The sequence below is a fragment of the Pavona decussata genome, unplaced genomic scaffold, assembly GCF_977016875.1.
Source record: "Pavona decussata unplaced genomic scaffold, jaPavDecu1.1 SCAFFOLD_13, whole genome shotgun sequence".
In the NCBI taxonomy this organism is placed as follows: Eukaryota; Metazoa; Cnidaria; class Anthozoa; order Scleractinia; family Agariciidae; genus Pavona; species Pavona decussata.
Genome location: NW_028145436.1, coordinates 854,605 through 924,971, shown reverse-complemented (window position 1 = coordinate 924,971; position 70,367 = coordinate 854,605). Strand labels below are relative to the sequence as shown.

Below are 70,367 nucleotides of genomic sequence, written 5' to 3'. Positions count from 1 at the left end.
GAGTATTTGACTTTGCCTTCGTCAGAGGCAAGTAAAAACATTAAAAATGGAAACAGCATGCAATAAAACCTACTCTGGGCTAATTTTTTGTGCCTCCCGTGGGACCAGAGTCATTGAGCTGACCCTGAGGGGGGTAGGGTAGGCCCGCCAAGAAAGTGCGCTTTTGGTTAGGTCGCCAATTTCTAACAAAAATGTGTCCTAACGATGTTTTTTTGAACGCGCTTTCGAATGGCAACATTCCTGATTGAAAATAGCGACCTACCAAAATCGTCACTTTGCTTCCCCGTCCATATAGGGGTGAGTATTTGTTTTTGCCTTCGTCATAGGCAAGTAAAAACATTGAAAATGGAATTAGCCTGCAAGAAAACCTACTTTGGGCTAATATTATGTGCCTCCCGTGGGACCAGAGTCATAGTAGTGCGCCTGAGGGGGGTAGGGTAGGCCCGCCAGGAAAGTGCGCTTTTGGTTAGGTTTTCAATTTCTAACAAAAATGTGTCCTAACCATGTTTTTTTGGACGCTCTTTCGAATGGCAACATTCCTGATTGAAAATAGCGACCTACCAAGATCGTCACTTTGCTTCCCCGTCCATATAGGGGTGAGTATTTGACTTTGCCTTCGTCAGAGGCAAGTAAAAACATTAAAAATGGAATCAGCATGCAAGAAAACCTACTTTGGCCAAATTTTTTGTGCCTCTCGTGGGACCAGAGTCATAGAATTGTCCGTGAGGGGGGTAGGGTGGGCCCGCCAAGAAAGTGCGCTTTTGGTTAGGTCGCCAATTTCTAACAAAAATGTGTCCTAACCATGTTTTTTTGGACGCTCTTTCGAATGGCAACATTCCTGATTGAAAATGGCGACCTACAAAAATCGTCACTTTGCTTCCCCGTCCATATAGGGGTGAGTATTTGACTTTGCCTTCGTCAGAGGCAAGTAAAAACATTGAAAATGGAATCAGCATGCAAGAAAACCTACTTTAAGCTAATTTTTTGTGCCTCCCGAGGGACCAGAGTCATAGAAGTGCCCCTGAGGGGGGTAGGGTAGGCCCGCCAGGAAAGTGCGCTTTTGGTTAGGTCTTCAATTTCTAACAAAAATGTGTCCTAACCATGTTTTTTTGGACGCTCTTTCGAATGGCAACATTCCTGATTGAAAATAGCGACCTACCAAAATCGTCACTTTGCTTCCCCGTCCATATAGGGGTGAGTATTTGACTTTGCCTTCCTCAGAGGCAAGTAAAAACATTGAAAATGGAATCAGCATGCAAGAAAACCTACTTTGGGCTAATATTTTGTGCCTACCGTGGGACCAGAGTCATAGATGTGCCCCTGAGGGGGATAGGGTAGGCCCGCCAGGAAAGTGCGCTTTTGGTTAGGTCTTCAATTTCTAACAAAAATGTGTCCTAACCATGTTTTTTTGGACGCTCTTTCGAATGCCAACATTCCTGATTGAAAATAGCGACCTACCAAAATCGTCACTTTGCTTCCCCGTCCATATAGGGGTGAGTATTTGACTTTGCCTTCGTCAGAGGCAAGTAAAAACATTAAAAATGGAATCAGCATGCAAGAAAACCTACTTTGGCCAAATTTTTTGTGCCTCCCGTGGGACCAGAGTCATAGAATTGTCCCTGAGGGGGGTAGGGTGGGCCCGCCAAGAAAGTGCGCTTTTGGTTAGGTCGCCAATTTCTAACAAAAATGTGTCCTAACCATGTTTTTTTGGACGCTCTTTCGAATGGCAACATTCCTGATTGAAAATGGCGACCTACCAAAATCGTCACTTTGCTTCCCCGTCCATATAGGGGTGAGTATTTGACTTTGCCTTCGTCAGAGGCAAGTAAAAACATTGAAAATGGAATCAGCATGCAAGAAAACCTACTTTGGGCTAATATTTTGTGCCTCCCGTGGAACCAAAGTCATAGAAGTGCCCCTGAGAGGGGTAGGGTAGGCCCGCCAAGAAAGTGCGCTTTTGGTTAGGTCTTCAATTTCTAACAAAAATGTGTCCTAACCATGTTTTTTTGGACGCTCTTTCGAATGGCAACATTCCTGATTGAAAATAGCGACCTACCAAAATCGTCACTTTGCTTCCCCGTCCATATATGGGTGAGTATTTGACTTTGCCTTCGTCAGAGGCAAGTAAAAACATTAAAAATGGAATCAGCATGCAAGAAGACCTACTTTGGCCAAATTTTTTGTGCCTCCCGTGGGACCAGAGTCATAGAATTGTCCCTGAGAGGGGTAGGGTGGGCCCGCCAAGAAAGTGCGCTTTTGGTTAGGTCGCCAATTTCTAACAAAAATGTGTCCTAACCATGTTTTTTTGGACGCTCTTTCGAATGGCAACATTCCTGATTGAAAATGGCGACCTACCAAAATCGTCACTTTGCTTCCCCGTCCATATAGCGGTGAGTATTTGACTTTGCCTTCGTCAGAGGCAAGTAAAAACATTAAAAATGGAAACAGCATGCAATAAAACCTACTCTGGGCTAATTTTTTGTGCCTCCCGTGGGACCAGAGTCATTGAGCTGACCCTGAGGGGGGTAGGGTAGGCCCGCCAAGAAAGTGCGCTTTTGGTTAGGTCGCCAATTTCTAACAAAAATGTGTCCTAACGATGTTTTTTTGAACGCGCTTTCGAATGGCAACATTCCTGATTGAAAATAGCGACCTACCAAAATCGTCACTTTGCTTCCCCGTCCATATAGGGGTGAGTATTTGACTTTGCCTTCGTCATAGGCAAGTAAAAACATTGAAAATGGAATTAGCCTGCAAGAAAACCTACTTTGGGCTAATATTATGTGCCTCCCGTGGGACCAGAGTCATAGTAGTGCGCCTGAGGGGGGTAGGGTAGGCCCGCCAGGAAAGTGCGCTTTTGGTTAGGTTTTCAATTTCTAACAAAAATGTGTCCTAACCATGTTTTTTTGGACGCTCTTTCGAATGGCAACATTCCTGATTGAAAATAGCGACCTACCAAGATCGTCACTTTGCTTCCCCGTCCATATAGGGGTGAGTATTTGACTTTGCCTTCGTCAGAGGCAAGTAAAAACATTAAAAATGGAATCAGCATGCAAGAAAACCTACTTTGGCCAAATTTTTTGTGCCTCCCGTGGGACCAGAGTCATAGAATTGTCCGTGAGGGGGGTAGGGTGGGCCCGCCAAGAAAGTGCGCTTTTGGTTAGGTCGCCAATTTCTAACAAAAATGTGTCCTAACCATGTTTTTTTGGACGCTCTTTCGAATGGCAACATTCCTGATTGAAAATGGCGACCTACAAAAATCGTCACTTTGCTTCCCCGTCCATATAGGGGTGAGTATTTGACTTTGCCTTCGTCAGAGGCAAGTAAAAACATTGAAAATGGAATCAGCATGCAAGAAAACCTACTTTAAGCTAATTTTTTGTGCCTCCCGAGGGACCAGAGTCATAGAAGTGCCCCTGAGGGGGGTAGGGTAGGCCCGCCAGGAAAGTGCGCTTTTGGTTAGGTCTTCAATTTCTAACAAAAATGTGTCCTAACCATGTTTTTTTGGACGCTCTTTCGAATGGCAACATTCCTGATTGAAAATAGCGACCTACCAAAATCGTCACTTTGCTTCCCCGTCCATATAGGGGTGAGTATTTGACTTTGCCTTCCTCAGAGGCAAGTAAAAACATTGAAAATGGAATCAGCATGCAAGAAAACCTACTTTGGGCTAATATTTTGTGCCTACCGTGGGACCAGAGTCATAGATGTGCCCCTGAGGGGGATAGGGTAGGCCCGCCAGGAAAGTGCGCTTTTGGTTAGGTCTTCAATTTCTAACAAAAATGTGTCCTAACCATGTTTTTTTGGACGCTCTTTCGAATGCCAACATTCCTGATTGAAAATAGCGACCTACCAAAATCGTCACTTTGCTTCCCCGTCCATATAGGGGTGAGTATTTGACTTTGCCTTCGTCAGAGGCAAGTAAAAACATTAAAAATGGAATCAGCATGCAAGAAAACCTACTTTGGCCAAATTTTTTGTGCCTCCCGTGGGACCAGAGTCATAGAATTGTCCCTGAGGGGGGTAGGGTGGGCCCGCCAAGAAAGTGCGCTTTTGGTTAGGTCGCCAATTTCTAACAAAAATGTGTCCTAACCATGTTTTTTTGGACGCTCTTTCGAATGGCAACATTCCTGATTGAAAATGGCGACCTACCAAAATCGTCACTTTGCTTCCCCGTCCATATAGGGGTGAGTATTTGACTTTGCCTTCGTCAGAGGCAAGTAAAAACATTGAAAATGGAATCAGCATGCAAGAAAACCTACTTTGGGCTAATTTTTTGTGCCTCCCGTGGGACCAGAGTCATAGAAGTGCCCCTGAGGGGGGTAGGGTAGGCCCGCCAGGAAAGTGCGCTTTTGGTTAGGTCTTCAATTTCTAACAAAAATGTGTCCTAACCATGTTTTTTTGGACGCTCTTTCGAATGGCAACATTCCTGATTGAAAATAGCGACCTACCAAAATCGTCACTTTGCTTCCCCGTCCATATAGGGTTGAGTATTTGACTTTGCCTTCGTCAGAGGCAAGTAAAAACATTGAAAATGGAATCAGCATGCAAGAAAACCTACTTTGGGCTAATTTTTTGTGCCTCCCGTGGGACCAGAGTCATAGAAGTGCCCCTGAGGGGGGTAGGGTAGGCCCGCCAGGAAAGTGCGCTTTTGGTTAGGTCTTCAATTTCTAACAAAAATGTGTCCTAACCATGTTTTTTTGGACGCTCTTTCGAATGGCAACATTCCTGATTGAAAATAGCGACCTACCAAAATCGTCACTTTGCTTCCCCGTCCATATAGGGGTGAGTATTTGACTTTGCCTTCGTCAGAGGCAAGTAAAAACATTGAAAATGGAATCAGCATGCAAGAAAACCTACTTTGGGCTAATTTTTTGTGCCTCCCGAGGGACCAGAGTCATAGAAGTGCCCCTGAGGGGGGTAGGGTAGGCCCGCCAGGAAAGTGCGCTTTTGGTTAGGTCTTCAATTTCTAACAAAAATGTGTCCTAACCATGTTTTTTTGGACGCTCTTTCGAATGGCAACATTCCTGATTGAAAATAGCGACCTACCAAAATCGTCACTTTGCTTCCCCGTCCATATAGGGGTGAGTATTTGACTTTGCCTTCGTCAGAGGCAAGTAAAAACATTAAAAATGGAATCAGCATGCAAGAAGACCTACTTTGGCCAAATTTTTTGTGCCTCCCGTGGGACCAGAGTCATAGAATTGTCCCTGAGAGGGGTAGGGTGGGCCCGCCAAGAAAGTGCGCTTTTGGTTAGGTCGCCAATTTCTAACAAAAATGTGTCCTAACCATGTTTTTTTGGACGCTCTTTCGAATGGCAACATTCCTGATTGAAAATGGCGACCTACCAAAATCGTCACTTTGCTTCCCCGTCCATATAGCGGTGAGTATTTGACTTTGCCTTCGTCAGAGGCAAGTAAAAACATTAAAAATGGAAACAGCATGCAAGAAAACCTACTCTGGGCTAATTTTTTGTGCCTCCCGTGGGACCAGAGTCATTGAGCTGAACCTGAGGGGGGTAGGGTAGGCCCGCCAAGAAAGTGCGCTTTTGGTTAGGTCGCCAATTTCTAACAAAAATGTGTCCTAACCATGTTTTTTTGAACGCGCTTTCGAATGGCAACATTCCTGATTGAAAATGGCGACCTACCAAAATCGTCACTTTGCTTCCCCGTCCATATAGGGGTGAGTATTTGACTTTGCCTTCGTTAGAGGCAAGTAAAAACATTGAAAATGGAATCAGCATGCAAGAAAACCTACTTTGGGCCAATATTATGTGCCTCCCGTGGGACCAGAGTCATAGAAGTGCCCCTGAGGGGGGTAGGGTAGGCCCGCCAGGAAAGTGCGCTTTTGGTTATGTTTTCAATTTCTAACAAAAATGTGTCCTAACCATGTTTTTTTGGACGCTCTTTCGAATGGCAACATTCCTGATTGAAAATAGCGACCTACCAAAATCGTCACTTTCCTTCCCCGTCCATATAGGGGTGAGTATTTGACTTTGCCTTCGTCAGAGGCAAGTAAAAACATTAAAAATGGAATCAGCATGCAAGAAAACCTACTTTGGCCAAATTTTTTGTGCCTCCCCTGGGACCAGAGTCATAGAATTGTCCCTGAGGGGGGTAGGGTGGGCCCGCCAAGAAAGTGCGCTTTTGGTTAGGTCGCCAATTTCTAACAAAAATGTGTCCTAACCATGTTTTTTTGGACGCTCTTTCGAATGGCAACATTCCTGATTGAAAATGGCGACCTACAAAAATCGTCACTTTGCTTCCCCGTCCATATAGGGGTGAGTATTTGACTTTGCCTTCGTCAGAGGCAAGTAAAAACATTGAAAATGAATCAGCATGCAAGAAAACCTACTTTAAGCTAATTTTTTGTGCCTCCCGTGGGACCAGAGTCATAGAAGTGCCCCTGAGGGGGGTAGGGTAGGCCCGCCAGGAAAGTGCGCTTTTGGTTAGGTCGCCAATTTCTAACCAAAATGTGTCCTAACCATGTTTTTTTGGACGCTCTTTCGAATGGCAACATTCCTGATTGAAAATAGCGACCTACCAAAATCGTCACTTTGCTTCCCCGTCCATATAGGGGTGAGTATTTGACTTTGCCTTCGTCAGAGGCAAGTAAAAACATTGAAAATGGAATCAGCATGCAAGAAAACCTACTTTGGGCTAATTTTTTGTGCCTCCCGTAAGACCAGAGTCATAGAAGTGCCCCTGAGAGGGGTAGGGTAGGCCCGCCAGGAAAGTGCGCTTTTGGTTAGGCCTTCAATTTCTAACAAAAATGTGTCCTAACCATGTTTTTTTGGACGCTCTTTCGAATGGCAACATTCCTGATTGCAAATAGCGACCTACCAAAATCGTCACTTTGCTTCCCCATCCATATAGGGGTGAGTATTTGACTTTACCTTCGTCATAGGCAAGTAAAAACATTGAAAATGGAATCAGCATGCAAGAAAACCTACTTTGGGCTAATATTTTGTGCCTCCCGTGGGACCAAAGTCATAGAAGTGCCCCTGAGGGGGGTAGGGTAGGCCCGCCAGGAAAGTGCGCTTTTGGTTAGGTCTTCAATTTCTAACAAAAATGTGTCCTAACCATGTTTTTTTGGACGCTCTTTCGAATGGCAACATTCCTGATTGAAAATAGCGACCTACCAAAATCGTCACTTTGCTTCCCCGTCCATATAGGGGTGAGTATTTGACTTTGCCTTCGTCAGAGGCAAGTAAAAACATTAAAAATGGAATCAGCATGCAAGAAGACCTACTCTGGGCTAATTTTTTGTGCCTCCCGTGGGACCAGAGTCATTGAGCTGACCCTGAGGGGGGTAGGGTAGGCCCGCCAAGAAAGTGCGCTTTTGGTTAGGTCGCCAATTTCTAACAAAAATGTGTCCTAACCATGTTTTTTTGAAGGCGCTTTCGAATGGCAACATTCCTGATTGAAAATAGCGACCTACCAAAATCGTCACTTTGCTTCCCCGTCCATATAGGGGTGAGTATTTGACTTTGCCTTCGTCAGAGGCAAGTAAAAACATTAAAAATGGAATCAGCATGCAAGAAGACCTACTTTGGCCAAATTTTTTGTGCCTCCCGTGGGACCAGAGTCATAGAATTGTCCCTGAGAGGGGTAGGGTGGGCCCGCCAAGAAAGTGCGCTTTTGGTTAGGTCGCCAATTTCTAACAAAAATGTGTCCTAACCATGTTTTTTTGGACGCTCTTTCGAATGGCAACATTCCTGATTGAAAATGGCGACCTACCAAAATCGTCACTTTGCTTCCCCGTCCATATAGCGGTGAGTATTTGACTTTGCCTTCGTCAGAGGCAAGTAAAAACATTAAAAATGGAAACAGCATGCAATAAAACCTACTCTGGGCTAATTTTTTGTGCCTCCCGTGGGACCAGAGTCATTGAGCTGACCCTGAGGGGGGTAGGGTAGGCCCGCCAAGAAAGTGCGCTTTTGGTTAGGTCGCCAATTTCTAACAAAAATGTGTCCTAACCATGTTTTTTTGGACGCTCTTTCGAATGGCAACATTCCTGATTGAAAACTGCGACCTACAAAAATCGTCACTTTGCTTCCCCGTCCATATAGCGGTGAGTATTTGACTTTGCCTTCGTCAGAGGCAAGTAAAAACATTAAAAATGGAATCAGCATGCAAGAAAACCTACTTTGGCCAAATTTTTTGTGCCTCCCGTGGGACCAGAGTCATAGAATTGTCCCTGAGGGGGGTAGAGTGGGCCCGCCAAGAAAGTGCGCTTTTGGTTAGGTCGCCAATTTCTAACAAAAATGTGTCCTAACCATGTTTTTTTGGACGCTCTTTCGAATGGCAACATTCCTGATTGAAAACTGCGACCTACAAAAATCGTCACTTTGCTTCCCCGTCCATATAGGGGTGAGTATTTGACTTTGCCTTCGTCAGAGGCAAGTAAAAACATTGAAAATGGAATCAGCATGCAAGAAAACCTACTTTAAGCTAATTTTTTGTGCCTCCCGTGGGACCAGAGTCATAGAAGTGCCCCTGAGGGGGGTAGGGTAGGCCCGCCAGGAAAGTGCGCTTTTGGTTAGGTCTTCAATTTCTAACAAAAATGTGTCCTAACCATGTTTTTTTGGACGCTCTTTCGAATGGCAACATTCCTGATTGAAAATAGCGACCTACCAAAATCGTCACTTTGCTTCCCCGTCCATATAGGGGTGAGTATTTGACTTTGCCTGCGTCAGAGGCAAGTAAAAACATTGAAAATGGAATCAGCATGCAAGAAAACCTACTTTGAGCTAATTTTTTGTGCCTCCCGTGGGACCAGAGTCATAGAAGTGCCCCTGAGGGGGGTAGGGTAGGCCCGCCAGGAAAGTGCGCTTTTGGTTAGGTCTTCAATTTCTAACAAAAATGTGTCCTAACCATGTTTTTTTGGACGCTCCTTCAAATGGCAACATTCCTGATTGAAAATAGCGACCTACCAAAATCGTCACTTTGTTTCCCCGTCCATATAGGGGTGAGTATTTGACTTTCCCTTCGTCAGAGGCAAGTAAAAACATTAAAAATGGAATCAGCATGCAAGAAAACCTACTTTGGCCAAATTTTTTGTGCCTCCCGTAAGACCAGAGTCATAGAATTGTCCCTGAGGGGGGTAGGGTGGGCCCGCCAAGAAAGTGCGCTTTTGGTTAGGTCTTCAATTTCTAACAAAAATGTGTCCTAACCATGTTTTTTTGGACGCTCTTTCGAATGGCAACATTCCTGATTGAAAATGGCGACCTACCAAAATCGTCACTTTGCTTCCCCGTCCATATAGGGGTGAGTATTTGACTTTGCCTTCGTCAGAGGCAAGTAAAAACATTAAAAATGGAAACAGCATGCAAGAAAACCTACTTTCGGCTAATTTTTTGTGCCTCCCGTGGGACCAGAGTCATTGAGCTGACCCTGAGGGGGGTAGGGTAGGCCCGCCAAGAAAGTGCGCTTTTGGTTAGGTCGCCAATTTCTAACAAAAATGTGTCCTAACCATGTTTTTCTGAACGCGCTTTCGAATGGCAACATTCCTGATTGAAAATAGCGACCTACCAAAATCGTCACGTTGCTTCCCCGTCCATATAGGGGTGCGTATTTGACTTTGCCTTCGTCAGAGGCAAGTAAAAACATTAAAAATGGAATCAGCATGCAAGAAAACCTACTTTGGGCTATTTTTTTGTGCCTCCCGTGGGACCAGAGTCATAGAAGTGCCCCTGAGGGGGGTAGGGTAGGCCCGCCAGGAAAGTGCGCTTTTGGTTAGGTCGCCAATTTCTAACAAAAATGTGTCCTAACCATGTTTTTTTGAACGCTCTTTCGAATGGCAACATTCCTGATTGAAAATGGCGACCTACCAAAATCGTCACTTTGCTTCCCCGTCCATATAGGGGTGAGTATTTGACTTTGCCTTCGTCAGAGGCAAGTAAAAACATTGAAAATGGAATCAGCATGCAAGAAAACCTTCTCTGGGCTAATTTTTTGTGCCTCCCGTGGGACCAGAGTCATTGAGCTGACCCTGAGGGGGGTAGGGTAGGCCCGCCAAGAAAGTGCGCTTTTGGGTAGGTCGCCAATTTCTAACAAAAATGTGTCCTAACCATGTTTTTTTGAACGCGCTTTCGAATGGCAACATTCCTGATTGAAAATGGCGACCTACCAAAATCGTCACTTTGCTTCCCCGTCCATATAGGGGTGAGTATTTGACTTTGCCTTCGTCAGAGGCAAGTAAAAACATTAAAAATGGAATCAGCATGCAAGAAAACCTACTTTGGCCAAAGTTTTTGTGCCTCCCGTGGGACCAGAGTCAAAGAATTGTCCCTGAGGGGGGTAGGGTGGGCCCGCCAAGAAAGTGCGCTTTTGGTTAGGTCGCCAATTTCCAACAAAAATGTGTCCTAACCATGTTTTTTTGGACGCTCTTTCGAATGGCAACATTCGTGATTGAAAATGGCGACCTACCAAAATCGTCACTTTGCTTCCCCGTCCATATAGGGGTGAGTATTTGACTTTGCCTTCGTCAGAGGCAAGTAAAAACATTGAAAATGGAATCAGCATGCAAGAAAACCTACTTTGGGCTAATTTTTTGTGCCTCCCGTGGGACCAGAGTCTTAGAAGTGCCCCTGAGGGGGGTAGGGTAGGCCCGCCAGGAAAGTGCGCTTTTGGTTAGGTCTTCAATTTCTAACAAAAATGTGTCCTAACCATGTTTTTTTGGACGCTCTTTCGAATGGCAACATTCCTGATTGAAAATAGCGACCTACCAAAATCGTCACTTTCCTTCCCCGTCCATATAGGGGTGAGTATTTGACTTTGCCTTCGTCAGAGGCAAGTAAAAACATTGAAAATGGAAACAGCATGCAAGAAAACCTACTTTGGGCTAATATTTTGTGCCTCCCGTGGGACCAGAGTCATAGAAGTGCCCCTGAGGGGGGTAGGGTAGGCCCGCCAGGAAAGTGCGCTTTTGGTTAGGTCTTCAATTTCTAACAAAAATGTGTCCTAACCATGTTTTTTTGGACGCTCTTTCGAATGGCAACATTCCTGATTGAAAATAGCGACCTACCAAAATCGTCACTTTGCTTCCCCGTCCATATAGGGGTGAGTATTTGACTTTGCCTTCGTCAGAGGCAAGTAAAAACATTAAAAATGGAAACAGCATGCAAGAAAACCTACTTTGGGCTAATTTTTTGTGCCTCCCGTGGGACCAGAGTCATTGTGCTGACCCTGAGGGGGGTAGGGTGGGCCCGCCAAGAAAGTGCGCTTTTGGTTAAGTCGCCAATTTCTAACAAAAATGTGTCCTAACCATGTTTTTTTGAACGCGCTTTCGAATGGCAACATTCCTGATTGAAAATAGCGACCTACCAAAATCGTCACGTTGCTTCCCCGTCCATATAGGGGTGCGTATTTGACTTTGCCTTCGTCAGAGGCAAGTTAAAACATTGGAAATGCAATCAGCATGCAAGAAAACCTACTTTGGGCTAATTTTTTGTGCCTCCCGTGGGACCAGAGTCATAGAAGTGCCCCTGAGGGGGGTAGGGTAGGCCCGCCAGGAAAGTGCGCTTTTGGTTAGGTCTTTAATTTCTGACAAAAATCTGTCCTAACCATGTTTTTTTGGACGCTCTTTCGAATGGCAACATTCCTGATTGAAAATAGCGACCTACCAAAATCGTCACTTTGCTTCCCCGTCCATATAGGGGTGAGTATTTGACTTTGCCTTCGTCAGAGGCAAGTAAAAACATTGAAAATGGAATCAGCATGCAAGAAAACCTACTTTGGGCTAATTTTGTGTGCCTCCCGTGGGACCAGAGTCATTGAGCTGACCCTGAGGGGGGTAGGGTAGGCCCGCCAAGAAAGTGCGCTTTTGGTTAGGTCGCCAATTTCTTACAAAAAATGTGTCCTAACCATGTTTTTTTGAACGCGCTTTCGAATGGGAACATTCCTGATTGAAAATGGCGACCTACCAAAATCGTCACTTTGCTTCCCCGTCCATATAGGGGTGAGTATTTGACTTTGCCTTCGTCAGAGGCAAGTAAAAACATTGAAAATGGAATCAGCATGCAAGGAAACCTCTTTTGGGCTAATTTTTTGTGCTTCCCGTGGGACCAGAGTCATAGAAGTGCCCCTGAGGGGGGTAGGGTAGGCCCGCCAGGAAAGTGCGCTTTTGGTTAGGTCTTCAATTTCTTACAAAAATGTGTCCTAACCATGTTTTTTTGGACGCTCTTTCGAATGGCAACATTCCTGATTGAAAATAGCGACCTACCAAAATCGTCACTTTGCTTCCCCGTCCATATAGGGGTGAGTATTTGACTTTGCCTTCGTCAAAGGCAAGTAAAAACATTAAAAATGGAATCAGCGTGCAAGAAAACCTACTTTGGCCAAATTTTTTGTGCTTCCCGTGGGACCAGAGTCATAGAATTGTCCCTGAGGGGGGTAGGGTGGGCCCGCCAAGAAAGTGCGCTTTTGGTTAGGTCGCCAATTTCTAACAAAAATGTGTCCTAACCATGTTTTTTTGGACGCTCTTTCGAATGGCAACATTCCTGATTGAAAATGGCGACCTACCAAAATCGTCACTTTGCTTCCCCGTCCATATAGGGGTGAGTATTTGACTTTGCCTTCGTCAGAGGCAAGTAAAAACATTAAAAATGGAAACAGCATGCAAGAAAACCTACTTTGGGCTAATTTTTTGTGCCTCCCGTGGGACCAGAGTCATTGAGCTGCCCCTGAGGGGGGTAGGGTAGGCCCGCCAGGAAAGTGCGCTTTTGGTTAGGTCGCCAATTTCTAACAAAAATGTGTCCTAACCATGTTTTTTTGAACGCGCTTTCGAATGGCAATATTCTTGATTGAAAATGGCGACCTACCAAAATCGTCACTTTGCTTCCTTGTCCATATAGGGGTGAGTATTTGACTTTGCCTTCGTCAGAGGCAAGTAAAAACGTTGAAAATGGAATCAGCATGTAAGAAAACCTACTTTGGGCTAATTTTTCTTGCCTCTCGTGGGACCAGAGTCATAGAACTGCCCCTGAGGGGAGTTGGGTTGGCCCGCCAAGAAAGTGCGGTTTTGGTTAGGTCGCCAATTTCTTACAAAAATGTGTCCTAATCATGTTTTTTCGACGCTCTTTCGAATGGCAACATTCGTGATTAAAAATGGCGACCTACCAAAATCGTCACTTTGCTTCCCCGTCCATATTGGGATGTGTATTTGACTTTGCCTTCGTCAGAGGCAAGTAGAAACATTGAAAATGGAATCAGCATACAAGAAAACCTACTTTGGGCTAATTTTTTTGTGCCTCTCGTGGGACCAGATTCATAGAACATCCCCTGAGGGGGGTAGGGTAGGCCCGCCAAGAAAGTGCGGTTTTGGTTAGGTCGCCAATTTCTAACAAAAATGTGTCCTAACCATGTTTTTTTGGACGCTCTTTCGAATGGCAACATTCCTGATTGAAAATGGCGACCTACCAAAATCGTCACTTTGCTTCCCCGTCAAAATATGGGTGAGTATTTGACTTTGCCTTCGTTAGAGGCAAGTAAGAACATTGAAAATGGAATCAGCATGCAAGAAAACCTACTTTGGGCTAATTTTTGTGCCTCCCGTGGGACCAGAGTCATAGAACCCCCCCTGAGGGGGTTGGGTAGGCCCGCCAAGAAAGTGCGCTTTTGGTTAGGTCGCCAATTTCTAACAAAAATGTGTCCTAGCCATTTTTTTTTGGACGCTCTTTCGAATGGCAACATTCCTGATTGAAAATGGCGACCTACCAAAATCGTCACTTTGCTTCCCCGTCCATATAGGGGTGATTATTTGACTTTGCCTTCGTCAGAGTTAAGTAAAACAATGAAAATGGAATCAGCATGCAAGAAAACCTACTTTGGGCTAATTTTTGTTCCTCCCTTTGGATCAGAGTCATAGAGCGGCCCCTGAGGGGGGGAAAGTAGGCCCGCCAAGAAAGTGCACTTTTGGTTAGGTCGCCAATTTCGAAGAAATATGTGTCCTAACCATGTTTTTTTGGACGCTCTTTCGAACGGCAACATTCCTGATTGAAAATGGCGACCTACTTATATCGTCACTTTGCTTTCCTTTATATATAGGGGTGAATATTTGACTTTGCCATCGTCAGAGTCAAGTAAAAACATTGAAAATGGAATCAGCATACAAGAAAACCTCTTTTGGGCTAATTTTTAACTCGTGAATGCGCGTAGCGCAATGAACAAGTTATAGGGATAGTTGACTGTGGACTTGGTTGGTTAGTTGGTCGGTCGGTCGGTCGGTCGGTTTTGTCGTTAACTTTCAGGCGTGCGCAGTGAATGAGTTTTAAATTCAATTAGTTTGGAAAAAAACACGCGAACATTTGTTGTTCACGGTGCATCAGGAAATTCTTATTCAATATGTAGAGAATAATTTGACGATCATTTAGTGCAAGAATGGAGATTTTTCGTTCAATCTGAGCAAAGTTACAAGGTTTTTCAGTTTTTCAGAAAGTCCGGGGTCGTAAACTCAATTAATGAAAAAAAAAAGTGAAAATTTTTTTCACGACGCGTCAGAATTCTCTCATTCATTCTGTAGAGAATAATTTGACAATCATTTTAGTGTAAGAATGGAGATTTTTCGTTGAATCTGAGCAAAGTTATAGGTTTTTTTTGTTTTTTCTACAGAGTGCGGTTTCTTTTAAGAATTAAAAATAATTTAATTTAGAAATAATTTAATTAAAAAATAATTTAATTTGTCAGTTGTCACGCGAAAGCGGAACGTGCCATGTCACGCATCATTGACGTCGTAAACAAAATTATGCAAATTTCTGGTGAAATGAACACTTTAAGATCTTGTCAGCTTTCATGGAGGTTTTAAAGGGAAAAATGTTTCATTTTTGAAATTTACAACTGGTAATTTATGGGGAAGCAAAAGAACGCGGTCGATAAATAATTCTTATCTAGCAAGAGCTTGTCATGATACATTATTTTTACTTGAGGATTGCGTGGACTGAACTTCAAAGGAAAAATTTCACGCATTTATGTTGGGCATGAAATGTAATGCGATACTTTGTTGAACATATTTCCCTTTGTGAGATCGGCTTGCCCTACAGTAATTTTGTAATGTTAATTCCCAAAAAAACTTCACTTGCCAGGCAAGTGATGGTCAGAATCCACTAGCCCGATCGAAAAATCCAGTAGCCCCGGAGTATCGGGGACACGAATTTGCATGACGTAGCTGCACATGGCGTGCTTCTATGAACTTTGAATAAAAAAACACGTGATTTTTTTTTTCAATCGGCGCATCAGAATAATCTTATTCAATCTGTAGAGAATAATTTGACAACCATTTTTATAGTACAAGAATGGTTATTTTTCGTTACATAATCGGGCAAAGATATAATTTCTTTTAGCTTTCAAGGAAGTTTCCGTAGCCGTCTAAATTTCAATTACTATGTGTCATCTGCATTCACGAGTTGGCTCACAGGAGCCTTTGATTGTTCCTCTTGTGGGACCAGAGTCATAGAACTTTCCCTGAGAGGGGTAGGGTAGGCCCGCCAAGAAAGTGCGCTTTTGCTTAGGTCGCCAATTTCCAAAAAAAAGGTCCCAATCAAATTTCTTTGGACGCTCTTTCCAATGGCAACATTCCTGATTGAAAATGGCGACCTACCAAAATCGTCACTTTGCTTCTCCGTCCATATAGGGGTGAGCAATTGACTTTGCCTTCGTCAGAGTCAAGTAAAATCATTGAAAATGGAATCAGCATACAAGAACACTGACTTTGGGCTAAGTTTTGTTCCTCTTGTGGGACCAGAGTCATAGAGCTGCCCCTGAGAGGGGTAGAAAACCTAGTTTGGGCGGTTAGCGTTCCGTACGCGAAATAAATAAATGAAAAGTGATCTCACTTCTGTGCGAGTCGCGAAGTCATCAAAGTAAGAGGCGTCGCTCATCAGACTATTCCGTTTCCGAACAAGATACCAAGCAAACAGAAACACAACTTAAAGGATGCCACATTTAATCGTATTCTAGTAACAGAACTAGTGCAGTAACGCCACAAGTTTTTTAAAAGTTTTTTGCATAAACCCTCCAGTATAGTTTGACAGGCTGAACATCTTGGATCCTACTTTAGGCCCACTTGCAACCTCGTACACTTGCTGACATTAATCCTATATCCACAATAACTCCGAGCAAGAACTTGCAATGATAAGAATGTCTGATAATTTAAAAACTGATTACATATTTACAGATAAAATTGCTTGGATTAGTTAAGTATAAAAATAGTAACTGTCAAAACTGGTTGCCGTAAAAACCAACTCAACGAAGCCAAGAACCATTACTTCCCATTTTAAACTTTAACACAACCAATCTACGACAAAACCAACATTGTCACATCTACACATTGGAGGGGCTGATTTATGAAGCTCTTCTGACATGAATCCCAAGTATTGTTTCAAAACAACAGGATCTTGTATCAGAAATTACAAAGGATACATATTACGCTAAGAGTAGGATTCATGAATCTGACCCAGGTCGACACCGAAAAATTTTCTCCCCAAACTTGTTTATCAAATCTGCAGCCTGTGTCCGCACTTATTAGCCCAGAAGACATGTCTTTCCGAAATTTAATCAGAAGCAAAATTCCGTCTTGGAGGCCCTAGTCGTTTCACTGCTATGTCTGATTAAGGCTCTTTCCCCTCCCTACAAATCCAGCGATTCCTGGTTCATTCACTTCAAGGTTGTCGTCGCCACTCTTTCAAATACCAAAACAGAACCAACTCAGCCATAATCAGCTGCTAAGTTCTGTACACTACTTGTGACGCAAGACTCCCTGAGGCAGATGAGAAGTACCCGTTCCCTAACAAAGGTTTACCATGCAACGACCCTGCCTGATGGAAGTTCACTGAAATATATTGCTGCCTAACAAATTGACAGCCGCCGTTACAAGTCATTTGTAACACATGGTACAGCTCTTGTCTTGTCCAATCTACCATAACAGGCATTGTTATCCACTCTTGGCACTAGTGCTGTATATCAAGTGATATCTGCTTATCTATCAGTGTCAGGATTGTGGCAGATCACACTCAGCACCTGCCCCACCCCCTTAGTGTGCCCCTCTCTGAAGAAGATCCGTGATCCTTCGCGTATGTATTCAGGCTGCTTCATGAACCGGAAGCGCACTTTACCCCGCTGGCCAGTCCTCAAGGAATCCTGAAACAAAAAAACCAACTTAAATTATTTGTGGTTGAAGAAAGATTTACTTCCGTGCAGAGCTGTCATTAAGGGCCATAACCCGAAGCACCTGTTATAGCTGAATACCGGAACCTTGATGTTATGGGTCATTTTGACAGTTCTAGGGTTATCATTATACTCAGAAAGTAACAAGATTGTGGCTGTCAAGAACAATACAACATGTGGCTCAAAACGAAATGTTAACCCTGCATAAATATTAATGAAGAAATATTAGCTCAGACTGAAAAAAATAAACTTAATCGAATTGACTGTCTGTGAACACAACTTTGCCCCGGCTGCTTTTAACATCACAACCAATGTTTTTAATAAAAGAAGGTATCCAAGTTAACTATCCTGCCCAGGTGTAAAAAACCTCTTGCCATAAATCTTAATGACCCCCTGATAGAGCAAACGGCAAGCATGACAATGTAGCCATGTTCATCCTAGTAAAATTGAGTAGTTTTGCGTTAGCATCAAAAGGCCAGAATTATTTTGCACTGTCTCATCGACGTACTCATTTTGTCAAGAAAAAAAAACGCGAATCTCATGTTTGCCGTTTGCCGTAGACACCATTCTCAATCTCTCTAATGTTACAAACTTCCAACTCGAGAAAATAAGAAATACGAAATGCACACTGCGGCTTAACCTCACGCTTCACAGACAGCGTTTTCAAACCCATAAACGTTCGGAGGAATGTGAAAAAGCTGCGGTTCAAACTAAGTGTTGCAACAGGTCTACTAGTTCGCGAACATCTTTTCTTGTAGAATATATAAAACTGTTCTATTGAGGCCTTAAACTGCTGTTTAAATGTAAAAACTAAAATCCGAGCTTAGTTTTTACTTTTAAACAGCAATTTAAGGCCTCAATAGAACAGTTTTATATATTCTTAACCATGCTGCTGAAGGACAACATGAACAGATTATCTGTTCTTGCGTTTTTCATTGTTTCTTTAAAATATTCCTCCCTTTGAGGAATAAAATTAATGTTTTAAATAGCAAGTCCAACTTTAAAGTGCCCCTAACCCTTCAATTTGTTTTCTTTTGGTAGATTTTCATTTCTGTGAAGAACTCATTTTCGAAAATTTTTTTTAGAAATATTGAATCCTTTTTTTTTTACGAGTGCTTAAAGTTACTGAAATTTTTAAATTTTTGCGCGCTTTAAGCCCCGCTGGACAAATTTTTGTCTCGTGGGCTCATTAGGAACGAGCCAATGAGAAGCGACACTTTCTTCGCTGTGACGTAAGAAAAGGCCTCGGATCGTTATCAGAAGGAATCTTATGCATGCTGATTCCTTTCTCTACATTTCGAGAGTTGCTGCATCCAAAAACCACACATTTTCCAACCATTTTCTCTATTTTCAATTGAAGCATTACCGCGAATCTTCGGATATTTTTGCACGATGTCCTTTTCTTACGTCACGCTCCCTATTTGGCCGAGTGGGGGACTAATGCGAACGATAGGTGAAAATATCGACAAGACTGCCTTCACTTCTAGCGCTTGTAAAAACAAAAGGATTCAATATTTCTCAAAAATTTTTTCGAAAATGAGTTCTTCAAAGATATGGAAATCTACCAAAAGAAAACAAATTGAAGGGTTAGGGGCACTTTAACGGACTTTTGAATGAACTAGTAAAACATGCAAAACCATTTGAAGCTGATAAAATTTTGATACATCTAACAGTGTTTTCATCCATAATGATAAATGTTGATATAACTTAATTTTCAGCTTAAGCATGTGAGTAAAGTAAAGTAGTTACTTGTAAGCAAGCAAGCAGACTGCATGTATACAATGGTTGCGAGGGTGGAAACATTAAATCAGATTTCACTATAAGTTAGCTATGTGTCTGCACCTTGTTCATCTCCTCAATGACTGCTGTTTGTATGACATTTCCGATGTAGACAGTTGCTTGAAAACGTTTGCTTATTGATGTGGTGTGGAACAGAAGAAACACTTCAGCCCAGAATCCCAGGCAGGAGCGAGGCTTCTGTACAGGATCCAGCAGAACCAAACCCTGAGGTAAATACAAACAACAACAAACATAACATTCGTTATGTTACATGTACAAATTGGCATTGACATTTTGACAGGTTTTAGAGTCGGTAGTTTAAGGCTGGTTTACACGTACGACGCAAGCATAAACATAAGCGCAAGTGTAAGCACAAGAAACTAACATGTAAACCCTGGACGACGCAAGCATAAGCAAAAGCATAAACGCAAGCACAAGAAAAGGAAATTGTCCCTTTGTCTTGTGCGTCGCTTCGTCGCCCGTGTAAACCGGAATAATGCAAGCATAAGCACAAGAAAAGAACAAACAACAACATCTCCTCGTCGCTGAATACCTCCTTGGCGTCCGCCATCTTGGATTTAAAACTTTGGCGTATCTCACCTTGTGCTTATACTTGTCGCACGTGTAAACCAGCCTTATGCCACCTTTGCTACACTTTTTCCAATCACTGAAGAGATTGCTGTGTTTTAATTTTTGTTTGTTTGTATATTTTTTTTGTTTTCATAAGCTGATTAGTCAAGAATACAGCTCCATCTTACTCGTCTCAGCAGGCTCCTGTCTACTCCACTGACAGCCACTGATGCCGCCTGACCAGCTCGCACCACACGACAAGGAGCACGGTTCCTCTTCACAGATGTGACAGTCACTGGACAAAAGCCACCATCTATGGACGGACCCAAGAGAAGCTGATCACCCTCACGTAGAACACCCCTGAAGAATTAACAATGAATTTGAAAAACAGAAAAATACCAAGGGAAGAATGAAGGGTCCATAAACAGAGTAGGACAACTGAACATGTACATGAAGCTTGCAGTACCCTCAATATTGGGTTCCGGCATAAATTTCACACAGGGTGACACCTTAGACAATCTACTACTTAATTAAATGAGACAAACGGTTGTTCTGCCATCTACCCTAATTCCACAAAATTTAAAACTTACAACAAACAATAAAACAAGTAAGTACACAACCAATCAAAGTAATAATAAGCCCACACTTTCTCAGTAGTGCAAAACAGAATACTTATTAGCCACAAGATAGACTTTCTCAAAGTCGCTCTCTCGCTTCTCATTGAATGGACCTGGCGCGAGCGACTTTTATCACTTGCAGCGCGCCAAATTTACAGGAGGAATTTTCCTCCTGTAGCATTATCCAATCAGAACCAGCGATATGAAAGTACACGTCAATCAAGCCAGATCATAACCAGATCACGCGCGAAGCTATTCGAACATACAACACTAGCTCTTCAATAGCCATTGTTATTTCGGTCTACGACCAAGAACTTCTAAATTCCTCGCACTGATTATACGTTCGTTTAACGACGCAATTCGTGTATGGGTTGCAAAAAGCAAAGTACAGAGATGTCCGCGAACATCAGCGCAAAGTAATCGAAAGTCACTGTTGTGGAAAGGACGTGTTTTTATCCGCGCGTACAGGATGATCGGGAAAAAAAGCTTGACCTTTGAGGTGGCCCCATTCGTTTTCGATTTTCTACGTCACGGCGAAAGAAAAGAGGTTATGTCCGTTTGCTTGGTTCCGGTTAAACGGACATCAACATCAAGAGGCGATCGATCGGTATTTTGTGGCTTATACTGACCGAGTTATATGCTGCATTTTTAATGAGTGTTTTGATGGTAACGAGATAAGCCTCAACCTTGTTTGGTATATAGCAAGCATTTTTCGGCTGTAAACTTGTTCGGTTGTTATTATACCGATACGGATTCGGCCGTTATCCCAAACGAGTTAACGGCCGAATTTCGTTCGGTATATAATAGGAAACCCATTAGAGCCCATACATTTTATGTTGTTTTCCAGGTTTTTCTGTCAAGACAGCACTCTGCATGTCATGCTGCGTAGTGCTTTCATTTTAAAATTTATTATTGCAGTAGCAGCGCTAGCAGTAGCCGGTATTATTAGTATTTTTTACTCGCACATTCGAAGTAAAGCATTTTAAAAATCTTCGCGAAGCGAATCGACATAATTTCTGCAGTCATCAAAATGTAAACAAAATCTTCGCATGAACAGTGTGTAGTACGATACAGTCGTTTCGCGGGGCTGATAAAGAAAATGACTTGTTCTTTCACTGTTCAAATGCCTTGTCAACGTTTGAAAAATGTTTTGCAAATGCGTTGGCCCAATTTTTAGATGATTTTCAGAGTATTTTGGTTTCGTTCGGAAACATTCCCAACGTTTTGAAACGCATTGAGAAAGTTTTCCAATGCAATTGTCGGCGTTTCCAAAGATGTGTTGAAATGACTGAAATGACAAGAATGCATTGAGTTGACAGTTTGACAGCTTCGCACCCTGAAAAGTTCGCACCAAAATGACGTCACTTGATTTGGTTTCCAGCAAGGGAAACAAGTCGAGCTCTCGCTCGCTCGCGCTCCGCGCTCGCTCGCTCGAGCTCTGACGATCGCGCTTCGCGCTCTCTAAGCTCGACTTGTAAGCAAGTCTAGCCACAAGACTAAATTGTCTTAAATTATGAGAGAGAATACAAGCAACAACAGTAAGCACTGATTTGTGTCCCTTACCTTTCCAAAGTACCACCGACAACTGGCCCAGTGCCTGGAACATTAAAAATCTCATCCACCTGGAAATGAATGGGAAAAGGATGTCTTGGTTTCATATCAAGTAGGTAGCAATCTATTTGTAGCCACCTACTTTGTTTTCATTATCACTCACTGCTTATGAGAATCAGTGTCTCAGATTGCTGCATATTCAGGCTAGATCTGAACTTTCTTGGGTCCTCCAGGTTGGAAATAAAACTTTATTTTGACATGAAGCTCAAAATGGTCAATTAAGGACAGTGTCTTTTAATACAGAGGTATTGCCCTATTTATGAATATGCAGATCTTAAACAGGGCAGTCAGAAATACCCAAAAAGAAAACTATGGGTTACCATGCATTTTTCAGAGATAATTATTATTAAGCTTCAATATGAACAAAAAAAAAAATGTGGATTTCAAAAGCCCTTGCTAAGACCTTGTTTTGCTGCAAAGTCATGAACCATGCAAAGTGTCTTTGAATTAGTAGGCATCTCTTAAGAAATTAGAGGTTCTGGGAGCATTCCAAGATGTGTAGAACTTATGCACAGTAACCAAAGAAGGCACTGTCCTTAAAGATGATCATGACAAACCTGATATTCTGTACATTCCTGAGCCAGTTTTTCCTGATCCAAGGGCGATCGTGCTGGGGGTACAAGATTAAGGAACTTTTTGACAAGATTCAGATTATCACCAGTCACACAGGATACAGTGAAGATGGGTGTCACCCTAAAAGAGAAATTCAACAATCAGTTTGTGGCTCCATCACTGTCCATCTGTTTACTTTTGCTGCTGCTTGAGTGCTTTCATTCAGTTGATAAAGCTTCAAATAAAAATCATTTTGCATCCACTGTTCTTCAAGTTACATTGTAATAGAGTGACGCAAAATATTACCAATAATGTACACGTAAAGTGAGCTAAATTCAGTTTGTGGTGGCAGGGATGGTGCAGTGGTGAGAGCACTCGCCTCCCTCCAATATGATCCGGGTTCAATAATAATTACTCACAGCATTGACACCATATGTGGTTTGTTGTTGATTCTTGTTCCTGTTCAACAGTTTTTCTCTGGGTTTCTTTCTCTTATAGACGCACTGAGGGCTTATGTGGTGGAAACTACAGTGAAACTGAGCAGCTTTCATGGGAACCAAAGCCACCACACTTAAATAAAAAATAAATAAATCAACTTTGTTCAACGAGGGTGACACTTAACAGTCTGACAACTGACAAACCTGAGGCCCTCGGATTCCAGATCGAATTGGAATTTGGAAATGTTGGTTCTTGTGGAGGGAGGAAAACCGCAGAGCCCGGAGAAAAACCCTTGGAGCAAGGACGAGAACCAGCAACAAACTCAACCCACATATGCCGTTCAGTCCGGGAATCGAACCCGGGCCACATTGGTGGGAGGCAAGTGCTCTCACCGCTGTGCATCCTTGCTCCCCTGAAAACAAAAACTTACTGATTTGAAATGAAGTTTTTTGCAGCAACTATCACATCATCCTCTGTTTGGACAACCACTGGTACCTTGTTACAGCCAGGAGATTTTAGAAGTCGATCAAGTACTCTTAGGGTTCGTTCCACCATTGTTGGTAGACAAACATCAGTTTTGTTTACTATCACAAATGTGGGTACCTTCAATGCCATGGCCAACCCTAAGTGCTCTTTTGTTGTTCCCACTAAACAAAATGTATTGACAGTTATAAAGAATTTATGGAGGCAGCAGTCCTACCAGGGAAAATAGTGAGCTTACGCAACAGGACGGCTGAGGGAAGGGGATGGTGAAATATTGTTGTGACCAACATGACATCTTAGTACCTTCACATTTTACGGCGATTTTCAACTAAAACTGGTGTTATCTCATCTGTTACAACCCAAAAACCACGAGCGGTAGGAATGTTACAATCTAGAGTCATGAATACTTGGCCATCATGTTGGTCACACAAGCACAATTTGCCATCCCACCACATCAGCCGCCCTGTTGCGTAAACTTGCTAATGACTATAAATATACCAGTCCCATGTATGCAGGGAATCACAGTAGAAGATATTTGCAATAACCTCTGTCAAGCCATTTTCTGTCCTTGAAATTAATCGAATAAACTTATACAGGTATTACAGGCAAGAAGACCAGGAAGAATCAAATGCTAAATATTTGCCATGGAGTCAGCAGCCATTCAAAGTCACAACAATTTTAAAAATATATATTTTCTTGCACTTTGAACAATGTTAAAGTGGCTATCATTTACACAAGAAACAAAATAATATTTTTATACATCTCCTTACCTATACCAGCATTTCCAGCAACAACCAACATAGCAAAATCTGGTGAATGTCCAGTTAGACCAAAGATTGTTGTTCTCAAGTATTTGTGATGTCCTGCAAGGTCTATGAATGTAATCAGCTTGGACGATTGCTCACAAATATCTTCTGCAGTTCGAGACTCACTGTAATTGATAACCTGGGGAAAAAAATAATGAAAAATGTTTAAAATGTCACAGCTGTGAAGCTGTGAAGACCAAGATGGGTACTTTCATATACAGCCTGTAATGGGGATGAGACACCCAATATGGTATGGGTTTTGGACTTCACAGTGTTATAGATCTATAGGCCTGTATCTTAGGGAGGGGGGGGGGGGGGTACTTTAGAATCCATACCCATTTCTGTAAATCCACACCTATTATCAGACCTTCAGACCAAAATAAGTCATACGCTTTGACACCACAAATATCTAGTGTATAGTTAATACGGAAAACGTGAGTCAGGCCATGTGTGTGGTCATTATGTTATCGTAATGCAATTTCCGTTATACCGATAAGTAGCATAACACAAGGGAATACGGTAACAACATCACACTATCTTTTATAGGGAATTCCCCCCTGCCCCCAGGATCAGTTACTAGAAAACGGCTGTGATTGCAGTGTTGCTGTTATGAACAGTGTCATTTAATTTAGGGTTGATGAAGTGCAACATGTTTGTTATAAATAAGGTTAGGATTTGACAGCCTGGGTGTGGTTGTGCAAAATCCCATTGACACTGATCCATGATTTAAAGTTAAGGACGGTGCCTACTATTGTTACTGCGCATACGTTCTGCGCATCGCGAAATACTCGGGTTTCCTATGGGTGGTACCTACTAACACAGGAATATTTTTGCGCGGTTTAAAACTATACGGAGAAAGCAGAACTTACCAAATGCTTTTGGTACCTCAAAAGAAAATTGGGGGTAACCATGCATTTTTCAGAGATAATTAAGCTTCAATTTAGGGAAAAAATCGCATACATTGCTTTATATTTTGGCGTTTTATATAGATATTACTGCTCAAATATCTCTGAAAAATGCGTGGTTACCCCCAATTTTCTTTTTGAATTCCAATAGGCGTTGCTAAGATCTGTTTTTCCCACATAGTCATAAGCCGCACAAAAATATTTCGGTATTAGTAGGCACCGTCCTTAACTGAGGTTTTTTCCACTCATTGAAAATATTTTTGAACTTGAAGCTAATGGTAAAGTCATATCTCATTCAAAACGGAAGCCCAAAAATCTTTTTAAAAATTCTCGTTTACTAGTAATTGAACTGACATCAAAGTTCACACTAAAACTGCATTAGCTTAATCACACTGGGCCCAGGGGCCCATTTCTTGAAAGACCCAGTAAGTTATTGGGCCCGATAAGTATATTTTTAAATGTTTTTTCGCCGATTTCGCAGTGATTAGAGATATGATACTTGGCCAATGTTTTCATAGAATTATAAGGTTTTAAAATTTAGTATTCAAAGCTAACAAAAATGGACTTCTGCTAAGAAACATTTATCACCAAAGACACTTATCAGGCCCGATAAGTTACTGGGATGTTCGAGAAACGGGCCCCTGGGCAGCTCACCCATACTCAAACTTCAGTTCAGTAACCTCCCCCCATCCCCCTCTGGGCAAAAACATAGTTGAGAAAAATCCCAGGATATCCAAAACCTAGAAGACTTCAGTGAGTAGTACCAACACAAACAAAAGTATTTTACCTCCCCTTTGCTGTTAAATCCCAGTATTTCATGGCTAATACTTGATGTTCTTCCAGTTTGAATCTCATGTAAGTGTCTAAACAGGTTCAGCCTTGCCCGCCCACGGCCATTGTCCAACTCATCATGTGTCAAGACACCAAGTAATGTACTTTTTCCAGCATCAACATTTCCCAACACAGCAAGACGTATGTCGATGAACTACAAAAGAGACAGACCATGAACAAGTGTCAAATATTGAAGAAAAACTACTGCTCAATAGACGTCTTTCTTACCTGCAAATTTCTACATTATAACAAGTTTTCGGCTTAAACAAGGGGTGCTATGAAACCACTACATTTCACAATAATATTGTATCCTACACTTAGTGCTGCCTTCATCTCAAGACTATAAACTACTAAGGCTCTTGCTTTTAATTCAACTTTGTCATGGGTGGATATTAATAAAAGGAATTAACCTGAGAAATACATAGTAAATTTAAAATAATTAATGTACAGGGAAATACAGAACACATACATAGAGGATATTGCATGGCGGCGCAAAGGTATGAATTTTACATTCGAGTGGTAAAGATAATATTTTACCAACGAGTGCATTGAGTGAGTAAAATATTGTTTTTAACACAAGAAAATAAAATTCATATCTTCAAGCCACCATGTAATTTTCTTTTTATTATACGGACAAATCTATCGCTCACCATTTTTTTACTGACCTTTTGCACAAACAACCAAAGCAGGAAAATGATGTCATTAATATCTAGTTCATTAGTGAGGATATGGAAAATACGCCACTTGGGTTCCAGATGTAGATCCATACAAAATTTACACATGGTGTATTTTCTAGTAAGACACATAGGTTAGTACTTATTTGCTCTATTAAATAAACGAAAGGTGGACGTGACATGCAAAATCATCAACCGAAAGACAATATTCACCTGTTGATGATCTGGGACTCGTCGGACCAAGACCTCTGCCACTTGTCTTGCTGGACCACTGTTTACATTTTCCACAACATGACGTCGCAGCAAGGTGGTATGAGCACCAAGTTTGGACGCCATAACATTAAGTGTATTCAGAGAAAAATCAAGCTCTTCTCTGGTAAGACCAACAAACATCCCATTGTCTTCAACACCAATCTCATAGATTGCTTCTCCATCACCCTCCTGAAGGCGCCACTTCATCTGCGTTACCAGGTGTTCCAGACGAGAGGGAGAAGGGTTGACAAGCTTCAGCTGTTGAAAATTAAAATAGTATAAAATTAATGGCAGTCAAACCCAACTTTGGATAGGTCATTTAATGGCAGACACCGAGCAACAGTGCCATTGCACTCATGTACATATTTACAACTTGAAGCCAGGCTACAAAAGACCTTTTCATGTGCTTTCAGCTACCAACTTGATTTGGAAACAAAAGAGGTCAAAATGGGGTTTTGGTCTAATTCTCTTTAACTACTATTGACACTGACAAACTTTCAAATTTCTCTTTCACAGCAATCGGTAATATTTTATTTCACCAGGTCGAGAGGGACTAGGTAGAAAAAACCCAAGAGAAAACAGCTGGGAAGTGTACAGGGAAGGGAGAGGATGGTAATTGCCAAGATGGCTGGAGGCAGGATGACTACAAAAAAATTATGCAACAATGTATGTTGTGCAACATAAAATGTCAGAGGCAGGTGGCAACAAAAAAGGGATGTGAACCCCAGAGGGGGGTACTCCCCTATATAAGCTACATGGGTATTTGCTGCCCCAAAGGCTGTGGTTTTTGAGCCATATTTGGTCTGAAAATGGGTATAGATTTTGACCATTATGGTCTTAAATCGGGTATGGTTTTCAAGAGAATCACGAGAGCGTATAAACAAATTTGTCTTTCAACTCCAAATGAATAGTAGAGAAAGAGCAGTGTCCAAAATATCATTCGCAAGCCAGGTCTGAAAATGAGTGTGGATTTTAGAGGCCAGGTCTGAAAACAGGTGTGGAAAATGGCACGTTTTGGTCTGAAATAGGGTCAGGATTTGGAGAAATGGGCAGCACACCCCAACCGAGAATTCCAAGGAGTACCCCCTCCCCTCCCTGGGAAGTTGGCTAGGATTACAGGATGGGTGAAGGGATATGTTTGGATCTCCTACCCTTATTCCTTCCCTCCCCTCCCCCCATACACACATACAATTTACCTGATTAAAACCAAATTTATTTTGTGGGAATCACCTTAACAGGAACGTTTCTACTGGTCAGTTGCTCCCAGACATTTCAAAATTTATTGTGGTTTGTGCACGGTCGATCAAGGCCAAAAATGCTAACAAAAATATACAACAAAGTAGTTTGCCAGGCTTGACAACCGTTGCCTTTTATTAACTATGAACTGTGCAAATGAATCATAACAATATAACCAAATAAAATTGAAATACGCTTTTATGGTAGTTAACTCTCTTCTCTCCGGAAATAAAAAAAAATTAAACCATAAATTAAAACTTTCTGCTTTAAATAGGAAAGCTAAGCTACTAGTGCGTTTTTTTGGTCCAATAAAAAATTCTTAATTCATTGAGAAACCTTTTTGGCGCATCCATACCACTAAACAACAGAAAAGAGTTTTGCATTCAAATTTAGCTTAATTTTAAGAGTCCCCTGGAGACAAGCTGGTGGGAGTGCCAGGCACCTTAACCAGCTTCATCGTTTCAAAAACCTTACATATTAATATTTTTCTTCGAAAGTAAAACATACCAATTTTATAACAGCAAACTGGAAAGAAGTTCCAAAATAGAATTGACCTAAATCACGAAAACAAATGGCAGTGGCTTTAGCCGTTGGATAACACAAATAAAATATTTTTTTCCCGCGCAACTGTAAAGCTTTATAACCGAAGTTAACTGATGAAGCAGTGTATAGCGAATTCTACATGTAATGAAACCAAAATTGCGATCAACCTACCTTGTATTCCACATTCCCTTCTTCAACCTGTAAATAATCAAGGAAAGCATATCACGATAAAGTTTCAACAATAATTTTTACGAGGCAAGAACTGCAGAGCTAAACAACTATTAAACATAATTTGTTTACCTCCGGTGGCAAACTTTCGGGCATAGAGGCGCACGGTGTTTCGGTTCCACTTCCGGACGCCGTTTCAAACAAATGGATAAAAGATTCCATTTCTGAGTTAACGATCCTGTTAGCGAAGTATGGTTGTTAATGGAAACCATCAGGAACCGAGAGATTGTCCCGCTAAACCGGCATTTTTGTCCAGTTGCTTCGTGTTACTGTCTGTTGATATTTGTTTCGGCTCATGACACCATCTGCCTGCGGTGTTTCATCAGAAAAGTCCCCGGATATTGATCACGTTCTCTAAACATTATGACGTCACAAGAGTAATTGGAAAATAAAACTGTTGTTCTTGGTCGAGAAAAAATCTACTAAACCTCTAAACCTTTAATTTTGGTCAGATTTAAAACTCTTCTACCCTCAGGGTAAAACCAGTTCCCAAATAGAAATTGAAATACAACAAGAAAAAATAAATAGAAAGAAAGAAAGAGGGCCCGAAATTGTACTTCATAGTGATTCTTTGGCTGATTGGCTGGTGACAGGACAGCTGCTAATTTACTATTGTCCAAACTTTGTGATTTGTTGCAAATCCACGTGCACCTTATGTGGTGATGCAACTTTCACTTGAATTCCTTTTTTGGGAAAAGTTATTTACATTCTCACGTGAAAAAATCGTGAAACTGACGTGACATTTCTCATGCCAATATTTCATTTTGGGTAAAAAAAATAAAAACAAAGAACGGGCCATGTGAATAAAACAGTTGGTCCAGAAATTTGTCCCAACAATTAGTCCTACGAATTAAAACTTAGCCAGGACCATTCATTATTTATCTGGGGTAGAGAGTGGGTGAGAATTTACCAGACGTTGCAACGTAAAATGTAATGAGAGATGTTTTGCCACAATGACCCGAAATGAAACAACCTTTGATGCAAAGTTGTAACACTAAATGTAAAACATTTTTGGAAAATGAAAACCACTTTTTTAACGCGAAAGGTAACACTTTTTCAACGCGAAAGGTAACAAGTAAAATATGTAGCCTGCGTGGCAGGCGCGTGAAAAATATATAAGGCCAGGAGCCATAATCGTGGCTCCTGATAAGGCGCGAAAAAAGCGTGGAGCGCGAGGGAGGGAGACACGCGTGTGTCTCTCTCGCGTGCGTGGCTCCACTGGCTCGTGCAACCTATAATTTTCATGCGCCTAACTTTAGTCTTGAATCATAATCAAAGAACCTTAGACACGCAAGCCCTCATGCGGTGAAAACAAGAAACACCTGTCTGCCAAATTACGAGACTTTACTGGCGCCACGACGCGGCAGATCAAAATTTGCTTAAGCCTTCGAAAACGGCATTATTAAAAAAAATGATTGCATAATTGCCCCATACATACATGCAAAAACTTCGACACTTAAATAAAGTCATTTATTATCATTATTTTTTATTTTTAATATAACCAAAAATTGTTTCTTGTTGTGTCGTACTATGAATCTTTTGCAAGCATCCGTGACCCGCCACAGGCAACCCACGTTTTCAGAGGCAAGAACGTTGCGCGAGAGGAGCGCTCGTTTCTGAGAAACGCATAGAAATGACGTCTGTTCTGAAGGTTCGTTTTGCCAATTTTAGCGAACCGCCAACTGTATAGTTATATGACTTCAGCTTTACCGATAAACACTTATTGTGAATCAGTTTATATTTGGTGTTAAAGAAATTGTTACATTTCGGGCAAGAGAACACGACACTGATTTTGGGTTAATGCTACTTTTTGCAGTAAAAGTTATAACTTTTCGTTTAATTGTTACAATTTGCGACGTAACATTCATCTCTTTTTTTTTGGTTGTTGTTTTGTTTTTGTTTGTTTGTTGTGGTTTTGCAGGTACCCACCTTCACAAAACGGACATTTTTCGAGCCCCTATTCCACTGAGGAAAACTTTCAGTGCCCCTTCCCCATCTCACACACTATAGTATTCTTGTGAACTGATGAACTTGTACACCCAATGATCACGAGAGATTTCTCGAGGACCTTCGTCAATACATGTATAGGCGATTTGAGGTACATCTCTTAAACAATGCAAGCTGTTACGGAGCAGCCAACAAAAAAAAATTAAATAAAATTCCAGTTCCCCAGAGTCTCTCCTGGCGACCAATCACTGGCCGAAGAGCCTAAGGACTCTGGGTACGATTGTCATGAAAACCTGGACGTTATTGACATGAAAACTAGAAAAAAAAATACTGGTACTTGACAAACTGCTGCGCTGTGTTTTGTGAATGAAAAACAGTCGAATTTACGGGAGCAAGAGGATTGCTCGAATTGGTGAGTACGTATTTGCTTGCTTGCGTTTCTATTTGGCTCTGTATTTTGTTCGTAAACTTCATTTTCCATCACCATGTAATCTCACGGACGGTCTGTATCCATTGAAGCTGAGAGCTTGTTTTTGTTTTCGTTTTGCAGGTCACATAAGACGTCGGCCATTTCACAAACGGGCCGATGGCGTGATACCATTCTCTTTGCTTCAGAACTCTGATCTCTGATCAAGCACGCTGGTTAACCAATCAGAGCGCGCGTTATATCGATGGAATTTGTTTGATTTTCGGACTAAGTCAACCATTGACTAAGTCCTGTTCAGAGAATGAGCAAGTGGTATCTTATTTTCATGAGTTTGACGCAAGATCTTCTTCCCATAAAAAGTTGAGTTTGGACCTCAGTTGCACGTCGCTGTTTTGCAGACAACGGCAAAGAAATGTGCGGAGCCACTGTTTTGCACCCTTGTGTAAGGGAGAGGGCGTATGAGGTGTATACAGATATTTCAAGTCAGATTCAAAAGGCTCAAAACTCAAACCAACAGCTAAAATACTTTTATTGGCCAGTTTTAAACAATAAAAACAACTTAAAACATTACAATATGCAATGAAAACTGGTGCGGACAGCTTCCTTAGAGCTATTGATAAATCAGACTTGATACTGAACGCTTTTAAATAATGAATAATGTACCTATATTAAAACGAAGTGAAAAATACTTAAATTGACAAGGGGATTCAGGGGGTTTAGATGTTCGAAGAAGCCATGCAAGCCAGACGTGCGATGGCAAGCGCAGGAAAACTGGGCAAACACCATCCGATGTCAAGTGCAGGAAAATAAGGCTAGTCGTGGAAAGCGCCGAAACACTCAAGTCTGATTTTGGTTTGCCGCCTGAATGGCGTTTTGAAGTGCAGCCTCTCTCAAAACTTTTTCGCGTTTCATTCTGCGCATAAAAGCGTCCATTGCTTTGCGACAATACTTCCATACCAATTCCTTGTCCGAAGGTACCGTGCCGTAAACCTTAAAAACCATTTCTTTGATCATTTCTACTCTCTCAGGATCCACTTTGTCTTTTCCTCGGGATCCTGAAATATTTTTTCCTTCAAGTTCTTCCAGTGTAAATAACTCGCGTAGCAACTGCACAGAAAAATTCATGATAGAGTTAGACTTTTGGTGCAGCATAATAAGCACTTCCCGAGAAATGGGAAAGTTTAAATCACCAGAAAGAATTTGCTGGGTGATTTTCGCTTTATTACATTTACCATCTTCGCTCTTGGTCTTTACTAATTCAGCAGGCAAACTGCAGCTGGCAGTTGCAACAGGTACATCGGATTCTGTCTCGTTATCACCTCCGTGGTTTTCCACTGCGCTGTCATTCAAGTGGAAATCAGATGACGTGTCAGCATTTGATTGGGTTTCCATTGTTGAGAAAGGTGGCTGGGTTTGCGTCGATGTAGGATTGGACTGAGGTGCTATAATGGGGACATTTGGTGATGTTTGCACCGGATTGTTCACTGAGTTAGTGATAGTATTCTGTATTCCTGTCATAGCAGCATTTGTCTGGCCTCCCAATGCAGCATTTGGTTGGTTTCCCACTGAAGAAGCATTTGATTGGCTTCTAATAACAGCATTTGATTGGTTTCCAAAAGCTACATTTGACTGGTTTCCCGTCAAAGAAGAATCTGATTGGTTTGCAATCATAGAAGCATTGGACTGGTTTCCCATCATGGCTCCACTACGTTGGTTTCCCATCATACAAGCATTTGATTGGCTTTTGACAGCAGCATTTGATTGGTTTCTCATCAAAGAAGAATCTGATTGGCTTGCAATCATAGAAGCATTTGACTGGTTTCCCACCATAGCTCCACTTAGTTGGTTTCGGATCATAGAAGCATTTGATTGGCTAGCCATCATAAGTGCATTCAGCTGGTTTCCCATTTCACCCATTTGGGCCATAAGCTGATCCATTTTGTGATCCATTCTCACTATTACAGGCAGGAGCAAGCCCAGCTTTTCATCATGAAGAGCATTAAGCAAACTCATGGTGGATGGCTGGGAGGAGGTCTGGGGGGCTGCCAAGGAAGATGGTATAGCATGTTGAACAGGAGGCTGCACTGTACTGTTTAAGAGTGGTGAAGAAAAGATGTTTGGAAGTGGTGTAAATTGGACAAAGGAACCTTGAGGTGGGTTACTCTCAGTGGATCCAGATTGTGATGGCTGAAAGATTGTTTGCGGTGGTTGAGTAACTGCTTGTGAAGGCTGCGTCACTATCTGCAAAGGATGAAGTACGGTTTGTGGAGTGTGTGGCACTGGCTGTGGAGGTGGAAGTATTGTCTGTTGAGGCTGAAGGACGGTTTGAAGGGGCTGGAACAAGGTCTGTAGAGGCTGCACTACTGTTTGTGGAGGATGAAGCATGTTTTGTGAAGGCTGAGATGTTGCTGGTGGAGACTGCAGCACTGTTTGTGGGGGTAACTGCTGGCTTGAAGGCTTATTCCTCATGGTAGCCTAACAACAAATAAAAAGGTTGTGAAATTCCACTCTTTTGACAATATATTTTTAACAGTCATCATGCCGATCAAATTACAGCACTAAATATTTCACACCTAAAGGAGCTGAGAAGTACTAAACCACAAAGGTAAAGAGATATGCTTCATACTTGTCACTTTAGTGAAAGTCTTCCTGGGAATTAGTGACAAAGAATCTAAAAAGCTTGCTCTACAAATATTATGAAAATCCAAATTATCATTAACTATCAAACTTTATTGGGCAAATTACACCCAGATATGAATGGTACAGATTATAACATAATAAAATATTTAAAAGGTTGCCCAAAAGGGAGAGGCGCGAATGGGACACTCAGACCCTTGCGAGGCACCCACCCAAGGGATTAAAAATAATTAAATATATACAGAAATATAACGACAATCTAAAAATTAATCTATGCATGGTGACATGAACAATCCCGTGAAATGGACCACGAACAGATCAAGTCCTCTCCAAGGTGAACTGGATTGTGCAGTTCCAGAAAATATCCATACTCCCCCCATGGAAGGTTTTCTGTTTTTCATCCTCCATCCCTCCAGGAAATTCCAGTTTAGCTTCATACTTTGCTTTTAAAATTTTGACATTTTAAGACCCCCCTCCCCCTAGGAATTTCCAATGACCTTCCATAGGCTGGGTATGGATTTTTTCTGGAACTGCACATTGCAGTGGAAGCCATTGGGCTATATTTGGTCGATTATCTGTTGGTCTCTTTCTAGTGAAATTAGTCTGTCTGTTCAGTCTACTACATGCTATTACATAAGGGGATTAGTTTCTGAAGAAACTGTGGTGCTGCGTTGGTGGGGTGTAGAAAGGAATGTTTGGTTAATCAACAGAGTTGAGAAATTAAGGTAAATTGGCCACTGTAAATAATATTTAAGAGATTCGAGTGCTGACATTTCGTGTTAGCCCTTCGACAGGGCGAATACTTCAGTCTGTTGTTTGTCTGCCTTGCTGTTGCTGTCAATTAATATTTATATAATAAGCTGAATTTTGTACGCATTTTGATTGGTTTTTACTTATGATCTATTGGAGGACAGGCGTATAGATGACATCGCCATTAACAATTTTTGCTTCTTTATCATATAAAACAAATAGATTCCATGTTGCTGTGCGTGCCGTCTGTTCAGTAATAGATCACAGAAGTTGTCAAAATGTGGTAAGAACATCAGTGACACACTCAGCGCCACTTTTTTGTTCTTACCACATTTTGACACCATCTGTGATCTATTACTGAACAGACGCACGGGAACATGGAGGATAAAGGTGCGTTGGTTGTTGTCTTCCATGTTTGTTCTAAGTTTGCTTTAGTAAGCCAGCTTTCCAGAGTGAGCTGTAGATAGTAGCCGGTACTCAACGTTACAGCTTTAGCAAGTGAATTTAATTTGTCAGATTCAGATAAAAATTAATTTATTTTTCAAGAAATTTTTAAGCTTTATTTTAACAGCAGAACATCCAAATTTAAACTTTTTAACATTCATCTCCTCATTAGTATTACAGTATCTCTTGGGTTTGGTTCGATTATAAATGTGTGGAGAAAACTTTACATTTTGTATACATGGAACTAAAGTACGCGACTCAATCGCGTCAACGCGACTCGATCGCAGCCATTAATTAATATACACTTGAATACGCGGTCTGTTCAAAAACAAAACAAAACACGCACTGTGAACACATCAGAAAGGTTAGTCAAACCTGTTTAAGTGCTTTTCTTGGCCTTCCTTTCCTGGTTTTTGCTGTTCTCTTGACAGCTTCGACCTAGAGAAACGAAACATAAATGTATCTCGTCACGAAAATATTTCCCCCGCGACAAACGAACCTGAACGAACGCACAATCTTTTCAATTCCTTTCAAAAGTGAAATATTTTCCATTCAAAGTGAAACTCTGCTTCAGAGACATTCACTCAACTTTTTGTCATTAGAGATTTAGATCTTACCATTAATTTGGGTTCAATTTCTTGCTGGATGCCCGAGTCTGACATTCTAGAAAACCCAATTCCCTTGATGTTCGAAGAACGCGTTCGAGTTTCGTTTGGCAAGAAACACCTTGGATGACGTTTCATCAACAGCCAATCACATTGCTTCACCTATTGACGGCTTTGTTCAGCAGCTGCAAGTTTTAAATTATTTGCATTTTAAACTATTCACTTTGTATCATTTTAAAAAACACGAGTTTTATGTAATTGGAGAACGATGTATAAACGCGATCCGAAACAAAATATGCCCGTTCTTTACGCGCGTGCAAATCACGACGCGCGAAACAAAAACAAGATGGCGGGGTCGAGACGGCTCTTTTGCTCGTCACGGAAGAAAGATTGCGTGACGAGCCAAAAGAGCGTCTGCGAGGCAGGCAACGGATCGGGGGACACTGGTTCAAGAGCCATTTCAGCCATTTTGATCTGAGCACAGATACAGGTGTAAACCATTTACATCTGAAAGTCTCAAAATGGGTATGGATTATACAGAAAAGGATATGGATTTTAGAAACCAAGGTCTGAAAATGAGTATGAACATAAGTGGCCAGGTCTGCTAAAGGGTGTTGGAAATTACATATTTTGGTCTGAATTTGGGTCAGGCAACACACCTCCACCACACATTCAAAGGACTACCCCCCCCCCCCCCCCCACAGGCGGCTGATGAGCATAAATGCTTTAATGATTTACTCCTAAAACAGTTTACATTATACCAGCTAGGAGTGTACCTTGCAGGCCGGGGCAGATCATTTTCAAACCGTGCAAATTTCGCATTTCACTGACCTATTTCAGGCTATAGAAGTATCCAAATGGAACAGTTCTTTGCACCTTTGTCTCTTTTTATTTAGACAAGCATAAAGAATTCTGATAAAATCCCTGATAAAAACAATCCAATGTTGACAATGAGTGTACTGCTTTTAAAAGCTATTTCACTTGTATTTTCAACAAACACAAATTGACAGTGATGTCAACTCCAATTTTGTACAAAAAAGACGAGTGATCAAATGACCACAGATTGTCATGCTCTTGCCTTAGTAACACTAACGTTTTCTTTAATTAATAACATTCATGCAAAATCACTGAAATTATTCAACTCAATTTGTCAGTGTAACAAGCTTATATAAAAAATACTGATAATTAGGTAATAAGTTCACAATTTCAGCTAGCTATGTTCATTATGTAGTCACTTTTCAGATCTACTTTCTCAGTTTTAAACCTAAGTATTTAGCATTCCTGCGTGGTTCGCAGTCTTTGCTATCCCTCTACCATTCTGCAAAGTGGACATACAACAAAATGTTTCAAAACTGTGCTTAGTAAGTACTCTTATGAAGCACTCTCCTGATTGCTTGCTGCAAATGAAGGAGGATCATACTGATCCTTGACGACTTCAATTGGGCGTTGCATCTTACGCAAAAAGGAATCCATAGCTTTCCGGCAATACCTCCACAGTAGCTCCCTGTCTGATGGCGACGTACGATAAATCTTGAACACAATTTCCTTGATGATTTCTATTCTGGCAGGATCCACCCTTTCCTTCCCACGGACTCCAGAAATATTTCGCCCAATGAGCTCATCGCGAGTAAACAGCTCCCGCAACAATCGCACAGCAAAATTCATCGTAGAAGTGGACCTGGCTTGCAAGGTGATGAGATCTTCACGAGATATAGGGAAGTTTAGATCATCTGGCAAGGTTTTCTCTGTGATTTTGGCCATTTCAAGTTGGATACGCTGACGGGATGTCATCCCTGGAAGAGACTTTGTGGGATTAAATATTTTGTCAGCACTGGATTCAGACTCTGAATCGTCTTCCTCATTTTCTACTGAGGAGTCAAACAATTGTGCCACTGCCAATCTAGCGTTGGTTTGGATGTTGGATGCTGGACTTTTGATTGGCTCAGCATGAGCTGTTGATGTGGCAGCCTTTCCACCTGTGTTTTTCTGGGCACTTGTCTGTGAGTGGTTTCCCCTTGGGGTGGAATTCAAGTGGTTTCCCACTGCAGGACCTGGTTTAGCCCCCATCGTTGCCATCAGCTGATCTATTTTGTGCTCCATTCTCACCAACATGGGCAGAATGAGTCCTAGTTTGTCATCATTGAGGGCATTAAGCAAACTCAAAGTGGATCCATGGGGAACTGCCAAGGGCGATGGAACAGTATGCTGAAGTGGTGTTTGCAGTGGATTGTTCAGAACTTGTTGGGGAAACACATTTTGAGGCATGGTAAATTGGAGAAATGATGGCAGCGAGGTATTATCAACAGGGGGTGTAGGGTGGGCCAGTGTTTGCAGAGGCTGTGGTGCTGCTTGTGGAGGTTGAATAGGTGGAAACATTGCTGTCTGTGGAGGTTGCAGAGCTGCTGTCTGTACAGGCTGTGGAGGTTGAGCCGCTGTTTGTACAGGCTGTGGAAGCTGAGGTGCTGTCTGTGCAGGCAGTCGTTGGGCTGACAACTCATTACTTGTTGTGGTCTGCATAGTTAGATAGAATCTAGTCAATATTTAGCTTCACTCTAACAGCCTTTTCTAGTACAACTCTAGAATTCAAGACTTTAAACCAGTGGAACATGAGTTATTCACACACATTAAACTCTCACAAAGTAAAGCGGGATTGAAATACTCATGTCTGTGTCCTGAGTTTGCTTTCCCCCACTGTCCCTTGGTTGTATATGTTATATTTGCAGTTGACAGCAGACAAAGGCACAATAAAATCATTATTGTCTGTTGAGCTTTGAAGGTCAAAGTTTTCTTTAACTTGCATTTAATTTGAGCTAAAAAATAAAGTGAATGTCAAATAAATATCAACTTACAGCTGCAACTTCTTTCTTTGCCTTTTTTGACTAACAGAACAAAGAAAAAATTCTGAATTATTATTCTCATCGTTAACAGGATTCACTGGGAATCAAATCTGTGGGTCCATTGAGGGGGGTGCTGGTTAATGATGGGAAGTGTCTCTGTAATCGAAATAAATATGTAAAACAAAACCCTAATTTTTAAGCCTTACTCCACAGATAAAATACAATATCATATTTTGAAATGTTTGTTTGTGCAGTTTAGCTGTTCTTCACATTTTAAGTTTAATATTTTTCCATTGTCCAATAAACATCGTACTTTTTTACCAAGAAAGGGTGCTTTGGGTGTGATGGAAAAATATTGCATCCTGGCCAGCATTGATATGTACAGTAAGTTATTGAGAAAACTTCCCCTACCATCCCAACCTAAACACAGATGTTCCGGGTGTCTCAGTTTTATTTTCAGAAAGCTTGTGTATTTTGTTGGTGTCTGCGATCCCGGCCCATATGGATAAAACATCTTAAGAATAAATGGGACTTTTCTGCTTGACTATTTTAAGCATTTCGAAGGATTTTTTCAGGCACTTTATTAAAACGCTTGGCTCAGTGAAGGTGGTTTACTGATGATAGTGAACACAAAGAGAGAAATAAAATAACAAGAACAGTCAATCAAACCTCCCATAAGTGACCACCCAAAATGGCAAGCCTAGGTGGTCGCTTACAGGAGGTGGTCGCTAAAGAGAGGTCAGACCACAAGGGGTCTAAATTTTGAATTTTGAAAACGTTTTTAACTTTCCAAAATTCTATTGCCAAAGAATTTCAGCATTTAAGTTAATGGTTTGCCTGTGAAAAATCCCCTTATACGGCAAATAGGTCAAGTCCATTTCGGTAAGACTTAGTCTATTTCGGGAAACCCAGTGCCTCCCTTGTGACATTCATGTCTACTGTACTATCCAAGAATGTACATGTGATAATGTTACAAAGGCAAATTGTCAAACTTCTGACCGCGGATAAATATGAGGACGTATGCGACAAGTAGTCACTTACGGGAGGTTAAAAACAAAAGAAAATTGCAAACTGTCACCTGTAAAAGTGGTCATGGTCACCTACGAGAAGTGGTCGCTTACAAGAGGTTCCATCTGTAGTGATATGACCGGGAAAATTTTGCTATTTTGGAAAAGTGGTCGCTCAAGAGAGGTGGTCGCTAACGAGAGGTGGTTGCAAGGGGAGGTTCGACTGTATAATTCTTTTTACAAATCACAAAAATAAGCTTCCTCAAAAAATTGTTCCTGCAACTGGGCTAACACACCCCTCCCACTTCACAGTCCTAAAACACTGTGCACCCAATCAACTTGCTGCGTTTTGCAAAAATTATAAACTCCCTGCTTAAAAGATAAATTTGTCGCCAAATAATTGCAAACAGTTCTTCCCACAAAGCACTGTCACTTCACAAAATAAACCCTCACAAATATCATGTGGTATGATCAAGACACTAATGATTAAGTTTAAATTAATAAGCTTGTATTAAATCACGATTTTTTCATGCAACATTTTCAATATGGCACAGCGTCTGTCTCGCATATTTTGAGCAATTTACAATGACTTAACTCGATTATTTGTTTCGCTGTTTTATGAAGAAAAGATTAAAGCTTCTTTTCTCCAAGTCTTCAAGTGAACAAGCCAAATTTGAAACCGCGATTAGCTTGCGACCTCAAATCCTTCTCACAGCGTCACCGCGCCTCAGTCGCAGCCATTACTGTAATAACAAAATGAAATGCGGCTCAACTTGCGCGAATTGCGCTGTATCATACGAATACACAGAATCAATACCTGTCTCACTAATTTTGTTGGATTTCTTTTTCTTCCTCTTCCTCTACTTTCAACTGGAGTATCCTGGTGGAATGACAAAGAATAGTTACGCCAATGGAGGGTAAATCATCATCGTGCATGCACGACTTTGTCGTTTTCACCGCAGCCGCGAATGTCTGTACACAAGACGAAAGCTGTTCTAAAACAAAACCCAGATCATTTCGTGAAAGATCAAAGCGATCACTCTTACCGTCGTTTCGTTTGCTTGCTCCTGAGCCTTGCTAGAGTCTGCCATTTTGGGATAAAACCAAATGAAATATTGCTACCACCAAACAGCCCGTATCTTCTTCGCCCTCGAGGCGTTCGCTCGACCTCGGTCGGTCGGCCCCAAAGGAAAATAAGACGCTCACAAAATTAGCCAATCGCAGCCTTTCGTCACGTATCAGCCGTAGAGTGGTTGCATGCTTGACAATGCTCGACACCTCCGAAGAACACGCTGTTCACGAAAGAAATAATGTAATAAAAAAAATCGCTGAGTGTTTTTAAGAAGTCCATACTTGTGTTTTGAGCTAAATTGCCAGCATTTTTAATATAATTCGCATCGTTTGACCATTGCACACTAAAATCTTTCCAGAAGAGGTGTCGCTCCTTGTAAAGGTTCGGTTGGCCCGGTGAGGCCAGCTCGAACTGAGAATGTCGAGGTTTTGTATTTGGATTCAACAGGAGAATTCTAAAGAACAACAAAAATTTTATCAAGAAGAAATAAGTAAAATACATAGCCTAAAGATTTATTTGAGGCGGTGGCAAACCCTTAGGTTCAGATTATTATCTAAACTACCAAGCCCTAGCGCTAGGGTTACCCTAGCAAAAGGGGAACCCTAGCACTCGCACATTTCTTCTATTTGTACGCGACGTGTTTACAAAGCAGGTAGGGTTATCCTGGCGCCAGGGGCCTTAGCTAAGCGCTAGGGTTACCCTTGCACCAGGGTAACCCTATAGGTAAGCGCTAGGGAAACCCTAGCGCCCTTGGTAACCCTGCCTGCCTTGTAAATGCTCTGCTAGGGATAACTCGCCTACCAGGGATAACTTTTTACTTTGTTCCAGATCCTTTGAAAAGTTGAAAAGAGAAGTCAAAATAGAGGAACAACTATGATCCTGGAATAAATGTGATGGAATATTTTAAGCCTGGTGAATAAATGAGAATGATGTATTATTCAGAGCTCCTATCAGAAGTCGAACCTAAGACCTTCTGATTACTAGTTCGGATGCTCTACCACTGAGCTACAGGAGACTCGTGGGATCTAAGGCCATTAGACTAGGTTCATGGGACTGAACATCCTGCATACTGCTAAGATCATGGGAATGCCATGTGTGGTATATGCTCCCACGAGTCTCCTGTAGCTCAGTGGTAGAGCATCCGAACCAGTAATCGGAAGGTCTTTGGTTCGACTCCTGATAGGAGCACTCGGATTTTTTTTTTTTTCGAGTATGCCTGTGTCACTTATTGAATAATGCATCATTCTCAAGTATGACCCTGTTTTCAACACCGCCAATTTCACCTTCTTCAGTCACAGAAAGGGAGGGTAGCCCTAGCGCTTGGGTTACTCAAGCAAGAGGGTTACCCAAGCACTCACACATTTCTAAATGTACCACCCACCATCTTTTTCGGTGCAGTGGATTGGCGAAGGCACGGCGAATTAAATAAAAATCGCGCGAGTCCGAAAAACAAGGAGGAGTGCTTGGGTCGCTATCCGAGAACACAATAATGGCTAAGTACAGTAATAACGGACTAAAGCACTGCGGATGAGGTTAGGGTATCTATACCTGCCAACTCTCACGCCTGCGGTTTGAAAACGTTGCTCCCACGCCAGCGCACGGTTACGGGGCAATTTCTCACGCCTGGTTGAAAAAGTGGGAGCTATTACAGCCTTGACTGACACAATTTCCAAAGATATGTTAACTCACACCAATGCGGGAAACGAAAAGTCCATGTAAAATGAGTAAATGACGATACTTTCCCCGAAATCTCTGGTTTTTGAAGGTTCGAATGGACCATTATCATTTTCTTGAGAACTTCAGAATTATTCGGAACGTCTTCGGAAATCTTCGGATATAGTCGTGTCGTCTTCTAAAATTCTGGCACCCCCAGGATAAAAATCTCTCGCCTTTCAGTCGGAGAAAGCTGACAGGTACTGGCTGTCGGAGCACTACAAGACTTTCCTTTCTAAGAAGCAAGTGTTTTTTTGTAGTTTGATCATGTTTTAGTGTTTATTAATTTATACAGATTGAAGACATTTTATTTACACTTATACGTGAGAGCTCCCTACTTCGTGGTAACAAAACGTATGACTATCTTACAAAAAAAGTGGCCATTATTACTGACTCTTACAAAGACGACTACTCACAAAGCTCTAACCCGAGTATCAGGCCTTCCCAAAAAAACCTGGGAGACAAATGATTTTGCGTGTTTTGCGAGCAATTCGCACTAAAATAAATCCTCTACCATGCAGTATTAGACCGGTCGTGCTGTTAACGTATTCTATAGCTCTCCATCTATCAGGCCGTGCTTTAATACTATACCTTATTATATATTTTCTCTGAAAGTAAACAAACTAACAAATAAAAGTATTTGTTAAAAAAGCAACTGTACCAACTTTGAAACTCAAATTGGTGACCGTCCTCGAGATTAGAAAAGGTCGTCGGTTACCGCTTATGAGAGATTCCAAAAACACCTTAGGCTTGAACGGGATTTAAAGACGGGATCGTCGATCTGATAGTTTCAACTAAACTTACACAACACAAAATTGGAGCCTACTGCGGCTGTTCATAAACTGATTCTACTACACGACACGAAGCTGAAGATTTCGAGTTTATCGTCATCATGACAGTTAGACACCAATCAATCGCATCGTGGCCCGACTTCTTTCATTGCAAGTTGAATGAAACAAACTGTCTCCACTTGATTTTCAGTTATTTACTTCTGAGCACGCATGACCTGTCTTGTGTAAGCGCTAACTACAATTAAACAAATCTTCGTCACAGACATGTTACATCAACATTATGCAGGATGCCGAAGGTTTTCTTGAACTGTGGCTGGGTGTGGGTGCATTGCTGCACAATCAAGAGACCGCTGCCTGTAAAATCCTTTTCTGAAATTCTTCGGACTCCACTTGCTCTACAGTAAGAAGTGACAAGCCAAGCTGATCCTCCTGAAAACAAAAGGTTGGAAGAGAACTTCAAGCAAGCTTTGCTGAACAAATTGTCAGATAGTGTTCAAAACATGCATCAACCTTTTCCTTTCAACCTGATCAGAGTAGATCAGAGAAAGATCTGATCAGAGAACATTTGCACTCCTTTACCCGCCGACAAATGCAAGAAGTACAACAGGAAAAAAACTCCGAAAAACATCTTGTTAAGTATTGACAAGAAGAGAAAACAAGTTAGCATTTTTTATAACTTCAGCGCATTGTTTTCTTTTTACGTTTGATAATGGTCTTGGCATAAGAACCGAAATATTATGTTTATATGTTGTTGTTTTCTCTTCTTGCCTATACTTATTTTTTAAGTTAGCAAGATGTTTTTCGGAGTTATTTTCCTGTTGTACATATTTGTACTCGTTTCGCGCTTTTATGGACGTTACCTTGTCAAAAGGTTGAGCCATTTGCCTCAGGAATCTCTTACTGATCTAAGAAATAAAAAATAAAAAAAACCAAGAACAAACTGAATGATAGCTAATTGCCTCAAAGTAAAGAATTCCCGTAGGAATCACAATCCAACCACTTATTTTGCAATACCAAGAGGATCTTTGGTCCTAACAAGTTTAAGTCCAACTCATTACAAATGCTGAGCATCGCTAGGCATTCCAGGGGCTTAAAACTCGTCCACATTTATGCTGCTTTGTTCTACATGACGAGATAATATTTCCATCCATTCGTAGGTCCAGGTCTAGAGTGAGCAAGTTCTTGCATTTCAACAATATTGGAGAATCAGTTCCTACCTGGACTGCCTCGTCAATGGAGAGGTTGCATACGCCTTCCTTCAAGTATTCCTGCAACAAACAATATTTGTTTCAGCACCTGACGAAAATGTCCCTTGAGTATCCTGTCGAAAACTCGATTTGTTCCCGTGTTCGTGACATAATGTTTGTCAACCTCATTCCCAGGGCGAGGTTACATGTTTGTACTGTAAACATGCTATTTGTTGGGCTTTCGAAAAGTAAGTAAAATGGAACCATGTGCTCGCATATTCCCCGGGGTGGGGGGGGGGGGGGGTTGAACGCACAACGTTTCAACGGGAAAAACGTTTTACTTTTGCAACACTGTACGCAGCAATTTCAGAGAGTAAAGAAATGTCTGTTCTTCATGTCTGCAAAATCTTTTGTCTTCGTTTGCCTGTTTTTGGTTGACAAGATGAATGTAGTTTGAATGAAGTTTAATGAATTTTTTAACAGTGTGCAAATAAAGATTGAATTGAATAGAATTGAATGTTACACTTGGTTTCGTGGGCTAAGAAAAACTTACTCTAAAAGAAGTCTACATGGCAATTTCTTTGCGTTTACAGCATTTTTGGCTCTTGGCTTTGCGAAAGTTGAAACAAGGGCAGTCGTTCCAATTTTCGCGCAGCGAAAAACCGTTATGGGCGCAAAGAAGAACCGCCAAAAATGCTTGCTACTCTGAATAAGCTTCAGACAAGTCACTTACCTGTATCCATTTGGGTAGCTTGCCTCTTTTGTCAGCTTTAAAAAATCTCTGCAAAGAAAATAATTTTGACTTCATTCATTTGATTTTCCCAGTTCCTTCAATAACAAATGTTTTAATACCGTGGTGGGTTCAACTGACATGAACAAACTGTTCAACGAATTGTCTTGAGCAAAGCTGGTTTGTTGTTTTGTCATGTTTATACCTTGTCAGCAAACACCATGATCCCGTAATCCGTTTTTCCTCGGATGGCTCGACCAACACACTGAAATCAAATCAAGGTTCAGTGTTAAAGGGGCTAAGAACAACTGGCCTCAGCTGTTCAAAGAGCGGATAACTTTATCCAGCGGATAAAATGTATTGGTTGGAGGACATTTTACCCACTGGATAGCAACTTATCCGCTCTTTGAACAAACAAGGCCTGGGCCGAAAGCCCTGGGTTCAAAGCCCGATTAAGCTAATCCTGGATTAATGCGAACTTTGATCGTTTAATTACTAATCGGTAAAGATTCTTTCAAAAGATTTTTGGCCCTCACTTTTAGCTTAGACTTTTCTTTACCTTTAGCTTGAAATTATGCTTTAAAATCACTTTTAAAGAGCGAGATGAAAACCTCGATTAACTTTTTATCGTAGATTAGCGTTAATGGGCTTTCGAACAACCCGACCCTGTTTATCAGCAAGTTTTGCTAGTACTCCAAAAAGCGGGAAAAAGACATTGGAAACCATACTGGTTCAATTTTGTTTAAAAATACTTAACTAGTTATCTGAAACCGGAAGTAAGTGTTTTTGGTTACTGATAGCCAGGATGGAAATGAATTACTACTTGAAAAATAACTGGGCAAAATTTTTCAAGCTTCCCTTTTGACGTGGAGAAATCGCTGTAAACTGATTCTCGTTTGCTCCCTTATTAAAAACTACTTGACACCTTCTACTTGGTATTGTAGTTATAAGTCCAGCACAATTTTGACCTAAAAACGTACAAATTCCCAGAACGAAGCCCTTTAATTTTCAAAATATTACATGTAATACAACAATTGTACCAGTAACAAAGGCGCATATGCAGTGCATCCAGTATTTGACAGTATCTCCACGGGGAAATAAAACACTTTAAGATATATATATTGAAAATTGTTTTTTTTTTTTTATCTTTACCTGAGCTGCATGTCTCATGGCGTCAAAAGTGAGGAAATCGTTTTCTCTGATGTTGAACTGATCTCTGAGGTACTCAAGTCTGGCCTGAAAGAATATTTCATGCAAACTCAATAAAACGTAAAACCACCACAAACACTGATGAGGTCAATTACAACACCGTGTTTATTGTTTTATGGTACCAAGCCTTTAGGCGCTGTTACACTTGGCAATTTTTCTCGCAACTTGTCTCGCAATCTCGTTGCGCCGTTGTGACACAAGTTGCACGGATCGTTGCCTTTTGTAACATGCCCTGAAACGAACATGTCTCGTAACGTTTTTGTCGCAGTCACCGTTGCACTAAGTAGAACCGACTTCTACTTCTCGCAACGATTGCGGCATCAAAAAAATTGCGAGGCCGTTTCAGGGCATGTTACACAAGGCAACGATTCGTGTAACTTGTGTCGCAACAAAATTGCGAGACAAGTTGCACGAAAAATTGTCCAGTGTAACAACGCCTTTATACTTTCTCAGTGCATTCACATTGAAGTAAATAAGAATGTAATTCAGATTACCCGTTAGCTCTTACCTTTAAAATTCTACTTTGTGTATAAACATAAGGAATCCCGAACATTATAACTGCTCTGCCATAATGGTGATCTGCAAAAGAAAAACTGGAGTCAGATTGGCGAGGTTTCAATTGAGTGGCACTGAATGTTAAAAGTAGTTCGCATTTGCTTTCGTTTTTTATCAATATTTAGTTTTAAAAATATCTTAAGAACGCTTTTCAACTGAGTGTCGAAAGTAATTTGGGAATTGCTTTGGTTTTGCTTTCCTTTGCTCTGGGATTGGTCAGCGAAATTCGCGCCACTTTTTTAACCAATGAGAAGCAAAACCAAAACCAATTGTGACTTGCTCGCACCTGTTTTCCCGGGCTTGGCGCTGGTCACATGTATTTACTTCTAATTCTGATTGGTTGATTATGCTGTTCACCTCTGTTGTGATTGGCCAGAGTAATCATCAACGTAATAATAAATTATTACAGACCAAATGCATTGTTAACACACCTTGTAACATGATTAACTCACTGACTGACTGACAACAAAGTATATACACTTTTCACAAACTGATTAAAATTACCAAAATCGATTCCTTCTGAAACTTTTCCTCTGGCTACTGACAGTAATATGGCACCTCGTCCATTTTCACAAGCCTGGAGGAAAGACAGTGAGAAAACTGAATATATCTCTCACTCTCTTGATGCAATTCATGCACTCACCTTCGTGTAACTACTAAATAGTGGCAAATAAAGCGATAAATTACTGTCACGCACCTTTTGGTAATTATGAAGAGCTAAACTGGTTTCTGCTGCGTCTTGAGTTTCAATGAAAAGCAGCTTGTTCCTTTGAATGTTGCTTATAATACCCTGGCAATAAAAAGAAAAAAGAAAAATAAATAAAGCTGTTCTCCACTGCATTCTACCGTTTTAAAAAGTCGAAAACTTGTTCTGTTTCCTGTCTTTTCCTTTTGAATTTTAATCATTTCGTGAAACCGCTATTGACAAGTATGTTGATATCTTGAAATTTTCAGTAAATGTCTTTCATGGAATTAAAGGGAATCAACTCTTAAAAAAAATGGGGGATTTCACTCAGGGAGGTCACTGGACGAGTCCCAGTTTTATTCAGAGTATATTGAGTCATGTGATGCATGTTAACCAATCACAGACAAGCAAAACTATTTTATGGAATACAAGGGGAAAGATAGTTAAAGGTTGATCTCGGTCCATGAAATAAATCAGTAAATAACAACTATGTTTATGAGCTGAGTTACCTGGTCATGCCAAATGGACACAACCGCTTCCTGCAAAAGAAATAAGCACTGGGTGGTTAAAAACAATAGCAGCAATATTTCAGCTATAACAACATTGATGATCAATGGGTGACATACAGCAAAGAAGCCGATTCTGTTAAGGCAAAGTTTCGTGGGAAAAAAAAACTTTCAAAAAGAGCCAAATGGCCAGGATAGTAATATCTCCAATCAACACTTCCTAGTTTAGGCTGCACTCACCATGTACTGGTAACTAGTGAAGAAACAAACTATCCCATCAGGCACCGCTGCTGACATCTCTGCCAAAAGGTTGCCATAGTTACGGATTACAGCTGAAGGAAAAAAGTTTATGCAAACGTCATAGGTGCTGCCAATTACAATACAATACAATATTTATTTTGCCATATACAACATTTACAGATGGAAAAAAAATGAAGAAAATTGATGGTACAGGTAAATCAGAATGATACAAAGCCTTTATCTTTTGAAAAGCTGGAAAAAAAATATAGAAATAACAAAAATTTTACACTCCCAAACAAATCATCTGTACATAGTAAACCACTATTTAACTCACACATATCATCTCTTGTTTCAAACTTGGTTGTTATGGCAACTTGGTCATTTCCTCTACCAACAATCTGTAAACAAAGATGAAAACTACAAATAAAACTACTAATTTACCCTGACATCCAAATCTCCAACCAATCAGAAAATGTAACTTTACCAATGATCTAGACAAATTATCACGGATAATAATAATTTATTCATAAATAAGATTAACGATAGAAGAACATGATATTTAAAAGACACTATGTTGTCATTATTAAATGTAAATATGCAGAGTTTCAATGTGTTATATGTACCAAGTAATGAGCTGTGAGAATGAGAAAAAACATTAAGAACTCATTCAAATAAATATATATTAATACTGTATATAGATCACACTTAAACCCTGCACATGTACATTTGATAATGACGACATCCATGGAATCGTCAAAACATCAAGTTCATCTATCGCTGATTTTATCCTAAAATGTTTACCAAAATCACCTGTTATTACAAATTCATTCATGAAACGTATTCACATTCACCTACCATGGGACAAAGGCAAATCCTGGCGAGGGTCATTGTAAATGTTGCCATGGTTACTGGTCTGAAGTCAAGAATCTTGGGATACATGTCTATTGGGGACAAAGTCTGGGGAAAGCAAATGAACAAAACAGGGAAATCAACAACCATCAGTTATCATTTTGCATCCAGGAATTACTGATTGAAAACTAACACTGTGTGCCTGAAAACAGTCGTAAATTCTTCCATTACATATTTGTAACTGAACAATTCACAAAGCTCAAATGTTTTGCTAATGATAGGGTCACTGAGGCAATTACCTTTCATTAATCGTTAACACATTAGCACAGTGCATTCCCTTCAATGAATATTTAACAAATTAAATTAGGGAAACATACCCCTGATGTGATGACAACTGACTGAAACCTGTCGAACACAGGTTTTACAGCAATGGAAGCATCCATACAGCTAAAGAAGAAAACAAGAATATTATTGTTCAGTATTTGTAAATAGTGTCTTGGCACCCTTAATGTAATCATTAAAATTATTATTGTTATTATTATACAGTAGAACCCCGGTAACTCGAACTCGGATAACTCGAACTCCCCCGCTAACTTGAACTGAGTCTCAATTCCCTTGAATTTGACCCAACTTTTCAGTCATTTTTACTCGGTTAACTCGAACTCGGATAACTCTAAACCCCGCTATCTCGAACTAAATTTCGTTTCCTTGATCAAAATTTACCCCGATAACTCAAATTTCTGGTTCTTATAACTCGCCACAGATGCCCATTGAGATATCCCATTAGTTTTTCTTATCGTGTGATCGAATTCTAACACTAGAATAAAGACTGTACGACGCAAAAGGGAACATAACTTGAGTGTATTAAATAAACTAAGTTACATTCACAGTATTGCATTGTTGTAAGAATGCATAATTGTTACAATTGTTGCAAAATGTATTAGTTTAATTTGCACTGTATTGTATACCAAAGTGCTGAAAATCAATGAACTATTAATTATTAACCTGGAAAATTGAACATTTTAATAGACCCCGATAACTTAGGCTCGATTTCCGCCGTCTCCCGGGTCCGGTCTGTGATCCTTCCCGGGGGGATGAGTGCGGGCTCATTTTCCCGAACAGCGGCTGGTAATCGAGCCTGCCGATAACTCGAAACCCTGCTAACTCGAACAGTTTTTCGATTCCCTTCAGAGTTCGAGTTACCGGGGTTCTACTGTAATTATTTTAAGGTGTTTTTCAGCAACTTGGCACTTGTTGCTGGAAATGATGTAAGTTGTATAAAAATTTGACAGGCCAGCGCATGACCAACCTATGGTACGTGTATTTCAGATCACGTTTTGTTGTTTTAGCTCAGATTCACCAGAGTTTTGTATGCATGCATGCATGTGGCCTTCAATAAAAAAAATTATTCCTTCAGGAATCGTTGCCACAGTGTTTTATCCATCGCTTTACGTAAATTTGCATTTACAATAAAACCAATGGTTGTGGACAAGATTTTCGTTTTTATCACAAAATGAAGTGCAGAGCAGCTGATAAAACATCATGTGCAAAAAATATGGTGAATCTGAGCTAAACAACAAAAAGGGATGTAAAATGCACCATGTACCAGTTGTGCACCAAGTCCTTCATTTGAAGGAATGCGCAGAATAAGGTCAAATTCTCCTTTTATTTCATAAGCAAAAACAAGAAAATTTGGAAGGAGAATCTGGCAGTACACATAGAGCATATAGTCAAAAAGGCTGACAAGCGTTTGTATGCACTGCACACGCTTAAGAAGAGTGGCCTCACTATCATGCAGCTAGTGCAAGTGTACTGTAGCATTGTACGATCTGTACTAGGATATGACTGCCCTGTTTGGGCAGCCCTGCCAAAGTACTTAGAATCTGTACAAAAGAGGGCCCTATGCATCATTCTACCAAACTGTCACTATGACGATGCCCTAATTCAATCTGGCATCACTGCCCTTTCCCAGAGAAGGGAGGAAGCTTGCACAAATTTTATCAAGCGTGACTGCCTGTCGTCTCCCGTTCTCAAGACATTAATTCCTCGCATGTCAATTGACAGGCCATACTGCTTCTGATAAAGCAAACACGTTCTGGTGTGCTTTGTCCCCAAGACAAAGCGGTTCGCAGATTTCTGCACCATTAAGTATCAAGACCAGTTGTAACCCTTTTCTCTGTTATGTTTTCTCTGTTATTTAGTGCTTCTTATAATATTTATATAATTATTCATTTATTATTATTATTGTTATTGTTATTGTTATTGTTATTGTTATTGTTATTGTTATTGTTATTGTCATGTTTATCAGAAGTCATTTATAAAGGGCTTTTTTCCAGGCACCCCTTTATTTATTAAAATTATAATATTTATTGTGCCAAATATCTCACATTAATGAAATAAATTTCTGGAAATCTTGAATGCCAAATGTCTCTTACCTGAAGTGAAGAATGGGGTTGGGTATGGTGGGTGTTCTGTCGTCAAAAGGTTCAATAATAAGTGTAAAGCCTGTATGATAAGGAATTAAAAGCACCAATTCAGATCATAGGTGACTTCTTTACTTTGAACTGAAATTGCTCCAAAGAAGCTCTATTTTTGGAACACAGAGGCTGTTATCATGTTAGAAACTTAGTACAATGGAACCAGGGCTGTTAATACAACCACCTCCAGACCATGAAAATGTGGTCGTAATAATGGGGTGGTCGGATTAACGAGGTTGTAAAACTTAGGAAATGACTGGACCTTCAATTATTTGTTCGGGTCACAAAATAGTGGTCATATTGACATCAGTTGGTCGTAAGGGGGGGGGGGGAGGGGGGAGTTCCATTGTACTACATTAATTTTTTTAGCAAAAGGCTTAAACACAAAGAATTAGCCTATTGGTTTTCACTTAAAACTAAAGCAGCTCAAGTTTAGCCTCCCATGCATGTAGTTGCTTTTAGGGAAGTCATATTACCCTCTTCCCCAGAAGCGAGGAGGGCAATACAACTCCCTTAAAAATAAGGCTAGCTCATGTTAAGCATTACTGATTTCCTCTGTTGTGTGTTCAAACTGAACATTAGTCAAGAATCAGCTCCTCTTTGGTGTGGTTTCTTGCTGGATTCTCCTACCCTTCCTAAGTTAAGATATCCAAAGTAATGTTTCAACAATAGCCTATTGTTATTCCAGCAATAGCCTGTGGACATCTCCTAATGAAAGGGTTTTAGATGTACAAAGTACATGCACATTACCCCAGTACTGTAGTTAATGTTATAAACCATCAAGGTACATCAAACTAAGCTAACTATGGCAGTTTGTTATGTAAATGCTCACCAGATGAACTTGTACATTAAATACTGTAAGTTGTTTTAATGTTTTCACACTGGGATTTCTACCTTTGCTGTATGTGCTCACAAGAGTAGCAAAGTTTGCAATCAATGTTAGAGGACCATAATCTTGCATATTTGGGAGTTCTAGAGTGTACAGCAGAGAACTCAATCGCTCAGCACAGAATCTGAAAACAGATAAAGATTTCAATTAAGTTATCAGGTACAACCATTAGCATGCTTGATACAAAGGTACTGTGGATACGTTGTTAAGCTTGTTGTTATATCTAATTGGACACCACCTGCCCAGGGAATAAGAGTAAATAAATATGTTATTCACTGGCTGAGAGGTCTGCAAATATGGAAAAAAGTGTACCTGAGGTCTTGAGTAAGGCCCAAGGCCACAAGCCAAGAACTGAAACCAAGACAGAGGGCACAGTTTTTCCCAAAACAAACCAACATAGGTCAGTGAAAAACCTATTTATTTTTCCACAAGAAAACAAGACCCAGGTCTTGGAACAAATCATGCTACAAAAAAGTTCTGCCTGCTGCTGGAATCAATCAGATTGCATGATTTACAGAATTCCACCCACTCATGCCCTGAGAATAAAAATAATAGCATGCTTTTGTTGTGAATTTCCATTATGTAAAACACAAAGAGAAATGACACAAAAAGATAATAAAAACTAATTAAAAATACAGATTTATATTTTGCACACCAAAATAAAATTTACCTAAGAGGTTTTCGTTCAATGCAGACTTGTTGATAGATATGCTGCAAAAAAGACGGTGGGCTTTCTTGTACCACGTGCTGTACTCTTAATCGTGTTTTTAGATACTCAATAAATCGCCTCATAAAGTTCACAAAATGTTCAGCTTGTCGGATATTCCCAGGAACTGCCTCCTCTAGGATCTCATCTGGTAGCACTGGATTGGACAACACCATGTCAGTTTCTCGTGCGGCACTTGCTTCTCGTAATCCTTGAACAAGTGTGTTGTACTCTTCTCTCAGTTTACCAGCATCTCTGTCTTTGATACTTAAATATATAAAGACAAAAAATTTGGTAAATTAAACAAAGCTGGCATAATGAAATGTGGTTCCAAGGTTTCTAAGGGTTTAGAGATTTATTACAGTGGAGGCCTGGAGTAAGAAATTGTTTCAGTGAATCAAAATCATTTTAAACCTGCAAGTATTATTTTCATGGACCAAAAAGATGGGGACAACACTCTTACTTCTTTATGGTCCTAGCCAGTGACTCAATATTGGCATGACTTCTGTCCAGAGTTCTTCTTGATATGGTCACACTCATGGAATCAATGCATACATTATCTGTAGAACGAAGAAAGCTATTGTAGTAATAATATATAAGAATGTAATGTCTGTAAAACTTATCAAACAAGTAATTGAATATCAAAAGCACAGGTTCAAAAGTTTGTAATATTCCAGACTCTTAAAATTTGGTCAGATTTGTGCCCTTAAAAGTTTGAAAACGTCCTGAGACTCTGTTGTTTCAAAACTGGATGCTAACACAGTAGGGCTGTCCTTAAGTTTTGAAGATGCTGGATACATGTTTTACAAGAAACATAGTTGGCCATAAAATAAAGCCTAAACCATGTGTGTTGTTTGTTGCTAGATTTCAAACTTTTTTTAGTGACCAATAATCTTCACTGTATTCACCAGCCATAATATGTGGGAGCTGGCTATTAATAATAACCGGCTATTAACAATAACCGGTAAAGATGCGACAAAATAAACAGACTGCAATTATCCTTCAGCTAGTGTTCACAGGTTTTTGAAATCACAATTAACTGTTAACACGCTTGATGTACTGTCAGTAATCTCCCTTCAATCCCCAGTTGCATAAAACAGTGTAAAAAGAACTCTCACCAATATTGTGAGCCTCGTCAAACACAACAACAGAAGTCTTCTCCAGTTCTTTGGAAACAAGGTCAGCTATTTTAGGATCCAACAGATAATGATAGCTGTACACAACCACGTTTGCATGATAAATCTAGGATAAGTTTTAAAGAAAACATCAATATTATGGATGCCAGCCTAGATTTCAAATAGTTCCCTTGACCTCTTTCGTGTCCTGGCATGCATTTCTCAAAGCTCCCGAAGAGCTTCAGGCAAGAAAGATATTTTTCTCATCCCTTTTCTACAGATTGACAGTTGTTTTTCTTCCAAACTAACTCGATATGTTTCTTACTCTTGGAAAACTTAAAATGTTTTTGTTTTCAAGACTGCCAAAAAATGAATTTTTGGTAATGAATTTTGTGTATGTAAAATAGCTTTAAAGGGCCAAAATATTTTCGGGAGTTTGAGATATGAACGCCTGGCCCTCAATATCATATCATTTCACAGGTCGGAATAATATGCCATGGACAAGGCTGTAAAAAAAAAAACAAGTGCTTACTGCATGTCTTGCAATGAAATATGGACACCAGCCCTTGCTGCTACCAACTGCTCTGAGATCATCCTTCAAATCAAAAGAAAAAATGAAGAAAGGTTGAATAATACATTCATTACAACTTGAGGGGATGTGTGTAACAACTGTTTTGTTCCAAAACAGGAGAGGGGAGGCTAAACAGAACTTCAAAATTTATCCTGAACGCTTCTTATCTCAAGGGAACTGAAACTTGGGATGCTAATTTCCATTCAATTTCAGATCTGAGTAGCCCATACAGTACGGGCAGTTTCTGAATGGAACACACCATTTTGAAAAGCTTGTCCTACAAATTTGAAGAGCATAATCCTTACCAAGTTATATACTCCAGGGGCAAGCTTCTCCTCCTTACCATGAGCATCAAAAGCCTGTAACATGAATCAACACCAAAAATCATAAAATGCTAAAATTCAGCAAATGCAAGAAATGTTTAAATGAAAGAAACCTGCTGTAAAATAGATTAATAAATAGGTTATACCTCATACAGTGCACAAACAGGAACAGAAGGATCTTCTTTATGTTGCAAACGTACATAGGATGCCGTCAAACTCAAACACTTCCCATCCACTTTCTTTCCTTCTCTCGCTGCACTCACCTGTGAAAATAAAATAAACAATCCACTACAAGTTCAAAATTTGTGTTGACTGATAAAATAAAATAAAAAATAAAAATAAATCACTTTATTTAAGTGTCAATGTCTTTAGCACAGAGCACGAATTGGGGGCACTTTCCAAATCTAATTGGAATTTAGAAGTGTTGGTTTTTGAGGAGAGGGGAAAACCGGAGAACCCGGAGAAAACCCTCTCGGAGCAAGAACAAGAACCAACAACAAACTCAACCCACACATGATGCTGAGTCTGGGAATCGAATCCGGGCCAAATAAGTGGGAGGTGAGTGCTCTCACTGCACCATCCCTGCCCCCCAACGATGGTTCAAGAGTTAAAGTCATCAACCTAGGTCCAAAATAAGAAACCAGAATAACTGAGAAAATATGTCTAGCTTTTAGTAACTTAGGAAGGAAAGTTGCCTGGGTTCAAAATAATGTAAATTAAAACAACATGAATAACATATACCTCAGGATGAATACAAAGATTCTTTCTTGAGCTGAGCCCCAAGCCAAGAAGCTTGGGTTTCTGTCCAGTTTCCTTCTCGTAATACTCTAAAAGTACCTTTAGTTCTTCCAGAACCTGTATATAAAAAAAACAAGTTTTACCTGTTTCTGAGTTCCATGGCTCATCAAGCCAATGATTACCCTGCTAGCAGAATCGCTTCAATATTTCCTAGATAAAGCGACTCTCTAGCAGCTGGGTAACCAGTGATTATTTCTCCTTTATACAACATGAAAGGATTATAATATTATTATGCAGTGTAGTAACAAACAGTAAAATAATATCCTCCTGATTCCTGCAGATGGAACACCAGAGCATGACAGACTCAAAGCTTATTCATAACCAACAGACATCTGTAATGAGTCATACAGGAGTATGAATAACAAGACTACTTTACCTTTTCTAATTCAGGAACAGTGCGTGAGCAGTAAATAAGTTTGGACAGCTCCAGAGGTTTAGTCTGATTAAGGAAAATTAACAGCAAATTTATTTCAGTTGCTTTTCCTTTTCACCCTAATATTAATTACAGTTTCCAGCATCTAATTACTACTTCTAACATGTATTATTAAAAACTAACTCATTGGCTAATACAGTTCCGCAGTTTTGATTGGTTTAGAGGCAATCTCCTTCTCTCTCTCCTTCCCTGATTATACCTGCTACACAGACAAAATTAGCTAGGAAATGTAGTTTGACACTCTTGAACCCAAAAGTCTTGTAGAACAACTGTTCATAACAAACTTGAACAACACAAATAACAGATGAGCCAATGTTTTGTTGCATTTTTTTTTTCTAATTGGTTCAAAGAGGTTACAAAACAAAAGAAATCACTCACGCTTCTGTTGAGCTGTTTTAACTATCAAGGGAAGAATTGTTGCAGCCATTATCAGGCAAAATTCTATACCTTAAAACGTTAAATTCATTTTTTTTTTTGTAAAATGACTACTTATAAATTTATTACCAAAATGTATGCAACTATCAAAGACAGCAGTGATATGGTTTTGCCAGTTCCAGATGGCATCTCCAGGAGACAATGACCCTAAGAACAACAATGGCACAATACCAAATTACAAATCACACAGTTTGACATGCATACGTATTTAACCCTGACGATATCAATCAATGAAAATCAATCATTGAGTGCAATCAATATAATCAATAATAATCAATAATAATTAATTGATTGACATTGATTGGTTCAACCAATCAATAGAAATCGAAACTCACTCACCGACACGTCTTAATTTTGTTGATTTTTATTGATTTTTATAGATAATCAATAATTGGCTATACAACGGTATCTGAGTAAAACCTGACTTGATTGATCTAACGACGTATGCACGTCACGCGTCATATATACATATATGACGGAATTTTGCACCCTGTGGTAATCCGATTGCACCACACTTGAGTTGGAGGAAAAAATATTGGAAAAGGGAATAAATTTAAATGTTTTTGTTTTGAGACCATCACTCGTTTTAAATAATTAATAAATAATAATATGATGCTAAAATTAAAGGATACGTTTAGTTATGATATATATTTGAACAAATAAACTTATTGAAATCATTTGTCAATTCATGTGATGCGTTTTTTTGAAAAGGAAACCGAGATTTGAATAATCAATGATAATCAATACTAATCAATGCAAATCGATCATAATCAATGAAAATCGAAACTCACTCAACTTTTGGGCTTCGATTTCTATTGATTTCCAATACCAATCAATTGATTATTATTGATTATTATTGATTATATTGACTTTCATCGATTATTGATTTTCATTGATTGATATCGTTGGGATTTAACCAGTTACTATTTTGTAGTAACCAATTTAGCTAGTAAGACATCAGTCCTTTAGTCATTTTGTATCTTCTATAGTAAGAAATTGCAGATCTTGAAAAAATAAAATTATTTAACAGAAATATTGTAACGAATATATCGTTGTCTGTAACGCCATACCTTTGCATCTAGAGTTCGTTTGAGCTCCAGCATGTAGGAGTATTGCTCAGGATAAATGTAGTCGTACGGAAAATACACAAGAAGACCGTCGATATTCAGCCTGTGATGGAGAAAAACAGAACTAAATAACTTAATTAGAAATGGAAATGACACACCAAACGTATTTTACTTCATTCTGGTCTTGAGCTGGCCAACCAAACTATCTCAAAGTTCACTACAAAAATCTTCGCCGTCTGCCAGTCGGTCCGCCATATTGGGTTTTGCTTCGTCATGCGCATGCTCTTTGAATTAACCGCTTTCCAAACAATCCGGGCAGAGGGGAAAAATCGATAAATAATTATTTTTATTTTTCCCGTTGCTTTTTTCTTCATTTCACTTTCGAACACTCAAACTCGGATAACATGATTGGTGGAAAACTACAAAAGCCATTGTTTGAGGTTTCGAAATTTACATAACTTATGCCCAAAATCAAAACATGCCGAAAAATATAAATCACCTAGCCACAAAAGTTCGTGACTTTTCACAGGAAATGAGAGGCTTACCGGATAACAATGGTGGATTCCAGAGGGCGCGATCATTGAGTCATCATTCATGAGTCACAAGAAGTTTCGAACGGCGTGTTCAGATTAGAGAGGAATAGAAAAGACTGCCTCATTCATTAGCGAAGATCTTGAGTTTCATCATGACCAGAGCAAATGAGACAGATGACTTCAAATTAGAACAACAACGGCGAGTGAATTTTAATCACGAACCAGAGACAAGACAATTTACGAGTAAGGATTTGGTTGGTGGCAGCAAGACAAACAAGATTCCAGTGATAAAACGCGAAGGAGCAACTATGGCCGAGCGTGAAGTAGATTTACAGAACGCAATTGTCTGGCTTCGAAGAGAGCTTCAAGAAATGCAATTACAAGACAAGAATCTCGCTCGGCAGATGATCTATCTTCGAGCAAGGATTAAAAACATGATGAAGGTGGACGAAAGTGATGTCAATGAATCGGAAGCTTCAGAGAGCTTCTCGTAAAAGCTTCGAATGGCATGTGGACTTCGTGCAATGTAAACACGATGGAGTAATGACGGACAATTATTTTTGCAATATGGCATATAATCGTCCGATGTCGATCGACCGTAACTCATTATAATGGCGGCTATCATGTTAAGCACCACAGATCAAATATTTACGTAAATGTGGTCACTTTAATAACGGAACAGCACGACTTCAGTTATAACCAGTGACATTTTGCGGTTAAGCGAAGAATCAAACACCAAATTAATTTCATTTGTTCCTCGATACTAGCTTTACATCGCAAAACTGTTTTGTATATTCTAAGAAAATTTCATTGTAATCTTTTTAAGCCTCTGAAGACTTTGTTAAGCTTATATTGTTCTCAAATGTAAATACTCGTGCGTAAAGCTTATTTTGTATGATCTATGAAGTTTGCCACATCTGCAATCGAGACATTCTGGCTTTCAGAAAAAACAGACAAAATTGAACAATATTGTGGTTTTATTTATTCGCACAATACGTTCCCTTTTTGAATTGATGCTGTACAAGACTTGGTACAAGGTAAAATAACAATAGAAAGACAGATATTTGAAATAGCTACATATGAACAACTCTTGATTGGAAATGAGAAATTCGTGGCTTTTGTTAAATTTAATAAAGATCGCCATCCATATTTCATTTTCTGGGGTATTTTTTTTTTTCTATTATTATTTAATTTTTTTTTCAAAACATGCAGTCAGAAATAGTACTTTTTTTTTAAGAAGGACCAAGAAGAATCTCGAGACCTCGCAAGGAAAATTATTTTTCATTCTGCCTTATTTTGTGCCGTCGGTAATTTATATAATAACCTCACTCAGATAACTCAGTTGCGTCGTAATTCGAACAGTTTACGTTTCCTTTGATAGTTCGAGTTTAGTAAAATTACCACACTTGGTAATGTATCAGTTTCGAGAAAGGATTAAAATGATACGTTTCCGGCCGGCAGGACAAAACAACTTTGACAACTTTCCCGTGCTAATTTCCTGTTCTCGCTCGCTTGATTAACAAATAATAAGCGTTTAAAGATCCAGTGATTCGGGTGTGGTATCCGGCCTTGTGTTTCTGTTAAACCCATTTCGGAGTAGTGAGTGTTTTATAAGAGACTAAGATCAAGGTTAGTGACTAATTACGCCAAAGAAATTCTGGACTACAGCCCCTCCAACCCCCACCCCTTTCCCCCCCGCCCGTCACCTCCGCAGATGACCAAGCGCGATACAGGTGTCGAGTCCTTCCCATCAAGCCCTTCAAATAGATAAGGGGGTTAGTTTCCAAAGAAACTGTGGTGCTCCGGCGGTGGAGAGTAGAAGCCAATGTTTGGTTTATCAAGACGAAGCTACTAACGCTCGAAACCTTTAGTTATCAACTCTGTTGATAAACCAACCATTCGTCTGCACTTCAATATCCCGCTCTTTTCCCCAAATGCTTTGACGCCTGGGACGAGGCAGCCCTAAGGTCTAACGGTTTCGACAGGTGTGAGTAAAGCATGCTTTCTGTTCTCGCGGGGAAATATCACAATTGTTTATTTCTCTACTCGTCTCAACTTGCAAGTGAATGCACATTGATGATCACAAGTGACTAACGAGTTTGCGGGTTTGATTGCCAATCAACTTTTCACATCATCATGCTTTGACGCATACATTGTTATTATATAACAAATGATTCCTATAATATCGAAAACAAAAATTGACCTTTAGAAGTCGAAGCATTACATTTCTTGAAGTAAAAGCTAATTTTCATTTATTTGTATGTATTTGTTTTGTAGCTTTGGTTCGAAAAATGTAATGCATTAATTCACGCTACGTGAAGTTGTTGGAACATCCGCGTATTAAAACAAAAAAACCGCTTCGAATTCCAAGAACTACTCACTGATTGAGTAGTATAAGAGTCTGATGAGGGAGCTTTGTAATCTTTAAATAATTATTTAATCATACACACGATCGACATGAACAGTTACAAAAGCATGCAATCAAAAGAACAAATACATCAATTGTAGGAAACTTGAAGTACAAAACGTGGAGCCCGCGTGGTTTCACGGGTAGTTCTCGCCTCATTGAGGTCTAGTTTGACTTTGATTTTCTGTTCTGCCTGTAGAAAAAAAGACAAAATAAAATATGTTCAGTGTGCCCACTGCAACAGAGATGGCTGCTGCGCTTGGAAAAGGAAGCACCAACCTCGTTCTGGGGACGAGATTGAGGAAGCGCGTGGTGTGTCGGGAAGGTCGGAACACACCTTCTGCTGTCTCTATATTTTTTTCACGTACTTCAGAGACTCAGCACTACTTACGAGAGGGAAATCTGTTGTAAGACCAATTAATCCATCGGGCCATCGCTTATGTACCTATCAATTTGAAGTTAGAGGAAACAGGACTCTCTGTACTGTTGAGCAAATGTTGGGCATCTGATTTTCTATCCCCACCCTCGGAAGCGTTTGGCTGATTAGTGCGGATCCAGTATGTATAATAATTGAAAGGATAATAAAATTGGACTAAATGGAGATAGGATAGGATAGAATAACATATAGTATAGGATAACTTTGATTTTATAAACGGTAAACTCATCAGCAGAGAATTCAAATTGACAAGTATCTCGGCTAAAAATTCTAAGATACATAGAAAATACAAGGGACGAGGAAACTGAAAATAAAAACTTGGTCGACAAGAATGCCTTGTCTGATGGCTTATTTCTTCCACTCGTAATACTCGTAATCTAGCATCTCGTACAATCAGACGAGATGTGTGGCATTTGAGTAAGAAATTACTTCCTCTATAAAGGTTTAACAACGAACTCAGCGCATCTTAAATTCATCAGTCTCTAATCGTACCTTACATAACTTATGGTCTCATTTCTTGGGGCAATGCATGTAAAACCTTCCTTGATCAAATTCTTGTTCTTCAAAAGCGCGCATTGCGGCTAATATATTTTGCTGAAACAAACGACCATGCCATACCTTTTTTAGCAAAAATATTACTAGTACAATTCTTGTATTATGAATCCGTTTGCAACCTCATGTTTGAAATAAACGAAAAACACTGCCCCAAGAAATATTTTGAATCTGTTTTCTCGAATTTCTAGTTTCCATTCCTATAAAACGTGTTCCTCTACCTCTGATCATTTTTATACAAAGGAATCTCGCATTAATGCCACACGAAATGCATTCTTTCGTGTTGGGGTCAAGATTTGGAACGGGATACCTACAACTCTAAACAAAAGTACAAAAAAATCTTTTAAAGAGTCCCTAAAAGGGAAGTTATTTGATATCACTTGAAACTGTAGACTCCTATATTGAAGTGGAAACGACAATTGACCAAATGAAAAACTGATCATCCATGTCCTTCTCTTTGCCAGTACGATCTGATTCTCCTTTTCCGTTTTCATCTCTTTTCTATTGTAATATTAATGATAATAAAAAAAATTACATATAAGTTACTTTAATTTTGATGTATAGCCTTATCTAAATCTGCGTTATTATGTAAAGTTAAGTTGTCCGTTTTCCAGTATGTTTGTAATTTACTGTAATTTTTTTTCATTATGTTCTCGTGCTCGTCTTGGCCCGCCTCGACTAGCTTTGTGACTATTTGCGGGACAAGCCCTTTATATAATTAATCTGTAAATAAATAAATTGTTGTTGTTGTTGTTAACTTACACTCGAAACTTTTCCCTCAGCGTCAGTCTAATCACAGTCAGACAAGCAGCCGCCATTATAACAAGCACTAGCAATTCAGCAACTTTAGTCAAGCACTTGTGACGCAGTTCCTCTCTGGTTTGATGATCCAACCCTGTTGATCAGTTTGTAAACAAGACAGTCACACAAAATCATTCCGCACCATATCGCATTGGTCAGCGCGGTAAAATTAAGGACGGTACCTACTAATACAGAAGTATTTTTGCGCGGTTTATGACTATACGGGAAAAACAGATCTTAGCAAGGGCTATTGGAATCCAAAAAGAAAATTGCGAGTAAACACGCATTTTTTAGAGATAATTAAGCAACAATTATTCTAAAAAGCCGTAAAATACAAAGCAATGTATGGCGTTTTTATCTAAATTGAAGCTCTATTATCTCTGAAAAATGCATGGTTACCCCCAATATTCTTTTTGGATACTAAAATCACTTGCTGAGCTCTACTTTGTCAGCTTAGTTTTAAACCGCACCAAAAAATCCCTGTATTTGTATGCACCACCCATAGGAAACCCGAGTATCTCCAGATGCGTAGAAGGTATGCGCAGTAGCAAAAGTAGGCACCGTCCTTAACGCGCAACTGATGGTGAGGGCGGGAATGCTTAATCAGTCCCTTGGGTCCTTCATCTTCGTCTTGATTAGTTTAGGCGTTATCTCCCAGTTAGGGACATCGATAAACAGCAAAATCAGTTTCACGAACTGAGTTGCAGAGTTCAGTGGAACTAAAAAATGATCGTGTAATCAAAGTTATAAATACATTTATATATTTTAGTAGAACGACCTGACATTTTTAGTCTATTGCTTGTTTAAACCATTAAAATCCAACAAAAAATTCCAAGTCGTTCTTCTATGCCAATACATACATACATAATCTTTATTTAAACACGATGGTTTTCAAAGCTGTAAGCTTGTGGAGTCGTGTGTTTACGCCTAAACTAACCTAATCTACGTTACTTTAGAATATTTCAGGTATAGTAATAGTTAATAGTAGGTTAATAGTAGACAAAATTCCGTTGTCTGTAACGTGTGGTTGATGCAGACGTACAGTCAAACTTAAAATTTTAAAACGTTTCACCTGGTACTTATTAGACTTATTACGAAGAAATATGACAAATATACACCCAATGCAATAATGGCTGGCATTTAAATAATCTTTTGTCTGCATTCAAATTAGCTTCACTAGCCTCGAACAAGGTAAAATATTCTTTTGATATTTGAACTCAAGAACGAGGTTAGTGAGGCTAGTTTGAATGCAAACAAAAGAATACCAAAATGTCCTCCATTTTTGCATTGGGTCTATACTTACCTTGGACGTCGTCACTTTTCTCGTGGAGTACAAATCCTAAAGTCCAGTCCATTGCATCATACATTTCTTCATTATAATCATCCACATACCAGAAATACTTGTTTTTCTAAATAACAGGGAAAAAAGTCGCTTACTGACATATGCAGCGATGCTAAAAAAAATAGCCTTACGCTTCAGGAATTTTACTCAATGCAAATTTCCTTTACCTTGGAAAGTTATGAACAGGTAATGGATAGAGAAAATGAATCAATCGTGCGCTCTGATTATTTTCTACTAGTACAAGTAACTACAACTTTGTTGCCGCTAACATTGAACGCCGCGTTGCACTTAAAGTTGGGCCCAGTATACCGGCCTTTAAGGGACTATGTCACCCCAGGCGCATGTGGGCGTTGATGAGAAGCACTTTGAAATCGTTGGCACAACTTTTTCAAATACTGTCGGAGAGTTCAGGAAGCTTTTTTCATTTGCTTGAATCGCATTAATTTTCGAAAAGTTAGCTGAGTTTTTTTATTTACAAACGTTCTTTATTAATTGCAGAAGCTGTTTGTTGCGATATTTTTGAAAGCGTTTTTAATGGCGGAAAGGCACAAATTCCGCGACGAGTTATATGCAAATTAGTCTCAACCAAATTCTACTGCGCATGTGCCTCAGCTGACATAGTCCCTTTAATTAAGGTAGTAGATACCCGCAAAAGTGCCAAAAAAGTGATATTCCCAAAAGAAATATTTTTAGGGCCCATAAACCCCTTTGATATCTCTATTTTTGTGCTGTGGACCTTTTTTTCTCTATTTTTAAAAAGCGCGCCATAAAATCTGCTGAATTTGAAGGGCAATCCAAAGTTTATTTTTTGTTTGTTCCTGTTTCCATGGCAACGGAAGGCAACAAGCGTCCTTTTTTACCATTTTTACCCGTCCAAAGCGTCCAAACAGCCTCTGACGAAACCACGACGAATGCCATGAACGCCTGGTACATTTTTAATTCCGTGGGGGCATGGGAACTAATCTTCAGCGAACAACAATCGTTGCGAAACGTGGAACTTGTAATTTCGAAGGTGTAAGATTTTCTCAGAGATTACCTATCGTTTTAAACGCTGTATTTCTTCTGGTTTTTCGAGGTATTAGTTTTATTATGCCAAGAACCAAGTTTAGATCGGTTCGCCGGTCGGTTACTCGTGGAAAACGCTCCAGAAAACCAAAAGAATCGAACGGGAGTGATGATGGTCCTTCGGCGAAGAAGCTTCGTCAAGATTTGAAAGCGTCTCCTTCTCCGACGACAAGCAAGACATCTTCATCAAATTTGAAGCCGACTGGATATCGTTTTCAAGATGTCAGTATTTTGCAGAGAGTCCTTTTAGCCAGTGCTGTCTGTAAAGCTTGTTCAAAGGGCAGTCTACAAGCCGGATGTTACAGGAAACGATTATTGTTGCGTTACACGAGATTGCTTTTAATGTAGCAATGCTGTATTCAAAACCTTTACCGTGTATCTTAGTGGACGCACGAGATGATTCTCAATGACGCAATTTATTGCAGTAACATATTGCTAGGTTTTGAGCTGGCTTCAAAAACTTGCAACAACTTGCCGCAACAAAATATTGCGTTATAAATCGCCGCGCGCTGTGCCGGTTTCATGGTAACGATTTTTAACAACGAAAAATTACCCCGTTTAATATCACCTTTAAGCTACTCAGTAGAAGAGTCTACCCGCAACGCAATGCTAGAAAAGTTGCGGACGAAACTGCGCGTGTAACACGCATCCCCTCTATGCAACTTGTCTCGCAACGAAATCTTGCGTTGCGGCGAGTTGCAGAAAAATTAGACCACTTCTTCTACTTTCCGCAACATTGTAAGAGCGGACGTTGCAGTGTGTAACATGTTTTCTGCAGCTTGCATTGCAAGTTGCAGAAAAATTGCATCGGGTAGGTCACTCATTATTAAATATCGGCGTTTGATATAAATCCTCCCTTGAGACAGTTATTGATTTTATGGGCGATTTCCGAGGTCTTCGGGCGATTTTTACATATGCGCAATTCTATATTGTTATTTTTTAACAAACAGTTTTAAATTTAGCGAGCACATTTAAAAATTTGCAATTATTTTTCTGAGAAATTTATTAAGTAAAGAGAGTGTTATATTGAAAACGAAGAATTACGTTTAATTTACGGCAAACGGCAGAAATGGCCACGTGACCATGTTTATCCCTCCTTTCCCGCTCACCGGTTACAGTTTCTCAGCAAAATTGAGTAGCCCTGTCATTTATGTACTCTTTTTTTCGAGAACGTAAACGCGAATCTCACGTTTGCCTTTTGCCGTAAACACGATTTTAAATGTTAAATTTTAGTGGTCCTTATTTGCTTACTAGAAATCTCCAGATATATTTACTCCTGTCTCTAACAACTCCAACGTAACCATCAGCATGTTCTCGGATACCTGAAATCAATTTTTGAAACAGTACATTACGTACTAAATAAATGTAGATGTACGGTACTTGAAAATCAGAGAAGGAAAAAAACTGGCTGACTAGTCAAGACCGACAAAAGCTTTCGGGAAACAGTGAATACAATAGAAAAAAAATACAAAAGAAGTGCGTAATACTTGAATGTTGTTTGTTATTTTTTCTCCATTCTGCGAATCCAAAACAGGAAACATTGCCGACTACTTGGCAAATGCTAGGAAAAATGTCTTATAATGTAAGTAATATTCTCGATACACCGTTTCTTAAAGAGACATAAACCAATACAACTGGACAAAAATGGATTATATCGAGAAAAGCTATAAGAAAACTGTTGTATAGTTAATAAAGTTCTGCAATAATTTGTTTGTTTCTTTCTGAAAAGACCTTCGCACGAAGTTTAAGTGAAGAACACAACTGTAATTCGCTGCTTACCTGGTCCATGACCGGGAAAAGAAGCGAGAAGCGAAACGCTGAGGCAAAAACACCAACAAAAGGCCAAGTACATGTCAAAGTTTGACAAGAAGTCTTCGCGTAAATGGTTCGACGGGAAAATAGGCTGATGCCTCAATACAAACAAGACATCTCATAAGCAAACCATTCTAAAATGGCGTTATTAGCAGCACCATCAAAGAAAAGGTGGTCACAAATACACTTTTCCGGGATGAAATTTATTTATCAAAAGCGATTGGCCGTTATAATATCAAACGCGCGCAAATCACGCGCGTGAAATGGCGAAGACGCACTAAACAACGTATGCGCGGAATGCGCGCGTGTAAATAAGCGCAAAAATTTGAAATTGTACGTGGTTCGATTTAGTTTGAACAGAGACGAATCATCCAACTGGTAGTTTCTTGAATGAATAAATACGGGACGAGCTATAGAAGACGAACCATAGGATAGATAGATAGTTTATTGGATACAACTTTGCAACCCAAGGGTTGAATTACGTTATATTGGCCAAGTGAGTTACTAGAAAGGCATAATTCTTAAAAATGATAAAGGGGTTTACGTCATGTAACCTTAAGTGCGTTAAAAACAATAAAACTATTTCGAAATCTGTTTGTCTTGAAAACCGGACTGAACTGGCGTCCCTTTCTGAGATAACAATGCTTAGCATTTTGTGGGGGCAGTAAATTCGTGAGCTTGGTGTCTTTGTTATCTAAGATTTTCTTGAACAATTTGTCCGTCCGTTTGTCGGCGCAGTTTTAGTTCGTTTGGGCGGATAATTTTCAGTCTGTTTGCCTTACACGTCATTCATTCACTGTAAAATCCAGCAACATGTTTGTTGTTTGTTTTCACGCGACCCCACAAGCTCTGAGCTTTAAACGTATGTATTTTAATGTATTTAAATGTAGTATGTGAAGGTATTGTCTCGATGCGATTTTTGAACCAGTGTGTACCCAAAACTGCACCTGTTTGGTTCTGAAGTAGGTGTGAAACATGCACGGATGGTAAGTAAAATAAATAACTTGACTATAGTCTCATATCTTAAGATCTCTAAAAGCCGGGCACGGAATTGGCATTTGGAAATGCTGGTTTTTGTGGAAGTATGGAAACTGGAGAACCTGGAGAAAAACCTCTCAGAGCAAGGACGGGGCCACACTGGTGGGAGGCGAGTGCTCTCACCACTGCGCCACTGCAAAACTAAAGAAACTTCCCAATTCCTCTCTTAAGCCCGCCGCACACGTGAGGAAAGAGCTGAGCAAAATGCCTCGCGAGGCAGATAGCTCAGCCGTTTCCTCTCGTGTGCGGTCAGTGAAGTTTTGGTGAGAATTTCGCCTCGCGAGGCGAAATCTCAAATATCAAACATGTTGGATCTTTAAGATTTCACCTCGCGAGGCGAAATTCTCACCAAAACTTCACCGCACACAAGAGGAAACGGCTAAGCTATCTGCCTCGCGAGGCATTTTGCTCAGCTCCTTCCTCACGTGTGCGGCGGGCTTTACGTACTCAGGTGGAAATAGAATCTCTAATCTCTCGCCATCCATAAAGGTGCGACACACGACGGTTCGCGACGATTTTTAACGCAAAACTGCGCCGTCTTTTACAAGTATAAATTACGCACAACAATGTGCAACGATGATAATTTAGTTAGCAGCGCGAAAAGTTGATGTTGTGTAATATAAGGGCGCGTGGACGATTTTCTACTCGTTGCAAGTTTTTGATGCTGATACAAAATTCGCGGTTAAATTGCGCATTTTTTTATTACTATTTTTTTTTATTTTATTCTTCTTTTTTAGTTTACCTGAGACACAGAAATTAGTGTAAACTGTTGTGGTGTCACAGGCTCTTTTTGCTTCCGCCTTTCTCTTTTCTATTTTTGTGTCAACCAGCGGTTTCACAGCGAAACATCAACTGTTCACTCCGACTTTGGCCTGCTCATGTTCTGCAAGGATTGAAACCCACACTTTCGTTATTTTGTTTTTATTATGTTCAAAACCGAGCTTTCTTTAACTTACTTATTTTCTTCAACCTAGAATTAAGACAATTAAACCAGTTAAAAGTATGAGCACTACAAATCTTGATACACTTCAAGTATTATTCATTGATTTCTTGATTCAATCTAATTTTACTTATTTCCACTCACAGATGTAAAAAAAACCTACAACCTGTATATATTATATTTATCACTGTTCCTTTTCTACCAAACAGTATTAAAATATTAAGAAACTGTAAAGCTACATGTATCCTAAATAATTTATTCACTGTAAATCGGTTTAAATCCAGGAGACCAACTGAGCCGGGAAAGCCTGATCATTAAGAGGAGTGTAAACCTGGGCCCAGTCGCTCGATCGAAGCATGGTTAGCGCTAACCCGGGTTAGATACCATGACAACCTATGGGTTTTAATACCTCTTAGCCAATGGTTAGCGCTAACCATGCTTCGAGCAACTCAGCCCTGAGTAGTGCTCAGTATTGTTGTAACACTGGCTGACATTTTGTGACAACCTGAGATGAATTCAACATCAGAGTCAAGATATTTTCTGCTCAGGTTGTCGTAGTATTCGGGAACTTGAGCAACGACGACGGCGACGGCAACGGCAACACCACAAAACAAGAACTTTAATAAGCAAAACCAACAGTTGAAAACAATCGCTCTGCACGTGCGTTATAAACGTCCACTGCAAAGCAACAACGTGAAACGACCAAATTTAAGATTTTCTGGAGAACGTGAGCACAATACGTTGAATGTTTCATCCTCTTTCTCAACTTGAACGCCACTCGTACCAATTTAGTTCCATGATAGTTCCTCACTCACTGTACAAGTTGAACGAGTTGGAATATGCGCGAAGTAGGGTAATTAGCGTGAATTTACATTTTTAAGTGACGTTCTTGCTGGCGTTGCCGTCGTCGCTGCTTACTGAAGTTCCCTGATGATACTAACAACTTTACCGACTTAAGACAATATACCCATTTTCAGCCACCTAGATTTCTATTTACAGAATTACGTCTTGAATATAATCTGAACTAGTTCTCGCACTTGCATCTGAGTTTCACTACCCGAAGAAGTTAATTCAAATTACACGAAGGTTTTGCATGGTGCAATGTCAAACAATGTCAAATTACTCTCTGTTAGTCTTATCTTTATCAACTACTGGCAAACAACTAAAGTGCTATTCATTTATCAGAACGCACAGGCTAGCCAGGTCAGATTGTCAATTGAATCAGCGCCATTTTAAAGAGATATTTCTTGTAGATTCAGAAAATGGTACGCACCACTTTGAAGGAATTCAAAGGACTAGCATATAACCATTCCATCAGATTGGTTTAGTTTGCTTGCAAGTTGAAAAGCCTTACCACTCAGTTCTGAGATGGGAGGCAGCGTGGCCGAGCGGTTAGGGCGTCGGATTTGAAAACCGGAGGTCCCGTGTTCAAATCCCACTCTTTAGCTATAGGCCGATAGATGAAGTTGTTTCCCGGTAGCCCCGAGTTTAAATTCTCGACCGCGCTTGTAATTGATGAATCAGATAATTAACTCTGCCGTGTATGTTGTAGTCCTAAGTGAACCTATTAATTTCCCATGTATTATTATTATTGTTATTATTATTATTATTATTATTATTATTATTATTATTATTATTATTATTATTATTATTATTATTATTATTATTATTATTATTTACAAGGCTAAAAAGTTAAAAAGATATTAAAAAATCCAAACGTTTTCGACTAATCAAGTCATCCTTAACGAAAAC

The 70,367-nt window shown here is 40.0% G+C and overlaps 5 protein-coding genes across 5 annotated transcripts; all 5 read right to left on the bottom strand.

The window, feature by feature from the left end:
- Positions 1-15,918: 15,918 nt before the first annotated feature.
- On the bottom strand, positions 15,919-28,985 carry LOC146487770 (GTP-binding protein 2-like). Its single transcript, XM_085126898.1, has 11 exons — positions 28,757-28,985; positions 28,628-28,654; positions 26,639-26,935; positions 25,708-25,905; positions 23,980-24,154; positions 23,157-23,373; positions 22,294-22,429; positions 21,689-21,747; positions 19,697-19,868; positions 19,002-19,163; positions 15,919-17,132 (listed from the first exon to the last, which is right to left on the bottom strand). Exons 1-11 carry the CDS (start codon positions 28,844-28,846, stop codon positions 16,971-16,973), a joined length of 1,695 nt encoding a protein of 564 aa, XP_084983024.1. The 5' UTR covers positions 28,847-28,985; the 3' UTR covers positions 15,919-16,970.
- A 2,585-nt stretch (positions 28,986-31,570) lies between these two features.
- LOC146487769 (uncharacterized) lies at positions 31,571-35,808 on the bottom strand. The gene is made up of 3 exons (XM_085126131.1): positions 35,507-35,808; positions 35,265-35,327; positions 31,571-33,533 (listed from the first exon to the last, which is right to left on the bottom strand). The coding sequence occupies exons 1-3, from the start codon at positions 35,630-35,632 to the stop codon at positions 31,896-31,898; spliced, it is 1,827 nt and encodes a 608-aa protein (XP_084982257.1). The 5' UTR covers positions 35,633-35,808; the 3' UTR covers positions 31,571-31,895.
- Positions 35,809-36,360: 552 nt separating this feature from the next.
- LOC146487768 (uncharacterized) lies at positions 36,361-40,535 on the bottom strand. Its single transcript, XM_085126888.1, has 4 exons — positions 40,385-40,535; positions 40,156-40,218; positions 38,344-38,373; positions 36,361-38,005 (listed from the first exon to the last, which is right to left on the bottom strand). The coding sequence occupies exons 1-4, from the start codon at positions 40,427-40,429 to the stop codon at positions 36,866-36,868; spliced, it is 1,278 nt and encodes a 425-aa protein (XP_084983014.1). The 5' UTR covers positions 40,430-40,535; the 3' UTR covers positions 36,361-36,865.
- Positions 40,536-42,372: 1,837 nt separating this feature from the next.
- On the bottom strand, positions 42,373-57,991 carry LOC146487767 (general transcription and DNA repair factor IIH helicase subunit XPD-like). The gene is made up of 27 exons (XM_085126869.1): positions 57,862-57,991; positions 57,693-57,792; positions 56,692-56,769; positions 56,131-56,193; positions 55,698-55,811; positions 55,103-55,219; positions 54,939-54,992; positions 54,595-54,657; positions 54,066-54,189; positions 53,411-53,507; positions 52,912-53,214; positions 52,247-52,365; positions 51,311-51,380; positions 49,253-49,322; positions 48,882-48,983; positions 48,361-48,424; positions 48,027-48,118; positions 47,790-47,819; positions 47,293-47,385; positions 47,100-47,172; positions 46,549-46,619; positions 45,984-46,067; positions 45,037-45,096; positions 44,835-44,882; positions 44,132-44,182; positions 43,775-43,819; positions 42,373-43,343 (listed from the first exon to the last, which is right to left on the bottom strand). The coding sequence occupies exons 1-27, from the start codon at positions 57,864-57,866 to the stop codon at positions 43,254-43,256; spliced, it is 2,280 nt and encodes a 759-aa protein (XP_084982995.1). The 5' UTR covers positions 57,867-57,991; the 3' UTR covers positions 42,373-43,253.
- A 2,126-nt stretch (positions 57,992-60,117) lies between these two features.
- On the bottom strand, positions 60,118-67,017 carry LOC146487766 (uncharacterized). Its single transcript, XM_085126876.1, has 5 exons — positions 66,605-67,017; positions 66,077-66,147; positions 63,722-63,827; positions 62,380-62,512; positions 60,118-60,822 (listed from the first exon to the last, which is right to left on the bottom strand). Exons 1-5 carry the CDS (start codon positions 66,675-66,677, stop codon positions 60,795-60,797), a joined length of 411 nt encoding a protein of 136 aa, XP_084983002.1. The 5' UTR covers positions 66,678-67,017; the 3' UTR covers positions 60,118-60,794.
- Positions 67,018-70,367: the final 3,350 nt, after the last annotated feature.

What these genes read in the sequence shown, in the direction of transcription:
- LOC146487768 (XM_085126888.1), bottom strand. Translation starts at nt 40,429, where the DNA reads ATGGCAGACTCTAGCAAGGCTCAGGAGCAAGCAAACGAAACGACG. An exon ending in AGCAAGCAAACGAAACGACG is followed by an intron (nt 40,219 to 40,384) that starts GTAAGAGTGATC and finishes TCATTCCACCAG; the next exon opens with GATACTCCAGTTGAAAGTAG. An exon ending in CAACAAAATTAGTGAGACAG is followed by an intron (nt 38,374 to 40,155) that starts GTATTGATTCTG and finishes TTGTTCTGTTAG; the next exon opens with TCAAAAAAGGCAAAGAAAGA.
- LOC146487767 (XM_085126869.1), bottom strand. An exon ending in TTCAGAAGGAATCGATTTTG is followed by an intron (nt 46,620 to 47,099) that starts GTAATTTTAATC and finishes TTTCTTTTGCAG; the next exon opens with ATCACCATTATGGCAGAGCA. An exon ending in CACAAAGTAGAATTTTAAAG is followed by an intron (nt 46,068 to 46,548) that starts GTAAGAGCTAAC and finishes ATATTCTTTCAG; the next exon opens with GCCAGACTTGAGTACCTCAG.
- LOC146487770 (XM_085126898.1), bottom strand. Translation starts at nt 28,846, where the DNA reads ATGGAATCTTTTATCCATTTGTTTGAAACGGCGTCCGGAAGTGGAACC. An exon ending in AGGAATGTACAGAATATCAG is followed by an intron (nt 21,748 to 22,293) that starts GTTTGTCATGAT and finishes ATTCATTTCCAG; the next exon opens with GTGGATGAGATTTTTAATGT. An exon ending in GTCGGTGGTACTTTGGAAAG is followed by an intron (nt 19,869 to 21,688) that starts GTAAGGGACACA and finishes TTAATTCTTCAG; the next exon opens with GGGTGTTCTACGTGAGGGTG.
- LOC146487766 (XM_085126876.1), bottom strand. Translation starts at nt 66,677, where the DNA reads ATGTACTTGGCCTTTTGTTGGTGTTTTTGCCTCAGCGTTTCGCTTCTC. An exon ending in AATATATCTGGAGATTTCTA is followed by an intron (nt 63,828 to 66,076) that starts GTAAGCAAATAA and finishes CCTGTTATTTAG; the next exon opens with AAAAACAAGTATTTCTGGTA. An exon ending in GAAAAGTGACGACGTCCAAG is followed by an intron (nt 62,513 to 63,721) that starts GTAAGTATAGAC and finishes ACTGATCAACAG; the next exon opens with GGTTGGATCATCAAACCAGA.
- LOC146487769 (XM_085126131.1), bottom strand. Translation starts at nt 35,632, where the DNA reads ATGAAACGTCATCCAAGGTGTTTCTTGCCAAACGAAACTCGAACGCGT. An exon ending in AAATTGAACCCAAATTAATG is followed by an intron (nt 35,328 to 35,506) that starts GTAAGATCTAAA and finishes TCGTTTCTCTAG; the next exon opens with GTCGAAGCTGTCAAGAGAAC. An exon ending in CAAGAAAAGCACTTAAACAG is followed by an intron (nt 33,534 to 35,264) that starts GTTTGACTAACC and finishes ATTTGTTGTTAG; the next exon opens with GCTACCATGAGGAATAAGCC.